The sequence below is a fragment of the Coregonus lavaretus genome (genome assembly GCF_964263955.1).
Source record: "Coregonus lavaretus genome assembly, chromosome: 3".
In the NCBI taxonomy this organism is placed as follows: Eukaryota; Metazoa; Chordata; class Actinopteri; order Salmoniformes; family Salmonidae; genus Coregonus; species Coregonus lavaretus.
The window spans coordinates 77,724,269-77,796,357 of NC_139990.1; the positions used below are offsets into that span (position 1 = coordinate 77,724,269).

At 41.3% G+C, this 72,089-nt stretch overlaps 1 protein-coding gene across 2 annotated transcripts; it reads right to left on the bottom strand.

The window, feature by feature from the left end:
• Nucleotides 1-18,120: 18,120 nt before the first annotated feature.
• Nucleotides 18,121-60,379, bottom strand: LOC311125766 (NXPE family member 3-like). 2 transcript variants are annotated; one of them, XM_084158436.1, is made up of 6 exons: nucleotides 60,303-60,379; nucleotides 21,837-21,938; nucleotides 20,995-21,755; nucleotides 20,578-20,648; nucleotides 18,968-19,189; nucleotides 18,121-18,860 (listed from the first exon to the last, which is right to left on the bottom strand). In XM_084158436.1, the coding sequence occupies exons 2-6, from the start codon at nucleotides 21,927-21,929 to the stop codon at nucleotides 18,307-18,309; spliced, it is 1,701 nt and encodes a 566-aa protein (XP_084014562.1). In that variant the 5' UTR covers nucleotides 21,930-21,938; nucleotides 60,303-60,379; the 3' UTR covers nucleotides 18,121-18,306. The 2 variants fall into 2 exon arrangements, with proteins under 2 accessions (XP_084014562.1, XP_084014563.1); XM_084158437.1 differs by lacking the exon at nucleotides 60,303-60,379 and adding an exon at nucleotides 47,520-47,589.
• Nucleotides 60,380-72,089: the final 11,710 nt, after the last annotated feature.

The window sequence follows — 72,089 nt, forward strand, 5'->3', positions numbered from 1 at the left end:
TGTTGATCATGTTCTTGATGATGGGGGGTGGGGCAGACACCTGAGAGAATTGAGTTGATCATGTTCTTGATGATGGGGGGGGGGGGGGGGGCAGACACCTGAGAGGATTGTGTTGATAATGTTCTTGATGATGGGGGCGGGCAGACACCTGAGAGGAGTGTGTTGATCATGTTCTTGATGATGGGGGGGGGGGGGGGCAGACACCTGAGAGGATTGAGTTGATCATGTTCTTGATGATGGAAGGGGGCAGACACCTGAGAGGATTGTGTTGATCATGTTCTTGATGATGGGGGGTGGGGGCAGACACCTGAGAGGAGTGTGTTGATCATGTTCTTGATGATGGGGGGGGCAGACACCTGAGAGGAGTGTGTTGATCATGTTCTTGATGATGGGGGGGGGGGGGGCAGACACCTGAGAGGATTGTGTTGATCATGTTCTTGATGATGGGGGGGCAGACACCTGAGAGGATTGCGTTGATCATGTTCTTGACGATGGGGGGGGCAGACACGTGAGAGGAGTGTGTTGATCATGTTCTTGATGATGAGGGGGGCAGACACCTGAGAGGAGTGTGTTGATCATGTTCTTGATGATGGGGGGGGGCAGACACCTGAGAGGTTTGAGTTGATCATGTTCTTGATGATGGAAGGGGGCAGACACCTGAGAGGAGTGTGTTGATCATGTTATTGATGATGGGGGGGGGGGCAGACACCTGAGAGGATTGAGTTGATCATGTTCTTGATGATGGAAGGGGGCAGACACCTGAGAGGAGTGTGTTGATCATGTTCTTGAAGATGAGGGGGGCAGACACCTAAGAGGAGTGTGTTGATCATGTTCTTGATGATGGGGGGGGCAGACACCTGAGAGGTTTGAGTTGATCATGTTCTTGATGATGGAAGGGGGCAGACACCTGAGAGGAGTGTGTTGATCATGTTCTTGATGATGGGGGGTGGGGGCAGACACCTGAGAGGAGTGTGTTGATCATGTTCTTGATGATGGGGGGGGCAGACACCTGAGAGGATTGTGTTGATCATGTTCTTGATGATGGGGGGTGGGGGCAGACACCTGAGAGGAGTGTGTTGATCATGTTCTTGATGATGGAGGGGGCAGACACCTGAGAGGATTGTGTTGATATCATGTTCTTGATGATGGGGGGGCAGACACCTGAGAGGATTGTGTTGATCATGTTCTTGATGATGGGGGGTGGGGGCAGACACCTGAGAGGAGTGTGTTGATCATGTTCTTGATGATGGGGGGGGCAGACACCTGAGAGGAGTGTGTTGATCATGTTCTTGATGATGGGGGGGGGGGGCAGACACCTGAGAGGATTGTGTTGATCATGTTCTTGATGATGGGGGGGGCAGACACCTGAGAGGATTGTGTTGATCATGTTCTTGACGATGGGGGGGGGGGGCAGACAAGTGAGAGGATTGAGTTGATCATGTTCTTGATGATGGGGGGGGCAGACACCTGAGAGGAGTGTGTTGATCATGTTCTTGATGATGGGGGGGGGGGCAGACACCTGAGAGGATTGAGTTGATCATGTTCTTGATGATGGGGGGGGGGGGGGCAGACACCTGAGAGGATTGTGTTGATAATGTTCTTGATGATGGGGGGGGGCAGACACCTGAGAGGAGTGTGTTGATCATGTTCTTGATGATGGGGGGGGCCAGACACATGAGAGGATTGAGTTGATCATGTTCTTGATGATGTAAGGGGGCAGACACCTGAGAGGAGTGTGTTGATCATGTTCTTGATGATGGGGTGTGGGGGCAGACACCTGAGAGGACTGTGTTGATCATGTTCTTGATGATGGGGGGGGGGGGCAGACACCTGAGAGGATGAGTTGATCATGTTCTTGATGATGGAAGGGGGCAGACACCAGAGAGGAGTGTGTTGATCATGTTCTTGAAGATGAGTGGGCCAGACACCTGAGAGGAGTGTGTTGATCATGTTCTTGATGATGGGGGGGGCAGACACCTGAGAGGTTTGAGTTGATCATGTTCTTGATGATGGAAGGGGGCAGACACCTGAGAGGAGTGTGTTGATCATTTTCTTGATGATGGGGGGGGGGGCAGACACCTGAGAGGATTGTGTTGATCATGTTCTTGATGATGGGGGGTGGGGGCAGACACCTGAGAGGAGTGTGTTGATCATGTTCTTGATGATGGAGGGGGCAGACACCTGAGAGGATTGTGTTGATATCATGTTCTTGATGATGGGGGGGGCAGACACCTGAGAGGATTGTGTTGATCATGTTCTTGATGATGGGGGGTGGGGGCAGACACCTGAGAGGAGTGTGTTGATCATGTTCTTGATGATGGGGGGGGCAGACACCTGAGAGGAGTGTGTTGATCATGTTCTTGATGATGGGGGGGGGGGCAGACACCTGAGAGGATTGTGTTGATCATGTTCTTGATGATGGGGGGGGCAGACACCTGAGAGGATTGTGTTGATCATGTTCTTGACGATAGGGGGGGCAGACACGTGAGAGGATTGAGTTGATCATGTTCTTGATGATGGGGGGGGCAGACATCTGAGAGGAGTGTGTTGATCATGTTCTTGATGTTGGGGGGGGGGGGGGGGGGCAGACACCTGAGAGGATTGTGTTGATCATGTTCTTGATGATGGGGGGTGGCAGACACCTGAGAGGAGTGTGTTGATCATGTTATTGATGATGTAAGGGGGCAGACACCTGAGAGGAGTGTGTTGATCATGTTCTTGATGATGGGGTGTGGGGGCAGACACCTGAGAGGAGTGTGTTGATCATGTTCTTGATGATGGGGGGGGGCAGACACCTGAGAGGTTTGAGTTGATCATGTTCTTGATGATGGAAGGGGGCAGACACCTGAGAGGAGTGTGCTGATCATTTACTTGATGATGGGGGGGGGGGGGGCAGACACCTGAGAGGATTGTGTTGATCATGTTCTTGATGATGGGGGGTGGGGGCAGACACCTGAGAGGAGTGTGTTGATCATGTTCTTGATGATGGAGGGGGCAGACACCTGAGAGGATTGTGTTGATATCATGTTTTTGATGATGGGGGGGGGCAGACACCTGAGAGGATTGTGTTGATCATGTTCTTGATGATGGGGGGTGGGGGCAGACACCTGAGAGGAGTGTGTTGATCATGTTCTTGAAGATGAGTGGGCCAGACACCTGAGAGGAGTGTGTTGATCATGTTCTTGATGATGGAGGGGGCAGACACCTGAGAGGATTGTGTTGATCATGTTCTTGATGATGGAAGGGGGCAGACACCTGAGAGGAGTGTGTTGATCATTTTCTTGATGATGGGGGGGGGCAGACACCTGAGAGGTTTGAGTTGATCATGTTCTTGATGATGGAAGGGGGCAGACACCTGAGAGGAGTGTGCTGATCATTTTCTTGATGATGGGGGGGGGGGGGGCAGACACCTGAGAGGATTGTGTTGATCATGTTCTTGATGATGGGGGGGGGGGGCAGACACCTGAGAGGATTGTGTTGATCATGTTCTTGATGATGGGGGGTGGGGGCAGACACCAGAGAGGAGTGTGTTGATCATGTTCTTGAAGATGAGTGGGCCAGACACCTGAGAGGAGTGTGTTGATCATGTTCTTGATGATGGGGGGGGACAGACACCTGAGAGGTTTGAGTTGATCATGTTCTTGATGATGGAAGGGGGCAGACACCTGAGAGGAGTGTGCTGATCATTTTCTTGATGATGGGGGGGGGGGGGGGGCAGACACCTGAGAGGATTGTGTTGATCATGTTCTTGATGATGGGGGGTGGGGGCAGACACCTGAGAGGAGTGTGTTGATCATGTTCTTGATGATGGAGGGGGCAGACACCTGAGAGGATTGTGTTGATATCATGTTTTTGATGATGGGGGGGGGCAGACACCTGAGAGGATTGTGTTGATCATGTTCTTGATGATGGGGGGTGGGGGCAGACACCTGAGAGGAGTGTGTTGATCATGTTCTTGATGATGGGGGGGGCAGACACCTGAGAGGAGTGTGTTGATCATGTTCTTGATGATGGGGGGGGGGGTCAGACACCTGAGAGGATTGTGTTGATCATGTTCTTGATGATGGGGGGGGCAGACACCTGAGAGGATTGTGTTGATCATGTTCTTGACAATGGGGGGGGCAGACACGTGAGAGGTTTGAGTTGATCATGTTCTTGATGATGGGGGGGGGCAGACACCTGAGAGGAGTGTGTTGATCATGTTCTTGATGATGGGGGGGGGGGGGGGGCAGACACCTGAGAGGATTGAGTTGATCATGTTCTTGATGATGGGGGGGGGGGGGGGGGGGCAGACACCTGAGAGGATTGTGTTGATCATGTTCTTGATGATGGGGGGGAAGACACCTGAGAGGAGTGTGTTGATCATGTTCTTGATGATGGGGGGGGCAGACACCTGAGAGGATTGAGTTGATCATGTTCTTGATGATGGAAGGGGGCAGACACCTGAGAGGAGTGTGTTGATCATGTTCTTGATGATGGGGGGGCAGACACCTGAGAGGAGTGTGTTGATCATGTTCTTGATGATGGGGGGGGGGGGCAGACACCTGAGAGGATTGTGTTGATCATGTTCTTGATGATGGGGGGGGCAGACACCTGAGAGGATTGTGTTGATCATGTTCTTGACGATGGGGGGGGCAGACACGTGAGAGGATTGAGTTGATAATGCTCTTGATGATGGGGGGGGCAGACACCTGATAGGAGTGTGTTGATCATGTTCTTGATGATGGGGGGGGGGGGCAGACACCTGAGAGGATTGAGTTGATCATGTTCTTGATGATGGGGGGGGGGGGGGGGGGGCAGACACCTGAGAGGATTGTGTTGATCATGTTCTTGATGATGGGGGGTGGCAGACACCTGAGGGGAGTGTGTTGATCATGTTCTTGATGATGGGGGGGGCAGACACCTGAGAGGATTGAGTTGATCATGCACTTGATGATGGAAGGGGGCAGACACCTGAGAGGAGTGTGTTGATCATGTTCTTGATGATGGGGGGTGGGGGCAGACACCTGAGAGGAGTGTGTTGATCATGTTCTTGATGATGGGGGGGGGGGGGGGGCAGACACCTGAGAGGATTGAGTTGATCATGTTCTTGATGATGGAAGGGGGCAGACACCTGAGAGGAGTGTGTTGATCATGTTCTTGATGATGTAAGGGGGCAGACACCTGAGAGGAGTGTGTTGATCATGTTCTTGATGATGGGGTGTGGGGGCAGACACCTGAGAGGAGTGTGTTGATCATGTTCTTGATGATGGGGGGGGGCAGACACCTGAGAGGTTTGAGTTGATCATGTTCTTGATGATGGAAGGGGGCAGACACCTGAGAGGAGTGTGCTGATCATTTACTTGATGATGGGGGGGGGGGGGGGGCAGACACCTGAGAGGATTGTGTTGATCATGTTCTTGATGATGGGGGGTGGGGGCAGACACCTGAGAGGAGTGTGTTGATCATGTTCTTGATGATGGAGGGGGCAGACACCTGAGAGGATTGTGTTGATATCATGTTTTTGATGATGGGGGGGGGCAGACACCTGAGAGGATTGTGTTGATCATGTTCTTGATGATGGGGGGTGGGGGCAGACACCTGAGAGGAGTGTGTTGATCATGTTCTTGAAGATGAGTGGGCCAGACACCTGAGAGGAGTGTGTTGATCATGTTCTTGATGATGGAGGGGGCAGACACCTGAGAGGATTGTGTTGATCATGTTCTTGATGATGGAAGGGGGCAGACACCTGAGAGGAGTGTGTTGATCATTTTCTTGATGATGGGGGGGGGCAGACACCTGAGAGGTTTGAGTTGATCATGTTCTTGATGATGGAAGGGGGCAGACACCTGAGAGGAGTGTGCTGATCATTTTCTTGATGATGGGGGGGGGGGGGGCAGACACCTGAGAGGATTGTGTTGATCATGTTCTTGATGATGGGGGGGGGGGGCAGACACCTGAGAGGATTGTGTTGATCATGTTCTTGATGATGGGGGGTGGGGGCAGACACCAGAGAGGAGTGTGTTGATCATGTTCTTGAAGATGAGTGGGCCAGACACCTGAGAGGAGTGTGTTGATCATGTTCTTGATGATGGGGGGGGACAGACACCTGAGAGGTTTGAGTTGATCATGTTCTTGATGATGGAAGGGGGCAGACACCTGAGAGGAGTGTGCTGATCATTTTCTTGATGATGGGGGGGGGGGGGGGGCAGACACCTGAGAGGATTGTGTTGATCATGTTCTTGATGATGGGGGGTGGGGGCAGACACCTGAGAGGAGTGTGTTGATCATGTTCTTGATGATGGAGGGGGCAGACACCTGAGAGGATTGTGTTGATATCATGTTTTTGATGATGGGGGGGGGCAGACACCTGAGAGGATTGTGTTGATCATGTTCTTGATGATGGGGGGTGGGGGCAGACACCTGAGAGGAGTGTGTTGATCATGTTCTTGATGATGGGGGGGGCAGACACCTGAGAGGAGTGTGTTGATCATGTTCTTGATGATGGGGGGGGGGGTCAGACACCTGAGAGGATTGTGTTGATCATGTTCTTGATGATGGGGGGGGCAGACACCTGAGAGGATTGTGTTGATCATGTTCTTGACAATGGGGGGGGCAGACACGTGAGAGGTTTGAGTTGATCATGTTCTTGATGATGGGGGGGGGCAGACACCTGAGAGGAGTGTGTTGATCATGTTCTTGATGATGGGGGGGGGGGGGGGGCAGACACCTGAGAGGATTGAGTTGATCATGTTCTTGATGATGGGGGGGGGGGGGGGGGGGCAGACACCTGAGAGGATTGTGTTGATCATGTTCTTGATGATGGGGGGGAAGACACCTGAGAGGAGTGTGTTGATCATGTTCTTGATGATGGGGGGGGCAGACACCTGAGAGGATTGAGTTGATCATGTTCTTGATGATGGAAGGGGGCAGACACCTGAGAGGAGTGTGTTGATCATGTTCTTGATGATGGGGGGGCAGACACCTGAGAGGAGTGTGTTGATCATGTTCTTGATGATGGGGGGGGGGGGCAGACACCTGAGAGGATTGTGTTGATCATGTTCTTGATGATGGGGGGGGCAGACACCTGAGAGGATTGTGTTGATCATGTTCTTGACGATGGGGGGGGCAGACACGTGAGAGGATTGAGTTGATAATGCTCTTGATGATGGGGGGGGCAGACACCTGATAGGAGTGTGTTGATCATGTTCTTGATGATGGGGGGGGGGGGCAGACACCTGAGAGGATTGAGTTGATCATGTTCTTGATGATGGGGGGGGGGGGGGGGGGGGCAGACACCTGAGAGGATTGTGTTGATCATGTTCTTGATGATGGGGGGTGGCAGACACCTGAGGGGAGTGTGTTGATCATGTTCTTGATGATGGGGGGGGCAGACACCTGAGAGGATTGAGTTGATCATGCACTTGATGATGGAAGGGGGCAGACACCTGAGAGGTGTGTGTTGATCATGTTCTTGATGATGGGGGGTGGGGGCAGACACCTGAGAGGAGTGTGTTGATCATGTTCTTGATGATGGGGGGGGGGGGGGGGCAGACACCTGAGAGGATTGAGTTGATCATGTTCTTGATGATGGAAGGGGGCAGACACCTGAGAGGAGTGTGTTGATCATGTTCTTGATGATGGGGGGGGGGGCAGACAACTGAGAGGGTTGAGTTGATCATGTTCTTGATGATGGAAGGGGGCAGACACCTGAGAGGATTGTGTTGATCATGTTCTTGATGATGGGGGGTGGGGGCAGACACCTGAGAGGAGTGTGTTGATCATGTTCTTGATGATGGGGGGTGGCAGACACCTGAGGGGAGTGTGTTGATCATGTTCTTGATGATGGGGGGGGCAGACACCTGAGAGGATTGAGTTGATCATGCACTTGATGATGGAAGGGGGCAGACACCTGAGAGGAGTGTGTTGATCATGTTCTTGATGATGGGGGGTGGGGGCAGACACCTGAGAGGAGTGTGTTGATCATGTTCTTGATGATGGGGGGTGGCAGACACCTGAGGGGAGTGTGTTGATCATGTTCTTGATGATGGGGGGGGCAGACACCTGAGAGGATTGAGTTGATCATGCACTTGATGATGGAAGGGGGCAGACACCTGAGAGGAGTGTGTTGATCATGTTCTTGATGATGGGGGGTGGGGGCAGACACCTGAGAGGAGTGTGTTGATCATGTTCTTGATGATGGGGGGTGGCAGACACCTGAGGGGAGTGTGTTGATCATGTTCTTGATGATGGGGGGGGCAGACACCTGAGAGGATTGAGTTGATCATGCACTTGATGATGGAAGGGGGCAGACACCTGAGAGGAGTGTGTTGATCATGTTCTTGATGATGGGGGGTGGGGGTAGACACCTGAGAGGAGTGTGTTGATCATGTTCTTGATGATGGGGGGGGGGGGGGGGCAGACAACTGAGAGGATTGAGTTGATCATGTTCTTGATGATGGAAGGGGGCAGACACCTGAGAGGAGTGTGTTGATCATGTTCTTGATGATGGTGGGTGGGGGCAGACACCTGAGAGGAGTGTGTTGATCATGTTCTTGATGATGGGGGGGGCAGACACCTGAGAGGAGTGTGTTGATCATGTTCTTGATGATGGGGGGGAGGGGGCAGACACCTGAGAGGATTGTGTTGATCATGTTCTTGATGATGGGGGGGGCAGACACCTGAGAGGATTGCGTTGATCATGTTCTTGACGGTGGGGGGGGCAGACACGTGAGAGGAGTGTGTTGATCATGTTCTTGATGATGAGGGGGGCAGACACCTGAGAGGAGTGTGTTGATCATGTTCTTGATGATGGGGGGGGGCAGACACCTGAGAGGTTTGAGTTGATCATGTTCTTGATGATGGAAGGGGGCAGACACCTGAGAGGAGTGTGTTGATCATGTTCTTGATGATGGGGGGGGGGGGCAGACACCTGAGAGGATTGAGTTGATCATGTTCTTGATGATGGAAGGGGGCAGACACCTGAGAGGAGTGTGTTGATCATGTTCTTGAAGATGAGGGGGGCAGACACCTAAGAGGAGTGTGTTGATCATGTTCTTGATGATGGGGGGGGGCAGACACCTGAGAGGTTTGAGTTGATCATGTTCTTGATGATGGAAGGGGGCAGACACCTGAGAGGAGTGTGTTGATCATGTTCTTGATGATGGGGGGTGGGGGCAGACACCTGAGAGGAGTGTGTTGATCATGTTCTTGATGATGGAGGGGGCAGACACCTGAGAGGATTGTGTTGATATCATGTTCTTGATGATGGGGGGGCAGACACCTGAGAGGATTGTGTTGATCATGTTCTTGATGATGGGGGGTGGGGGCAGACACCTGAGAGGAGTGTGTTGATCATGTTCTTGATGATGGGGGGGGCAGACACCTGAGAGGAGTGTGTTGATCATGTTCTTGATGATGGGGGGGGGGGGGGGGGCAGACACCTGAGAGGATTGTGTTGATCATGTTCTTGATGATGGGGGGGGCAGACACCTGAGAGGATTGTGTTGATCATGTTCTTGACGATGGGGGGGGGCAGACACGTGAGAGGATTGAGTTGATCATGTTCTTGATGATGGGGGGGGCAGACACCTGAGAGGAGTGTGTTGATCATGTTCTTGATGATGGGGGGGGGGGCAGACACCTGAGAGGATTGAGTTGATCATGTTCTTGATGATGGGGGGGGGGGGGGCAGACACCTGAGAGGATTGTGTTGATAATGTTCTTGATGATGGGGGGGGGCAGACACCTGAGAGGAGTGTGTTGATCATGTTCTTGATGATGGGGGGGGCCAGACACATGAGAGGATTGAGTTGATCATGTTCTTGATGATGTAAGGGGGCAGACACCTGAGAGGAGTGTGTTGATCATGTTCTTGATGATGGGGTGTGGGGGCAGACACCTGAGAGGACTGTGTTGATCATGTTCTTGATGATGGGGGGGGGGGGCAGACACCTGAGAGGATGAGTTGATCATGTTCTTGATGATGGAAGGAGGCAGACACCAGAGAGGAGTGTGTTGATCATGTTCTTGAAGATGAGTGGGCCAGACACCTGAGAGGAGTGTGTTGATCATGTTCTTGATGATGGGGGGGGCAGACACCTGAGAGGTTTGAGTTGATCATGTTCTTGATGATGGAAGGGGGCAGACACCTGAGAGGAGTGTGTTGATCATTTTCTTGATGATGGGGGGGGGGGGCAGACACCTGAGAGGATTGTGTTGATCATGTTCTTGATGATGGGGGGTGGGGGCAGACACCTGAGAGGAGTGTGTTGATCATGTTCTTGATGATGGAGGGGGCAGACACCTGAGAGGATTGTGTTGATATCATGTTCTTGATGATGGGGGGGGCAGACACCTGAGAGGATTGTGTTGATCATGTTCTTGATGATGGGGGGGGCAGACACCTGAGAGGAGTGTGTTGATCATGTTCTTGATGACGGGGGGGGGGGGGGCAGACACCTGAGAGGATTGTGTTGATCATGTTCTTGATGATGGGGGGGGCAGACACCTGAGAGGATTGTGTTGATCATGTTCTTGACGATGGGGGGGGCAGACACGTGAGAGGATTGAGTTGATCATGTTCTTGATGATGGGGGGGCAGACATCTGAGAGGAGTGTGTTGATCATGTTCTTGATGTTGGGGGGGGGGGGGGGGGCAGACACCTGAGAGGATTGTATTGATCATGTTCTTGATGATGGGGGGTGGGGGCAGACACCTGAGAGGAGTGTGTTGATCATGTTCTTGATGATGGAAGGGGGCAGACACCTGAGAGGAGTGTGTTGATCATGTTCTTGATGATGGGGGGTGGGGGCAGACATCTGAGAGAAGTGTGTTGATCATGTTATTGATGATGGGGGGGGGGGGGCAGACACCTGAGAGGATTGAGTTGATCATGTTCTTGATGATGGAGGGGGCAGACACCTGAGAGGATTGTGTTGATATCATGTTCTTGATGATGGGGGGGGGCAGACACCTGAGAGGATTGTGTTGATCATGTTCTTGATGATGAGGGGTGGGGGCAGACACCTGAGAGGAGTGTGTTGATCATGTTCTTGATGATGGGGGGGGCAGACACCTGAGAGGAGTGTGTTGATCATGTTCTTGATGATGAGGGGGGCAGACACCTGAGAGGAGTGTGTTGATCATGTTCTTGATGATGGGGGGGGGCAGACACCTGAGAGGTTTGAGTTGATCATGTTCTTGATGATGGAAGGGGGCAGACACCTGAGAGGAGTGTGCTGATCATTTTCTTGATGATGGGGGGGGGGGGGGGGGGCAGACACCTGAGAGGATTGTGTTGATCATGTTCTTGATGATGGGGGGTGGGGGCAGACACCTGAGAGGAGTGTGTTGATCATGTTCTTGATGATGGAGGGGGCAGACACCTGAGAGGATTGTGTTGATATCATGTTCTTGATGATGGGGGGGGCAGACACCTGAGAGGATTGTGTTGATCATGTTCTTGATGATGGGGGGTGGGGGCAGACACCTGAGAGGAGTGTGTTGATCATGTTCTTGATGGTGGGGGGTGGGGGCAGACACCTGAGAGGAGTGTGTTGATCATGTTCTTGATGATGGAGGGGGCAGACACCTGAGAGGATTGTGTTGATATCATGTTCTTGATGATGGGGGGGGCAGACACCTGAGAGGATTGTGTTGATCATGTTCTTGATGATGGGGGGGGGGGGGGCAGACACCTGAGAGGATTGTGTTGATCATGTTCTTGATGATGGGGGGTGGGGGCAGACACCTGAGAGGAGTGTGTTGATCATGTTCTTGATGATGGAGGGGGCAGACACCTGAGAGGATTGTGTTGATATCATGTTCTTGATGATGGGGGGGGGCAGACACCTGAGAGGATTGTGTTGATCATGTTCTTGATGATGGGGGGTGGGGGCAGACACCTGAGAGGATTGTATTGATCATGTTCTTGATGATGGGGGGTGGGGGCAGACACCTGAGAGGAGTGTGTTGATCATGTTCTTGATGATGGAAGGGGGCAGACACCTGAGAGGAGTGTGTTGATCATGTTCTTGATGATGGGGGGTGGGGGCAGACACCTGAGAGAAGTGTGTTGATCATGTTATTGATGATGGGGGGGGGCAGACACCTGAGAGGATTGAGTTGATCATGTTCTTGATGATGGAGGGGGCAGACACCTGAGAGGATTGTGTTGATATCATGTTCTTGATGATGGGGGGGGGGCAGACACCTGAGAGGATTGTGTTGATCATGTTCTTGATGATGAGGGGTGGGGGCAGACACCTGAGAGGAGTGTGTTGATCATGTTCTTGATGATGGGGGGGGGCAGACACCTGAGAGGAGTGTGTTGATCATGTTCTTGATGATGAGGGGGGCAGACACCTGAGAGGAGTGTGTTGATCATGTTCTTGATGATGGGGGGGGGGCAGACACCTGAGAGGTTTGAGTTGATCATGTTCTTGATGATGGAAGGGGGCAGACACCTGAGAGGAGTGTGCTGATCATTTTCTTGATGATGGGGGGGGGGGGGGGGGGCAGACACCTGAGAGGATTGTGTTGATCATGTTCTTGATGATGGGGGGTGGGGGCAGACACCTGAGAGGAGTGTGTTGATCATGTTCTTGATGATGGAGGGGGCAGACACCTGAGAGGATTGTGTTGATATCATGTTCTTGATGATGGGGGGGGGCAGACACCTGAGAGGATTGTGTTGATCATGTTCTTGATGATGGGGGGTGGGGGCAGACACCTGAGAGGAGTGTGTTGATCATGTTCTTGATGATGGGGGGGGCAGACACCTGAGAGGAGTGTGTTGATCATGTTCTTGATGATGGGGGGGGGTCAGACACCTGAGAGGATTGTGTTGATCATGTTCTTGATGATGGGGGGGGCAGACACCTGAGAGGATTGTGTTGATCATGTTCTTGACAATGGGGGGGGCAGACACGTGAGAGGTTTGAGTTGATCATGTTCTTGATGATGGGGGGGGCAGACACCTGAGAGGAGTGTGTTGATCATGATCTTGATGATGGGGGGGGGGGGGGGCAGACACCTGAGAGGATTGAGTTGATCATGTTCTTGATGATGGGGGGGGGGGGGGGGGGGGCAGACACCTGAGAGGATTGTGTTGATCATGTTCTTGATGATGGGGGGGGAAGACACCTGAGAGGAGTGTGTTGATCATGTTCTTGATGATGGGGGGGGCAGACACCTGAGAGGATTGAGTTGATCATGTTCTTGATGATGGAAGGGGGCAGACACCTGAGAGGAGTGTGTTGATCATGTTCTTGATGATGGGGGGTGGGGGCAGACACCTGAGAGGAGTGTGTTGATCATGTTCTTGATGATGGGGGGGGGGGGGGCAGACACCTGAGAGGATTGAGTTGATCATGTTCTTGATGATGGAAGGGGGCAGAAACCTGAGAGGAGTGTGTTGATCATGTTCTTGATGATGGGGGGGGGGGGGGGCAGACACCTGAGAGGATTGAGTTGATCATGTTCTTGATGATGGAAGGGGGCAGACACCTGAGAGGAGTGTGTTGATCATGTTCTTGATGATGAGGGGGGCAGACACCTGAGAGGAGTGTGTTGATCATGTTCTTGATGATGGGGGGGGCAGACACCTGAGAGGTTTGAGTTGATCATGTTCTTGATGATGGAAGGGGGCAGACACCTGAGAGGAGTGTGTTGATCATGTTCTTGATGATGGGGGGGGGGGGGGGGGCAGACACCTGAGAGGATTGTGTTGATCATGTTCTTGATGATGGGGGGGGAAGACACCTGAGAGGAGTGTGTTGATCATGTTCTTGATGATGGGGGGGGCAGACACCTGAGAGGATTGAGTTGATCATGTTCTTGATGATGGAAGGGGGCAGACACCTGAGAGGAGTGTGTTGATCATGTTCTTGATGATGGGGGGTGGGGGCAGACACCTGAGAGGAGTGTGTTGATCATGTTCTTGATGATGGGGGGGGGGGGGGGGCAGACACCTGAGAGGATTGAGTTGATCATGTTCTTGATGATGGAAGGGGGCAGAAACCTGAGAGGAGTGTGTTGATCATGTTCTTGATGATGGGGGGGGGGGGGCAGACACCTGAGAGGATTGAGTTGATCATGTTCTTGATGATGGAAGGGGGCAGACACCTGAGAGGAGTGTGTTGATCATGTTCTTGATGATGAGGGGGGCAGACACCTGAGAGGAGTGTGTTGATCATGTTCTTGATGATGGGGGGGGCAGACACCTGAGAGGTTTGAGTTGATCATGTTCTTGATGATGGAAGGGGGCAGACACCTGAGAGGAGTGTGTTGATCATGTTCTTGATGATGGGGGGGGGGGGGTCAGACACCTGAGAGGATTGAGTTGATCATGTTCTTGATGATGGAAGGGGGCAGACACCTGAGAGGAGTGTGTTGATCATGTTCTTGAAGATGAGGGGGGCAGACACCTGAGAGGAGTGTGTTGATCATGTTCTTGATGATGGGGGGTGGGGGCAGACACCTGAGAGGAGTGTGTTGATCATGTTCTTGATGATGGGGGGGGCAGATACCTGAGAGGAGTGTGTTGATCATGTTCTTGATGATGGGGGGGGGGGCAGACACCTGAGAGGATTGTGCTGAACATGTTCTTGATGATGGGGGGGGGCAGACACCTGAGAGGATTGTGTTGATCATGTTCTTGACGATGGGGGGGCAGACACGTGAGAGGATTGAGTTGATCATGTTCTTGATGATGGGGGGGGGGGGGGGGGCAGACACCTGAGAGGATTGTGTTTATCATGTTCTTGATGATGGTGGGGGAAGACACCTGAGAGGAGTGTGTTGATCATGTTCTTGATGATGGGGGGGGCAGACACCTGAGAGGAGTGTGTTGATCATGTTCTTGATGATGGAAGGGGGCAGACACCTGAGAGGAGTGTGTTGATCATGTTCTTGATGATAGGGGGATGGGGCAGACACCTGAGAGGAGTGTGTTGATCATGTTCTTGATGATGGGGGGGGTTGGGGGGCAGACACCTGAGAGGATTGAGTTGATCATGTTCTTGATGATGGAAGGGGGCAGACACCTGAGAGGAGTGTGTTGATCATGTTCTTGATGATGGGGGGGGGGGGGGGGGCAGACACCTGAGAGGATTGAGTTGATCATGTTCTTGATGATGGAAGGGGGCAGACACCTGAGAGGAGTGTGTTGATCATGTTCTTGAAGATGAGGGGGGCAGACACCTGAGAGGAGTGTGTTGATCATGTTCTTGATGATGGGGGGTGGGGGCAGACACCTGAGAGGAGTGTGTTGATCATGTTCTTGATGATGGGGGGGGCAGATACCTGAGAGGAGTGTGTTGATCATGTTCTTGATGATGGGGGGGGGGGGCAGACACCTGAGAGGATTGTGCTGAACATGTTCTTGATGATGGGGGGGGCAGACACCTGAGAGGATTGTGTTGATCATGTTCTTGACGATGGGGGGGGCAGACACGTGAGAGGATTGAGTTGATCATGTTCTTGATGATGGGGGGGGGGGGGGGGCAGACACCTGAGAGGATTGTGTTTATCATGTTCTTGATGATGGTGGGGGAAGACACCTGAGAGGAGTGTGTTGATCATGTTCTTGATGATGGGGGGGGCAGACACCTGAGAGGAGTGTGTTGATCATGTTCTTGATGATGGAAGGGGGCAGACACCTGAGAGGAGTGTGTTGATCATGTTCTTGATGATAGGGGGATGGGGCAGACACCTGAGAGGAGTGTGTTGATCATGTTCTTGATGATGGGGGGGGGGGGGGGGGGGGGGCAGACACCTGAGAGGATTGAGTTGATCATGTTCTTGATGATGGAAGGGGGCAGACACCTGAGAGGAGTGTGTTGATCATGTTCTTGATTGAGTTGATCATGTTCTTGATGATGGAAGGGGGCAGACACCTGAGAGGAGTGTGTTGATCATGTTCTTGATGATGAGGGGGGCAGACACCTGAGAGGAGTGTGTTGATCATGTTCTTGATGATGGGGGGGGGGCAGACACCTGAGAGGTTTGAGTTGATCATGTTCTTGATGATGGAAGGGGGCAGACACCTGAGAAGAGTGTGTTGATCATGTTCTTGATGATGGGGGGGGGGGGGGCAGACACCTGAGAGGAATGAGTTGATTATGTTCTTGATGATGGAAGGGGGCAGACACCTGAGAGGAGTGTGTTGATCATGTTCTTGAAGATGAGGGGGGCAGACACCTGAGAGGAGTGTGTTGATCATGTTCTTGATGATGGGGGGGGCAGACACCTGAGAGGTTTGAGTTGATCATGTTCTTGATGATGGAAGGGGGCAGACACCTGAGAGGAGTGTGTTGATCATTTTCTTGATGATGGGGGGGGGGGGGGGGGCAGACACCTGAGAGGATTGTGTTGATTATGTTCATGATGATGGGGGGTGGGGGCAGACACCTGAGAGGAGTGTGTTGATCATGTTCTTGATGATGGAGGGGGCAGACACCTGAGAGGATTGTGTTGATATCATGTTCTTGATGATGGGGGGGCAGACACCTGAGAGGATTGTGTTGATCATGTTCTTGATGATGGGGGGTGGGGGCAGACACCTGAGAGGAGTGTGTTGATCATGTTCTTGATGATGGGGGGGGCAGACACCTGAGAGGAGTGTGTTGATCATGTTCTTGATGATGGGGGGGGGGGCAGACACCTGAGAGGATTGTGTTGATCATGTTCTTGATGATGGGGGGGGCAGACACCTGAGAGGAGTGTGTTGATCATGTTCTTGATGATGGGGGGGGGGGGGGGCAGACACCTGAGAGGATTGAGTTGATCATGTTCTTGATGATGGGGGTGGGGGGGGGGCAGACACCTGAGAGGATTGTGTTGATAATGTTCTTGATGATGGGGGGGGGGCAGACACCTGAGAGGAGTGTGTTGATCATGTTCTTGATGATGGGGGGGCCAGACACCTGAGAGGATTGAGTTGATCATGTTCTTGATGATGTAAGGGGGCAGACACCTGAGAGGAGTGTGTTGATCATGTTCTTGATGATGGGGTGTGGGGGCAGACACCTGAGAGGAGTGTGTTGATCATGCTCTTGATGATGGGGGGGGGGCAGACACCTGAGAGGATTGAGTTGATCATGTTCTTGATGATGGAAGGGGGCAGACACCTGAGAGGAGTGTGTTGATCATGTTCTTGAAGATGAGTGGGGCAGACACCTGAGAGGAGTGTGTTGATCATGTTCTTGATGATGGGGGGGGCAGACACCTGAGAGGTTTGAGTTGATCATGTTCTTGATGATGGAAGGGGGCAGACACCTGAGAGGAGTGTGTTGATCATTTTCTTGATGATGGGGGGGGGGGGGGGGGGCAGACACCTGAGAGGATTGTGTTGATCATGTTCTTGATGATGGGGGGTGGGGGCAGACACCTGAGAGGAGTGTGTTGATCATGTTCTTGATGATGGAGGGGGCAGACACCTGAGAGGATTGTGTTGATATCATGTTCTTGATGATGGGGGGGGCAGACACCTGAGAGGATTGTGTTGATCATGTTCTTGATGATGGGGGGTGGGGGCAGACACCTGAGAGGAGTGTGTTGATCATGTTCTTGATGATGGGGGGGGCAGACACCTGAGAGGAGTGTGTTGATCATGTTCTTGATGATGGGGGGGGGGGCAGACACCTGAGAGGATTGTGTTGATCATGTTCTTGATGATGGGGGGGGCAGACACCTGAGAGGATTGTGTTGATCATGTTCTTGACGATGGGGGGGGCAGACATGTGAGAGGATTGAGTTGATCATGTTCTTGATGATGGGGGGGGCAGACACCTGAGAGGAGTGTGTTGATCATGTTGTTGATGATGGGGGGGGGGCAGACACCTGAGAGGATTGAGTTGATCATGTTCTTGATGATGGGGGGGGGGGGGGCAGACACCTGAGAGGATTGTGTTGATCATGTTCTTGATGATGGGGGGTGGCAGACACCTGAGAGGAGTGTGTTGATCATGTTCTTGATGATGGGGGGGGCAGACACCTGAGAGGATTGAGTTGATCATGTTCTTGATGATGGAAGGGGGCAGACACCTGAGAGGAGTGTGTTGATCATGTTCTTGATGATGGGGGGTGGGGGCAGACACCTGAGAGGAGTGTGTTGATCATGTTCTTGATGATGGGGGGGGGGGGGGGGCAGACACCTGAGAGGATTGAGTTGATCATGTTCTTGATGATGGAAGGGGGCAGACACCTGAGAGGAGTGTGTTGATCATGTTCTTGATGATGGGGGGGGGCAGACACCTGAGAGGATTGAGTTGATCATGTTCTTGATGATGGAAGGGGGCAGACACCTGAGAGGATTGTGTTGATCATGTTCTTGATGATGGAAGGGGGCAGACACCTGAGAGGATTATGTTGATCATGTTCTTGATGATGGGGGGGGGTGGGTGAAGGTCATGGGGGAGGTTGTGGGCAAGGGTCATCTCCCAGGCATCCAGCAGCAACACATCCACACCCCTGAACATGGCCTTCAGCACCCTGTCCATCTGCGTCAAGATCCAGTCACTGTTGATCAAGTTAGCCTTCTTTTGGTCGAGGTTGGCAGAGCGCACCACTACTATGGTCCCCGGAGCCCGTTCCAGAAGGCGCACCACCGCCCTTCGAATTTGTCGTAGTCGGCGAATGTAGGCCTGCAGAGGGAAAAAGCTGAAATGGGCCGAAACGCCGATGACTACCACAGTGTTTGATCCCCCGGCCAGGCCGTCCAGCTCATTAGCTACATAGTGTAGCTGACTGACGCTGAGAGGGGGCCAGAATATGGGGGGGCCGTGGCAGCGGTACTTCAGCAGGATGTTGTGGGGGATGTTCACTGCCATGAAGGGCCCCGCTCTCACATGACTTCTAAGGTTGAACTTCTTCAGCTCTGTGACAGAGAGAGAGGGAGATGTATGTTGAGGTAGAGCGAGAGAATTTGAACACACCTGAGACAGCTGGGTGTAAGATGTAATAGGTTTGGCCAACAACACTCACCTGGCACAAAGCTGGTGAGGAAGTCATAGTACTGTCTAACGTTGGAATCTCCGTACATGTACACCTGCTTGCCCTTCAGACACTGAATAATGGTAGTGGGGTCGTTAAACTGGCGTATTACGACGCCACCCAGCGCCCGCCACGAACCCTGGAAGTAATACCCAGAGGGAGGGGTCCTGATAGGTGCTGCTGCTACGCTGCTGCTTTCCTCCTCTGGTTTGTCTGAAATACGAAAGCTGGCATGATGCACCAGCTACCATCACTTTACAGATACAAAACAACCAGCTACCATCACTTTACAGATACAATACAACCAGCTACCATCACTATACAGATACAATTCAACCAGCTACCATCACTTTACAGATACAATACAACCAGCTACCATCACTTTACAGATACAATACAACCAGCTACCATCACTTTACAGATATAATACAACCAGCTACCATCACTTTACAGATACAAATCAACCAGCTACCATCACTTTACAGATACAATACAACCAGCTACCATCACTTTACAGATACAATACAACCAGCTACCATCACTTTACAGATACAATACAACCAGCTACCATCACTTTACAGATACAATACAACCAGCTACCATCACTTTACATATATAATACAACCAGCTACCATCACTTTACAGATACAATTCAACCAGCTACCATCACTTTACAGATACAATACAACCAGCTACCATCACTTTACAGATACAATACAACCAGCTACCATCACTTTACAGATACAATACAACCAGCTACCATCACTTTACAGATACAATACAACCAGCTACCATCACTATACAGATACAATTCAACCAGCTACCATCACTTTACAGATACAACACAACCAGCTACCATCACTTTACAGATACAATACAACCAGCTACCATCACTTTACAGATATAATACAACCAGCTACCATCACTTTACAGATACAATACCACCAGCTACCATCACTTTACAGATACAATACAACCATCTACCATCACTTTACAGATACAATACAACCAGCTACCATCACTTTACAGATACAATACAACCAGCTACCATCACTTTACAGATACAATACAACCAGCTACCATCACTTTACAGATACAATACAACCAGCTACCATCACTTTACAGATACAATACAATCAGCTACCATCACTTTACAGATACAATACAACCAGCTACCATCACTTTACAGATACAATACAATCAGCTACCATCACTTTACAGATACAATACAACCAGCTACCATCACTTTACAGATACAATACAACCAGCTACCATCACTTTACAGATACAATACAACCAGCTACCATCACTATACAGATACAATTCAACCAGCTACCATCACTTTACAGATACAATACAACCAGCTACCATCACTTTACAGATACAATACAACCAGCTACCATCACTTTACAGATACAATACAACCAGCTACCATCACTTTACAGACACAATACAATCAGCTAACATCACTTTACATATACAATACAACCAGCTACCATCACTTTACAGATACAATACAATCAGCTACCATCACTTTATAGATATAATACAACCAGCTACCATCACTTCACACTCTGCAATAATTTTAGCACATCTCCTACCTTTCTCCTTAGGCAGCACAGTTACACTGTCAGACCCCATTGCATGAATACGTCCGTTGATGTTGATGCCACTAAAAAAGTTAGAATAATTTTACTTGATTGAAAAGCCTGCAGCAAGCAATACCATTCACCTGAAACACTCTAAAAAAAGGCATTAATACTGCATAGGTCCAAGATAAAACATACAGTACACTTAAGACTCGATTCAATCACCCAAGTTCAGCACTATAGCGTGGTTGAAATTGAAAGGTCAATTCCGATTGAGCCGACATATGCAGCGTTTACCGCGAATGCAGTCTCCACTGCCTCGGTAACATTGCCTTTAAATGTCAATCGGGCCACAACGCTGAACTTCAGCGCTACGGATTGAAACAAGTCCTTATTCCCACACACATAATTCTTTACCCCCGTACTAACCTCTGGAAGAGCAGTGCTTCTTTGTTGGTCAGATGTTGCAGATATGTCTGGGAGCCTGTCGTGAAGTGGTTGATCCGCGTGTCACAAGCCAGCTGCTTAGGCTTGTAGCAGAACCAGGGTTCCCCTGTATGGGGGTCTGTGTAATTGCACAGTGGCTGCTGGTTGGCCGGCAGGCACAGGTTACACCTGGTGGTCTCAGACAATGATCCAGAACGGAACAGGCTCTTGGAAGGCACCCAGTTTAGCCGTTCCTCTTGTAAGCGTCGTAGAAGAGAAACTGCCTCACTAGGATGGACCAGTGTCACCTCCACCCATACAGACCCCTCCCACAGTAATGGAAAAATGGCAGAGTAGGTCCCGTTCCAGTGGTCAAGCACCTGTCCTGCAACGCCCGCCCCCAACTCTGGGGAGTGCAGCCGGGCCAGCAGGAAGTCCCCACCATGGCTCTTGGGACGCCCCTGGAAATCGCTCATAAGGACCAGAGCCTCCAGCTGGTCCCCCACGTGCCTCACTCTCCCACCCCCTGCTGGCAGGATTGAAAACAGGCTGTGTGCAGGGTCACTGGTCTGGTCCAGGGGTGTAGGCATGGACCGGGGCGGAGGCTCTGGCCCGGCGATGGACTCCAGGAGGGAACGCTCCTCCAGAGCCTCCTCGGGAGACGGCTCCTGGCCCAGGTGGCTACAGAAGCTCCGCTTGCGGTCCAGGGAAGGAGGGCCCTCTGCGTGGATGCTGCTTAGGTCCAATGTGCTGTTGAGCTTCCACTATGGAGGAGAGTAGAGGTCACTAAGGGGGAGGTGTGGTAGGCTAAGGCAGGTAGATGGTGATTGATGCAAGGTCCTCACCTCCAGAATGTTGATGTTACGGAACAGGAAGAAGAGGCCCGACAGGGCTAGCAGGAGAAAGATGCTGACATATTTGGACTGGCAATCCCACATGGCTCCTGTCTAGGGTTCCAAAGGGAGGGGGTATTAATGGAAACTTTCTAAGTTTACCAGTAAACTACCTAAATTTGGTATCTTTCAAGGATTTTATGCAATCTATCACAAAATATCTAGTGGCCCTTTGGGGTACTTCAGATTATCACAGGTGTCTGTAATCATCTCTGGCCCTCTGTGTGGCCTTATCACATGTAAAATATGAAATAATTAAAGAAGATGATTAAAATAAAATAGAATAGAATGACAAATCTGTAAAACATGATCCTAAATACAAACCATCAATATAGTTCATATAATTGGTGTTTAATATGAGGGTTACAGCATGAAATGTTTTGGCGTCAAACTGGTGGCAGTTGTGAAAAAAGTTAATCGTTGGAAGAGTTGCAGAGTTAATTGAAAATAATGGCATTGTTGATTAGACTATTTTCTCTTGAACCATATGGTCTATCTACTAGACACTCTTGGACAATATGGACACAGATATAATATTTTAATACTATAAACCATTATTTATTAATTTTTACGTTATTCAAGTATAAATGACCAAAATGATGATAGATTGCCATAGATTCTCTTAATTACCAAAGGATTCTGGTAACTTTGGTAAATTACCGGTAGCTTTGCAACCTTACTCCTGTCTCTAGTCCACTGATATTGACACATAGAAGCAGGCGACTGTTTATCTACAACTGTTTATCTACAACTGTTTACCTACAACTGTTTATTATCAACTGTTTATTATCAACTATTTACCTACAACTGTTTACCTACAACTGTTTATCTACAACTGTTTATTATCAACTGTTTATTATCAACTGTTTACCTACAACTGTTTACCTACAACTGTTTATTATCAACTGTTTACCTACAACTGTTTATTATCAACTGTTTACCTACAACTGTTTACCTACAACTGTTTATTATCAACTGTTTACCTACAACTGTTTACCTACAACTGTTTATCTACAACTGTTTATCTACAACTGTTTACCTACAACTGTTTACCTACAACTGTTTATTATCAACTGTTTACCTACAACTGTTTACCTACAACTGTTTATCTACAACTGTTTATTATCAACTGTTTACCTACAACTGTTTATTATCAACTGTTTATTATCAACTGTTTACCTACAACTGTTTATTATCAACTGTTTACCTACAACTGTTTATTATCAACTGTTTACCTACAACTGTTTACCTACAACTGTTTATTATCAACTGTTTACCTACAACTGTTTACCTACAACTGTTTACCTACAACTGTTTACCTACAACTGTTTATCTACAACTGTTTATCTACAACTGTTTATTATCAACTGTTTACCTACAACTGTTTATTATCAACTGTTTACCTACAACTGTTTATCTATAACTGTTTATCTACAACTGTTTACCTACAACTGTTTATTATCAACTGTTTATCTACAACTGTTTACCTACAACTGTTTATTATCAACTGTTTACCTACAACTGTTTACCTACAACTGTTTATCTACAACTGTTTATTATCAACTGTTTACCTACAACTGTTTATTATCAACTGTTTACCTACAACTGTTTATCTATAACTGTTTATCTACAACTGTTTACCTACAACTGTTTATTATCAACTGTTTATCTACAACTGTTTACCTACAACTGTTTATTATCAACTGTTTACCTACAACTGTTTACCTACAACTGTTTTCCTACAACTGTTTACCTACAACTGTTTATCTACAACTGTTTATTATCAACTGTTTACCTACAACTGTTTACCTACAACTGTTTACCTACAACTGTTTTTATCAACTGTTTACCTACAACTGTTTATTATCAACTGTTTACCTACAACTGTTTACCTACAACTGTTTACCTATAACTGTTTACCCACAACTGTTTACCCACAACTGTTTACCTACAACTGTTTACCTACAACTGTTTATTATCAACTGTTTACCTACAACTGTTTATCTATAACTGTTTATCTACAACTGTTTACCTACAACTGTTTATTATCAACTGTTTATCTACAACTGTTTACCTACAACTGTTTATTATCAACTGTTTACCTACAACTGTTTACCTACAACTGTTTTCCTACAACTGTTTATTATCAACTGTTTACCTACAACTGTTTACCTACAACTGTTTACCTACAACTGTTTACCTACAACTGTTTATTATCAACTGTTTACCTACAACTGTTTACCTACAACTGTCTTCCTACAACTGTTTACCTACAACTGTTTATCTACAACTGTTTATTATCAACTGTTTACCTACAACTGTTTACCTACAACTGTTTACCTAAAACTGTTTATTATCAACTGTTTACCTACAACTGTTTATTATCAACTGTTTACCTACAACTGTTTACCTACAACTGTTTATCTATAACTGTTTACCCACAACTGTTTACCTACAACTGTTTACCTACAACTGTTTACCTACAACTGTTTATTATCAACTGTTTACCTACAACTGTTTACCTACAACTGTTTACCTACAACTGTTTATCTACAACTGTTTACCTACAACTGTTTACCTACAACTGTTTATCTACAACTGTTTACCTACATTTGTTTATTATCAACTGTTTACCTACAACTGTTTACCTACAACTGTTTACCTACAACTGTTTTCCTACAACTGTTTATTATCAACTGTTTACCTACAACTGTTTACCTACAACTGTTTACCTACAACTGTTTACCTACAACTGTTTATTATCAACTGTTTACCTACAACTGTTTACCTACAACTGTCTTCCTACAACTGTTTACCTACAACTGTTTATCTACAACTGTTTATTATCAACTGTTTACCTACAACTGTTTACCTACAACTGTTTACCTAAAACTGTTTATTATCAACTGTTTACCTACAACTGTTTATTATCAACTGTTTACCTACAACTGTTTACCTACAACTGTTTATCTATAACTGTTTACCCACAACTGTTTACCTACAACTGTTTACCTACAACTGTTTACCTACAACTGTTTATTATCAACTGTTTACCTACAACTGTTTACCTACAACTGTTTACCTACAACTGTTTATCTACAACTGTTTACCTACAACTGTTTACCTACAACTGTTTATCTACAACTGTTTACCTACATTTGTTTATTATCAACTGTTTACCTACAACTGTTTACCTACAACTGTTTACCTACAACTGTTTACCTACAACTGTTTATTATCAACTGTTTACCTACAACTGTTTACCTACAACTGTTTTCCTACAACTGTTTATTATCAACTGTTTACCTACAACTGTTTACCTACAACTGTTTACCTACAACTGTTTACCTACAACTGTTATTATCAACTGTTTACCTACAACTGTTTACCTACAACTGTTTTCCTACAACTGTTTACCTACAACTGTTTATCTACAACTGTTTATTATCAACTGTTTACCTACAACTGTTTACCTACAACTGTTTACCTAAAACTGTTTATTATCAACTGTTTACCTACAACTGTTTATTATCAACTGTTTACCTACAACTGTTTACCTACAACTGTTTATCTATAACTGTTTACCCACAACTGTTTACCTACAACTGTTTACCTACAACTGTTTACCTACAACTGTTTACCTACAACTGTTTACCTACAACTGTTTATCTACAACTGTTTACCTACATTTGTTTATTATCAACTGTTTACCTACAACTGTTTACCTACAACTGTTTACCTACAACTGTTTATTATCAACTGTTTACCTACAACTGTTTACCTACAACTGTTTACCTACAACTGTTTATCTATAACTGTTTATCTACAACTGTTTATCTACAACTCTTTATCTACAACTGTTTATTATCAACTGTTTACCTACAACTGTTTACCTACAACTGTTTAATTACAACTGTTTATTATCAACTGTTTATCTACAACGGTTTACCTACAACAGTTTACCTACAACAGTTTACCTACAACTGTTTATTATCAACTGTTTACCTACAACTGTTTACCTACAACTGTTTACCTACAACTGTTTATTATCAACTGTTTACCTACAACTGTTTACCTACAACTGTTTATCTACAACTGTTTATCTACAACTGTTTACCTACAACTGTTTACCTACAACTGTTTATTATCAACTGTTTACCTACAACTGTTTACCTACAACTGTTTACCTACGACTGTTTACCTACGACTGTTTATCTACAACTGTTTATTATCAACTGTTTACCTACAACTGTTTACCTACAACTGTTTATCTACAACTGTTTATTATCAACTGTTTACCTACAACTGTTTATTATCAACTGTTTATTATCAACTGTTTACCTACAACTGTTTATTATCAACTGTTTAACTACAACTGTTTATTATCAACTGTTTACCTACAACTGTTTATTATCAACTGTTTATTATCAACTGTTTACATACAACTGTTTACCTACAACTGTTTACCTACAACTGTTTACCTACAACTGTTTATCTACAACTGTTTATTATCAACTGTTTACCTACAACTGTTTACCTACAACTGTTTATCTACAACTGTTTATTATCAACTGTTTACCTACAACTGTTTATTATCAACTGTTTACCTACAACTGTTTATCTACAACTGTTTACCTACAACTGTTTATCTATAACTGTTTATCTACAACTGTTTACCTACAACTGTTTATTATCAACTGTTTACCTACAACTGTTTACCTACAACTGTTTACCTACAACTGTTTATCTATAACTGTTTATCTACAACTGTTTATCTACAACTCTTTATCTACAACTGTTTATTATCAACTGTTTACCTACAACTGTTTACCTACAACTGTTTACCTACAACTGTTTATTATCAACTGTTTACCTACAACTGTTTATCTATAACTGTTTATCTACAACTGTTTACCTACAACTGTTTATTATCAACTGTTTATCTACAACTGTTTACCTACAACTGTTTACCTACAACTGTTTATTATCAACTGTTTACCTACAACTGTTTACCTACAACTGTTTATCTACAACTGTTTATCTACAACTGTTTACCTACAACTGTTTACCTACAACTGTTTATTATCAACTGTTTACCTACAACTGTTTACCTACAACTGTTTACCTACGACTGTTTACCTACGACTGTTTATCTACAACTGTTTATCATCAACTGTTTACCTACAACTGTTTACCTACAACTGTTTATCTACAACTGTTTATTATCAACTGTTTACCTACAACTGTTTATTATCAACTGTTTATTATCAACTGTTTACCTACAACTGTTTATTATCAACTGTTTAACTACAACTGTTTATTATCAACTGTTTACCTACAACTGTTTATTATCAACTGTTTATTATCAACTGTTTACATACAACTGTTTACCTACAACTGTTTACCTACAACTGTTTACCTACAACTGTTTATCTACAACTGTTTATTATCAACTGTTTACCTACAACTGTTTACCTACAACTGTTTATCTACAACTGTTTATTATCAACTGTTTACCTACAACTGTTTATTATCAACTGTTTACCTACAACTGTTTATCTATAACTGTTTATCTACAACTGTTTACCTACAACTGTTTATCTATAACTGTTTATCTACAACTGTTTACCTACAACTGTATATTATCAACTGTTTATCTACAACTGTTTACCTACAACTGTTTATTATCAACTGTTTACCTACAACTGTTTATCTATAACTGTTTATCTACAACTGTTTACCTACAACTGTTTATTATCAACTGTTTATCTACAACTGTTTACCTACAACTGTTTATTATCAACTGTTTACCTACAACTGTTTACCTACAACTGTTTACCTACAACTGTTTACCTATAACTGTTTACCCACAACTGTTTACCTACAACTGTTTACCTACAACTGTTTACCTACAACTGTTTACCTACAACTGTTTATTATCAACCGTTTACCTACAACTGTTTATCTATAACTGTTTATCTACAACTGTTTACCTACAACTGTTTATTATCAACTGTTTATCTACAACTGTTTACCTACAACTGTTTATTATCAACTGTTTACCTACAACTGTTTATCTATAACTGTTTATCTACAACTGTTTACCTACAACTGTTTATCTATAACTGTTTATCTACAACTGTTTACCTACAACTGTTTATTATCAACTGTTTATCTACAACTGTTTACCTACAACTGTTTATTATCAACTGTTTACCTACAACTGTTTATCTATAACTGTTTATCTACAACTGTTTACCTACAACTGTTTATTATCAACTGTTTATCTACAACTGTTTACCTACAACTGTTTATTATCAACTGTTTACCTACAACTGTTTACCTACAACTGTTTACCTACAACTGTTTACCTATAACTGTTTACCCACAACTGTTTACCTACAACTGTTTACCTACAACTGTTTACCTACAACTGTTTACCTACAACTGTTTATTATCAACTGTTTACCTACAACTGTTTATCTATAACTGTTTATCTACAACTGTTTACCTACAACTGTTTATTATCAACTGTTTATCTACAACTGTTTACCTACAACTGTTTACCTACAACTGTTTATTATCAACTGTTTACCTACAACTGTTTACCTACAACTGTTTATCTACAACTGTTTATCTACAACTGTTTACCTACAACTGTTTACCTACAACTGTTTATTATCAACTGTTTACCTACAACTGTTTACCTACAACTGTTTACCTACGACTGTTTACCTACGACTGTTTATCTACAACTGTTTATCATCAACTGTTTACCTACAACTGTTTACCTACAACTGTTTATCTACAACTGTTTATTATCAACTGTTTACCTACAACTGTTTATTATCAACTGTTTATTATCAACTGTTTACCTACAACTGTTTATTATCAACTGTTTAACTACAACTGTTTATTATCAACTGTTTACCTACAACTGTTTATTATCAACTGTTTATTATCAACTGTTTACATACAACTGTTTACCTACAACTGTTTACCTACAACTGTTTACCTACAACTGTTTATCTACAACTGTTTATTATCAACTGTTTACCTACAACTGTTTACCTACAACTGTTTATCTACAACTGTTTATTATCAACTGTTTACCTACAACTGTTTATTATCAACTGTTTACCTACAACTGTTTATCTATAACTGTTTATCTACAACTGTTTACCTACAACTGTTTATCTATAACTGTTTATCTACAACTGTTTACCTACAACTGTATATTATCAACTGTTTATCTACAACTGTTTACCTACAACTGTTTATTATCAACTGTTTACCTACAACTGTTTATCTATAACTGTTTATCTACAACTGTTTACCTACAACTGTTTATTATCAACTGTTTATCTACAACTGTTTACCTACAACTGTTTATTATCAACTGTTTACCTACAACTGTTTACCTACAACTGTTTACCTACAACTGTTTACCTATAACTGTTTACCCACAACTGTTTACCTACAACTGTTTACCTACAACTGTTTACCTACAACTGTTTACCTACAACTGTTTATTATCAACTGTTTACCTACAACTGTTTATCTATAACTGTTTATCTACAACTGTTTAACTACAACTGTTTATTATCAACTGTTTATCTACAACTGTTTACCTACAACTGTTTATTATCAACTGTTTACCTACAACTGTTTACCTACAACTGTTTTCCTACAACTGTTTTCCTACAACTGTTTATTATCAACTGTTTACCTACAACTGTTTACCTACAACTGTTTACCTACAACTGTTTACCTACAACTGTTTATTATCAACTGTTTACCTACAACTGTTTACCTACAACTGTTTACCTAAAACTGTTTACCTAAAACAGTTTATTATCAACTGTTTACCTACAACTGTTTATTATCAACTGTTTACCTACAACTGTTTACCTACAACTGTTTATTATCAACTGTTTATCTACAACTGTTTACCTACAACTGTTTATTATCAACTGTTTACCTACAACTGTTTACCTACAACTGTTTTCCTACAACTGTTTATTATCAACTGTTTACCTACAACTGTTTACCTACAACTGTTTACCTACAACTGTTTACCTACAACTGTTTATTATCAACTGTTTACCTACAACTGTTTACCTACAACTGTTTACCTAAAACTGTTTATTATCAACTGTTTACCTACAACTGTTTATTATCAACTGTTTACCTACAACTGTTTACCTACAACTGTTTATCTATAACTGTTTACCCACAACTGTTTACCTACAACTGTTTACCTACAACTGTTTACCTACAACTGTTTATTATCAACTGTTTACCTACAACTGTTTACCTACAACTGTTTACCTACAACTGTTTATCTACAACTGTTTACCTACAACTGTTTACCTACAACTGTTTATCTACAACTGTTTACCTACATTTGTTTATTATCAACTGTTTACCTACAACTGTTTACCTACAACTGTTTACCTACAACTGTTTTCCTACAACTGTTTATTATCAACTGTTTACCTACAACTGTTTACCTACAACTGTTTACCTACAACTGTTTACCTACAACTGTTTATTATCAACTGTTTACCTACAACTGTTTACCTACAACTGTCTTCCTACAACTGTTTACCTACAACTGTTTATCTACAACTGTTTATTATCAACTGTTTACCTACAACTGTTTACCTACAACTGTTTACCTAAAACTGTTTATTATCAACTGTTTACCTACAACTGTTTATTATCAACTGTTTACCTACAACTGTTTACCTACAACTGTTTATCTATAACTGTTTACCCACAACTGTTTACCTACAACTGTTTACCTACAACTGTTTACCTACAACTGTTTATTATCAACTGTTTACCTACAACTGTTTACCTACAACTGTTTACCTACAACTGTTTATCTACAACTGTTTACCTACAACTGTTTACCTACAACTGTTTATCTACAACTGTTTACCTACATTTGTTTATTATCAACTGTTTACCTACAACTGTTTACCTACAACTGTTTACCTACAACTGTTTATTATCAACTGTTTACCTACAACTGTTTACCTACAACTGTTTTCCTACAACTGTTTATTATCAACTGTTTACCTACAACTGTTTACCTACAACTGTTTACCTACAACTGTTTACCTACAACTGTTATTATCAACTGTTTACCTACAACTGTTTACCTACAACTGTTTTCCTACAACTGTTTACCTACAACTGTTTATCTACAACTGTTTATTATCAACTGTTTACCTACAACTGTTTATTATCAACTGTTTACCTACAACTGTTTATCTATAACTGTTTATCTACAACTGTTTACCTACAACTGTTTATCTATAACTGTTTATCTACAACTGTTTACCTACAACTGTATATTATCAACTGTTTATCTACAACTGTTTACCTACAACTGTTTATTATCAACTGTTTACCTACAACTGTTTATCTATAACTGTTTATCTACAACTGTTTACCTACAACTGTTTATTATCAACTGTTTATCTACAACTGTTTACCTACAACTGTTTATTATCAACTGTTTACCTACAACTGTTTACCTACAACTGTTTACCTACAACTGTTTACCTATAACTGTTTACCCACAACTGTTTACCTACAACTGTTTACCTACAACTGTTTACCTACAACTGTTTACCTACAACTGTTTATTATCAACCGTTTACCTACAACTGTTTATCTATAACTGTTTATCTACAACTGTTTACCTACAACTGTTTATTATAAACTGTTTATCTACAACTGTTTACCTACAACTGTTTATTATCAACTGTTTACCTACAACTGTTTATCTATAACTGTTTATCTACAACTGTTTACCTACAACTGTTTATCTATAACTGTTTATCTACAACTGTTTACCTACAACTGTTTATTATCAACTGTTTATCTACAACTGTTTACCTACAACTGTTTATTATCAACTGTTTACCTACAACTGTTTATCTATAACTGTTTATCTACAACTGTTTACCTACAACTGTTTATTATCAACTGTTTATCTACAACTGTTTACCTACAACTGTTTATTATCAACTGTTTACCTACAACTGTTTACCTACAACTGTTTACCTACAACTGTTTACCTATAACTGTTTACCCACAACTGTTTACCTACAACTGTTTACCTACAACTGTTTACCTACAACTGTTTACCTACAACTGTTTATTATCAACTGTTTACCTACAACTGTTTATCTATAACTGTTTATCTACAACTGTTTACCTACAACTGTTTATTATCAACTGTTTATCTACAACTGTTTACCTACAACTGTTTACCTACAACTGTTTATTATCAACTGTTTACCTACAACTGTTTACCTACAACTGTTTATCTACAACTGTTTATCTACAACTGTTTACCTACAACTGTTTACCTACAACTGTTTATTATCAACTGTTTACCTACAACTGTTTACCTACAACTGTTTACCTACGACTGTTTACCTACGACTGTTTATCTACAACTGTTTATCATCAACTGTTTACCTACAACTGTTTACCTACAACTGTTTATCTACAACTGTTTATTATCAACTGTTTACCTACAACTGTTTATTATCAACTGTTTATTATCAACTGTTTACCTACAACTGTTTATTATCAACTGTTTAACTACAACTGTTTATTATCAACTGTTTACCTACAACTGTTTATTATCAACTGTTTATTATCAACTGTTTACATACAACTGTTTACCTACAACTGTTTACCTACAACTGTTTACCTACAACTGTTTATCTACAACTGTTTATTATCAACTGTTTACCTACAACTGTTTACCTACAACTGTTTATCTACAACTGTTTATTATCAACTGTTTACCTACAACTGTTTATTATCAACTGTTTACCTACAACTGTTTATCTATAACTGTTTATCTACAACTGTTTACCTACAACTGTTTATCTATAACTGTTTATCTACAACTGTTTACCTACAACTGTATATTATCAACTGTTTATCTACAACTGTTTACCTACAACTGTTTATTATCAACTGTTTACCTACAACTGTTTATCTATAACTGTTTATCTACAACTGTTTACCTACAACTGTTTATTATCAACTGTTTATCTACAACTGTTTACCTACAACTGTTTATTATCAACTGTTTACCTACAACTGTTTACCTACAACTGTTTACCTACAACTGTTTACCTATAACTGTTTACCCACAACTGTTTACCTACAACTGTTTACCTACAACTGTTTACCTACAACTGTTTACCTACAACTGTTTATTATCAACTGTTTACCTACAACTGTTTATCTATAACTGTTTATCTACAACTGTTTACCTACAACTGTTTATTATCAACTGTTTATCTACAACTGTTTACCTACAACTGTTTATTATCAACTGTTTACCTACAACTGTTTACCTACAACTGTTTTCCTACAACTGTTTTCCTACAACTGTTTATTATCAACTGTTTACCTACAACTGTTTACCTACAACTGTTTACCTACAACTGTTTACCTACAACTGTTTATTATCAACTGTTTACCTACAACTGTTTACCTACAACTGTTTACCTAAAACTGTTTACCTAAAACAGTTTATTATCAACTGTTTACCTACAACTGTTTATTATCAACTGTTTACCTACAACTGTTTACCTACAACTGTTTATTATCAACTGTTTATCTACAACTGTTTACCTACAACTGTTTATTATCAACTGTTTACCTACAACTGTTTACCTACAACTGTTTTCCTACAACTGTTTATTATCAACTGTTTACCTACAACTGTTTACCTACAACTGTTTACCTACAACTGTTTACCTACAACTGTTTATTATCAACTGTTTACCTACAACTGTTTACCTACAACTGTTTACCTAAAACTGTTTATTATCAACTGTTTACCTACAACTGTTTATTATCAACTGTTTACCTACAACTGTTTACCTACAACTGTTTATCTATAACTGTTTACCCACAACTGTTTACCTACAACTGTTTACCTACAACTGTTTACCTACAACTGTTTATTATCAACTGTTTACCTACAACTGTTTACCTACAACTGTTTACCTACAACTGTTTATCTACAACTGTTTACCTACAACTGTTTACCTACAACTGTTTATCTACAACTGTTTACCTACATTTGTTTATTATCAACTGTTTACCTACAACTGTTTACCTACAACTGTTTACCTACAACTGTTTTCCTACAACTGTTTATTATCAACTGTTTACCTACAACTGTTTACCTACAACTGTTTACCTACAACTGTTTACCTACAACTGTTTATTATCAACTGTTTACCTACAACTGTTTACCTACAACTGTCTTCCTACAACTGTTTACCTACAACTGTTTATCTACAACTGTTTATTATCAACTGTTTACCTACAACTGTTTACCTACAACTGTTTACCTAAAACTGTTTATTATCAACTGTTTACCTACAACTGTTTATTATCAACTGTTTACCTACAACTGTTTACCTACAACTGTTTATCTATAACTGTTTACCCACAACTGTTTACCTACAACTGTTTACCTACAACTGTTTACCTACAACTGTTTATTATCAACTGTTTACCTACAACTGTTTACCTACAACTGTTTACCTACAACTGTTTATCTACAACTGTTTACCTACAACTGTTTACCTACAACTGTTTATCTACAACTGTTTACCTACATTTGTTTATTATCAACTGTTTACCTACAACTGTTTACCTACAACTGTTTACCTACAACTGTTTATTATCAACTGTTTACCTACAACTGTTTACCTACAACTGTTTTCCTACAACTGTTTATTATCAACTGTTTACCTACAACTGTTTACCTACAACTGTTTACCTACAACTGTTTACCTACAACTGTTATTATCAACTGTTTACCTACAACTGTTTACCTACAACTGTTTTCCTACAACTGTTTACCTACAACTGTTTATCTACAACTGTTTATTATCAACTGTTTACCTACAACTGTTTACCTACAACTGTTTACCTAAAACTGTTTATTATCAACTGTTTACCTACAACTGTTTATTATCAACTGTTTACCTACAACTGTTTACCTACAACTGTTTATCTATAACTGTTTACCCACAACTGTTTACCTACAACTGTTTACCTACAACTGTTTACCTACAACTGTTTATTATCAACTGTTTACCTACAACTGTTTACCTACAACTGTTTACCTACAACTGTTTATTTACAACTGTTTACCTACAACTGTTTACCTACAACTGTTTATCTACAACTGTTTACCTACATTTGTTTATTATCAACTGTTTACCTACAACTGTTTACCTACAACTGTTTACCTACAACTGTTTATTATCAACTGTTTACCTACAACTGTTTACCTACAACTGTTTACCTACAACTGTTTATCTATAACTGTTTATCTACAACTGTTTATCTACAACTCTTTATCTACAACTGTTTATTATCAACTGTTTACCTACAACTGTTTACCTACAACTGTTTAATTACAACTGTTTATTATCAACTGTTTATCTACAACGGTTTACCTACAACAGTTTACCTACAACAGTTTACCTACAACTGTTTATTATCAACTGTTTACCTACAACTGTTTACCTACAACTGTTTACCTACAACTGTTTATTATCAACTGTTTACCTACAACTGTTTACCTACAACTGTTTATCTACAACTGTTTATCTACAACTGTTTACCTACAACTGTTTACCTACAACTGTTTATTATCAACTGTTTACCTACAACTGTTTACCTACAACTGTTTACCTACGACTGTTTACCTACGACTGTTTATCTACAACTGTTTATTATCAACTGTTTACCTACAACTGTTTACCTACAACTGTTTATCTACAACTGTTTATTATCAACTGTTTACCTACAACTGTTTATTATCAACTGTTTATTATCAACTGTTTACCTACAACTGTTTATTATCAACTGTTTAACTACAACTGTTTATTATCAACTGTTTACCTACAACTGTTTATTATCAACTGTTTATTATCAACTGTTTACATACAACTGTTTACCTACAACTGTTTACCTACAACTGTTTACCTACAACTGTTTACCTACAACTGTTTATCTACAACTGTTTATTATCAACTGTTTACCTACAACTGTTTACCTACAACTGTTTATCTACAACTGTTTATTATCAACTGTTTACCTACAACTGTTTATTATCAACTGTTTACCTACAACTGTTTATCTATAACTGTTTATTTACAACTGTTTACCTACAACTGTTTATCTATAACTGTTTATCTACAACTGTTTACCTACAACTGTTTATTATCAACTGTTTATCTACAACTGTTTACCTACAACTGTTTATTATCAACTGTTTACCTACAACTGTTTATCTATAACTGTTTATCTACAACTGTTTACCTACAACTGTTTATTATCAACTGTTTATCTACAACTGTTTACCTACAACTGTTTATTATCAACTGTTTACCTACAACTGTTTACCTACAACTGTTTACCTACAACTGTTTACCTATAACTGTTTACCCACAACTGTTTACCTACAACTGTTTACCTACAACTGTTTACCTACAACTGTTTACCTACAACTGTTTATTATCAACTGTTTACCTACAACTGTTTATCTATAACTGTTTATCTACAACTGTTTACCTACAACTGTTTATTATCAACTGTTTATCTACAACTGTTTACCTACAACTGTTTACCTACAACTGTTTATTATCAACTGTTTACCTACAACTGTTTACCTACAACTGTTTATCTACAACTGTTTATCTACAACTGTTTACCTACAACTGTTTACCTACAACTGTTTATTATCAACTGTTTACCTACAACTGTTTACCTACAACTGTTTACCTACGACTGTTTACCTACGACTGTTTATCTACAACTGTTTATTATCAACTGTTTACCTACAACTGTTTACCTACAACTGTTTATCTACAACTGTTTATTATCAACTGTTTACCTACAACTGTTTATTATCAACTGTTTATTATCAACTGTTTACCTACAACTGTTTATTATCAACTGTTTAACTACAACTGTTTATTATCAACTGTTTACCTACAACTGTTTATTATCAACTGTTTATTATCAACTGTTTACATACAACTGTTTACCTACAACTGTTTACCTACAACTGTTTACCTACAACTGTTTATCTACAACTGTTTATTATCAACTGTTTACCTACAACTGTTTACCTACAACTGTTTATCTACAACTGTTTATTATCAACTGTTTACCTACAACTGTTTATTATCAACTGTTTACCTACAACTGTTTATCTATAACTGTTTATCTACAACTGTTTACCTACAACTGTTTATCTATAACTGTTTATCTACAACTGTTTACCTACAACTGTATATTATCAACTGTTTATCTACAACTGTTTACCTACAACTGTTTATTATCAACTGTTTACCTACAACTGTTTATCTATAACTGTTTATCTACAACTGTTTACCTACAACTGTTTATTATCAACTGTTTATCTACAACTGTTTACCTACAACTGTTTATTATCAACTGTTTACCTACAACTGTTTACCTACAACTGTTTACCTACAACTGTTTACCTATAACTGTTTACCCACAACTGTTTACCTACAACTGTTTACCTACAACTGTTTACCTACAACTGTTTACCTACAACTGTTTATTATCAACTGTTTACCTACAACTGTTTATCTATAACTGTTTATCTACAACTGTTTACCTACAACTGTTTATTATCAACTGTTTATCTACAACTGTTTACCTACAACTGTTTATTATCAACTGTTTACCTACAACTGTTTACCTACAACTGTTTTCCTACAACTGTTTATTATCAACTGTTTACCTACAACTGTTTACCTACAACTGTTTACCTACAACTGTTTACCTACAACTGTTTATTATCAACTGTTTACCTACAACTGTTTACCTACAACTGTTTACCTAAAACTGTTTACCTAAAACAGTTTATTATCAACTGTTTACCTACAACTGTTTATTATCAACTGTTTACCTACAACTGTTTACCTACAACTGTTTACCTACAACTGTTTATCTATAACTGTTTACCCACAACTGTTTACCTACAACTGTTTACCTACAACTGTTTACCTACAACTGTTTATTATCAACTGTTTACCTACAACTGTTTACCTACAACTGTTTACCTACAACTGTTTATCTACAACTGTTTACCTACAACTGTTTATTATCAACTGTTTACCTACAACTGTTTACCTACAACTGTCTTCCTACAACTGTTTACCTACAACTGTTTATCTACAACTGTTTATTATCAACTGTTTACCTACAACTGTTTACCTACAACTGTTTACCTAAAACTGTTTATTATCAACTGTTTACCTACAACTGTTTATTATCAACTGTTTACCTACAACTGTTTACCTACAACTGTTTATCTATAACTGTTTACCCACAACTGTTTACCTACAACTGTTTACCTACAACTGTTTACCTACAACTGTTTATTATCAACTGTTTACCTACAACTGTTTACCTACAACTGTTTACCTACAACTGTTTATCTACAACTGTTTACCTACAACTGTTTACCTACAACTGTTTATCTACAACTGTTTACCTACATTTGTTTATTATCAACTGTTTACCTACAACTGTTTACCTACAACTGTTTACCTACAACTGTTTTCCTACAACTGTTTATTATCAACTGTTTACCTACAACTGTTTACCTACAACTGTTTACCTACAACTGTTTACCTACAACTGTTTATTATCAACTGTTTACCTACAACTGTTTACCTACAACTGTCTTCCTACAACTGTTTACCTACAACTGTTTATCTACAACTGTTTATTATCAACTGTTTACCTACAACTGTTTACCTACAACTGTTTACCTAAAACTGTTTATTATCAACTGTTTACCTACAACTGTTTATTATCAACTGTTTACCTACAACTGTTTACCTACAACTGTTTATCTATAACTGTTTACCCACAACTGTTTACCTACAACTGTTTACCTACAACTGTTTACCTACAACTGTTTATTATCAACTGTTTACCTACAACTGTTTACCTACAACTGTTTACCTACAACTGTTTATCTACAACTGTTTACCTACAACTGTTTACCTACAACTGTTTATCTACAACTGTTTACCTACATTTGTTTATTATCAACTGTTTACCTACAACTGTTTACCTACAACTGTTTACCTACAACTGTTTATTATCAACTGTTTACCTACAACTGTTTACCTACAACTGTTTACCTACAACTGTTTATCTATAACTGTTTATCTACAACTGTTTATCTACAACTCTTTATCTACAACTGTTTATTATCAACTGTTTACCTACAACTGTTTACCTACAACTGTTTACCTACAACTGTTTATTATCAACTGTTTATCTACAACGGTTTACCTACAACAGTTTACCTACAACAGTTTACCTACAACTGTTTATTATCAACTGTTTACCTACAACTGTTTACCTACAACTGTTTACCTACAACTGTTTATTATCAACTGTTTACCTACAACTGTTTACCTACAACTGTTTATCTACAACTGTTTATCTACAACTGTTTACCTACAACTGTTTACCTACAACTGTTTATTATCAACTGTTTACCTACAACTGTTTACCTACAACTGTTTACCTACGACTGTTTACCTACGACTGTTTATCTACAACTGTTTATTATCAACTGTTTACCTACAACTGTTTACCTACAACTGTTTATCTACAACTGTTTATTATCAACTGTTTACCTACAACTGTTTATTATCAACTGTTTATTATCAACTGTTTACCTACAACTGTTTATTATCAACTGTTTAACTACAACTGTTTATTATCAACTGTTTACCTACAACTGTTTATTATCAACTGTTTATTATCAACTGTTTACATACAACTGTTTACCTACAACTGTTTACCTACAACTGTTTACCTACAACTGTTTATCTACAACTGTTTATTATCAACTGTTTACCTACAACTGTTTACCTACAACTGTTTATCTACAACTGTTTATTATCAACTGTTTACCTACAACTGTTTATTATCAACTGTTTACCTACAACTGTTTATCTATAACTGTTTATCTACAACTGTTTACCTACAACTGTTTATCTATAACTGTTTATCTTCAACTGTTTACCTACAACTGTTTATTATCAACTGTTTATCTACAACTGTTTACCTACAACTGTTTATTATCAACTGTTTACCTACAACTGTTTATCTATAACTGTTTATCTACAACTGTTTACCTACAACTGTTTATTATCAACTGTTTATCTACAACTGTTTACCTACAACTGTTTATTATCAACTGTTTACCTACAACTGTTTACCTACAACTGTTTACCTACAACTGTTTACCTATAACTGTTTACCCACAACTGTTTACCTACAACTGTTTACCTACAACTGTTTACCTACAACTGTTTACCTACAACTGTTTATTATCAACTGTTTACCTACAACTGTTTATCTATAACTGTTTATCTACAACTGTTTACCTACAACTGTTTATTATCAACTGTTTATCTACAACTGTTTACCTACAACTGTTTACCTACAACTGTTTATTATCAACTGTTTACCTACAACTGTTTACCTACAACTGTTTATCTACAACTGTTTATCTACAACTGTTTACCTACAACTGTTTACCTACAACTGTTTATTATCAACTGTTTACCTACAACTGTTTACCTACAACTGTTTACCTACGACTGTTTACCTACGACTGTTTATCTACAACTGTTTATTATCAACTGTTTACCTACAACTGTTTACCTACAACTGTTTATCTACAACTGTTTATTATCAACTGTTTACCTACAACTGTTTATTATCAACTGTTTATTATCAACTGTTTACCTACAACTGTTTATTATCAACTGTTTAACTACAACTGTTTATTATCAACTGTTTACCTACAACTGTTTATTATCAACTGTTTATTATCAACTGTTTACATACAACTGTTTACCTACAACTGTTTACCTACAACTGTTTACCTACAACTGTTTATCTACAACTGTTTATTATCAACTGTTTACCTACAACTGTTTACCTACAACTGTTTATCTACAACTGTTTATTATCAACTGTTTACCTACAACTGTTTATTATCAACTGTTTACCTACAACTGTTTATCTATAACTGTTTATCTACAACTGTTTACCTACAACTGTTTATCTATAACTGTTTATCTACAACTGTTTACCTACAACTGTTTATTATCAACTGTTTATCTACAACTGTTTACCTACAACTGTTTATTATCAACTGTTTACCTACAACTGTTTATCTATAACTGTTTATCTACAACTGTTTACCTACAACTGTTTATTATCAACTGTTTATCTACAACTGTTTACCTACAACTGTTTATTATCAACTGTTTACCTACAACTGTTTACCTACAACTGTTTACCTACAACTGTTTACCTATAACTGTTTCCCCACAACTGTTTACCTACAACTGTTTACCTACAACTGTTTACCTACAACTGTTTACCTACAACTGTTTATTATCAACTGTTTACCTACAACTGTTTATCTATAACTGTTTATCTACAACTGTTTACCTACAACTGTTTATTATCAACTGTTTATCTACAACTGTTTACCTACAACTGTTTATTATCAACTGTTTACCTACAACTGTTTACCTACAACTGTTTTCCTACAACTGTTTATTATCAACTGTTTACCTACAACTGTTTACCTACAACTGTTTACCTACAACTGTTTACCTACAACTGTTTATTATCAACTGTTTACCTACAACTGTTTACCTACAACTGTTTACCTAAAACTGTTTACCTAAAACTGTTTATTATCAACTGTTTACCTACAACTGTTTATTATCAACTGTTTACCTACAACTGTTTACCTACAACTGTTTACCTACAACTGTTTATCTATAACTGTTTACCCACAACTGTTTACCTACAACTGTTTACCTACAACTGTTTACCTACAACTGTTTATTATCAACTGTTTACCTACAACTGTTTACCTACAACTGTTTACCTACAACTGTTTATCTACAACTGTTTACCTACAACTGTTTATTATCAACTGTTTACCTACAACTGTTTACCTACAACTGTCTTCCTACAACTGTTTACCTACAACTGTTTATCTACAACTGTTTATTATCAACTGTTTACCTACAACTGTTTACCTACAACTGTTTACCTAAAACTGTTTATTATCAACTGTTTACCTACAACTGTTTATTATCAACTGTTTACCTACAACTGTTTACCTACAACTGTTTATCTATAACTGTTTACCCACAACTGTTTACCTACAACTGTTTACCTACAACTGTTTACCTACAACTGTTTATTATCAACTGTTTACCTACAACTGTTTACCTACAACTGTTTACCTACAACTGTTTATCTACAACTGTTTACCTACAACTGTTTACCTACAACTGTTTATCTACAACTGTTTACCTACATTTGTTTATTATCAACTGTTTACCTACAACTGTTTACCTACAACTGTTTACCTACAACTGTTTTCCTACAACTGTTTATTATCAACTGTTTACCTACAACTGTTTACCTACAACTGTTTACCTACAACTGTTTACCTACAACTGTTTATTATCAACTGTTTACCTACAACTGTTTACCTACAACTGTCTTCCTACAACTGTTTACCTACAACTGTTTATCTACAACTGTTTATTATCAACTGTTTACCTACAACTGTTTACCTACAACTGTTTACCTAAAACTGTTTATTATCAACTGTTTACCTACAACTGTTTATTATCAACTGTTTACCTACAACTGTTTACCTACAACTGTTTATCTATAACTGTTTACCCACAACTGTTTACCTACAACTGTTTACCTACAACTGTTTACCTACAACTGTTTATTATCAACTGTTTACCTACAACTGTTTACCTACAACTGTTTATCTACAACTGTTTACCTACAACTGTTTACCTACAACTGTTTATCTACAACTGTTTACCTACATTTGTTTATTATCAACTGTTTACCTACAACTGTTTACCTACAACTGTTTACCTACAACTGTTTATTATCAACTGTTTACCTACAACTGTTTACCTACAACTGTTTTCCTACAACTGTTTATTATCAACTGTTTACCTAAAACTGTTTACCTACAACTGTTTACCTACAACTGTTTACCTACAACTGTTATTATCAACTGTTTACCTACAACTGTTTACCTACAACTGTTTTCCTACAACTGTTTACCTACAACTGTTTATCTACAACTGTTTATTATCAACTGTTTACCTACAACTGTTTACCTACAACTGTTTACCTAAAACTGTTTATTATCAACTGTTTACCTACAACTGTTTATTATCAACTGTTTACCTACAACTGTTTACCTACAACTGTTTATCTATAACTGTTTACCCACAACTGTTTACCCACAACTGTTTACCTACAACTGTTTACCTACAACTGTTTATTATCAACTGTTTACCTACAACTGTTTACCTACAACTGTTTACCTACAACTGTTTATCTACAACTGTTTACCTACAACTGTTTACCTACAACTGTTTATCTACAACTGTTTACCTACATTTGTTTATTATCAACTGTTTACCTACAACTGTTTACCTACAACTGTTTACCTACAACTGTTTATTATCAACTGTTTACCTACAACTGTTTACCTACAACTGTTTACCTTCAACTGTTTATCTATAACTGTTTATCTACAACTGTTTATCTACAACTCTTTATCTACAACTGTTTATTATCAACTGTTTACCTACAACTGTTTACCTACAACTGTTTACCTACAACTGTTTATTATCAACTGTTTATCTACAACGGTTTACCTACAACAGTTTACCTACAACAGTTTACCTACAACTGTTTATTATCAACTGTTTACCTACAACTGTTTACCTACAACTGTTTACCTACAACTGTTTATTATCAACTGTTTACCTACAACTGTTTACCTACAACTGTTTATCTACAACTGTTTATCTACAACTGTTTACCTACAACTGTTTACCTACAACTGTTTACCTACAACTGTTTATTATCAACTGTTTACCTACAACTGTTTACCTACAACTGTTTACCTACGACTGTTTACCTACGACTGTTTATCTACAACTGTTTATTATCAACTGTTTACCTACAACTGTTTACCTACAACTGTTTATCTACAACTGTTTATTATCAACTGTTTACCTACAACTGTTTATTATCAACTGTTTATTATCAACTGTTTACCTACAACTGTTTATTATCAACTGTTTAACTACAACTGTTTATTATCAACTGTTTACCTACAACTGTTTATTATCAACTGTTTATTATCAACTGTTTACATACAACTGTTTACCTACAACTGTTTACCTACAACTGTTTACCTACAACTGTTTATCTACAACTGTTTATTATCAGCTGTTTACCTACAACTGTTTATCTACAACTGTTTATTATCAACTGTTTACCTACAACTGTTTATTATCAACTGTTTACCTACAACTGTTTATCTATAACTGTTTATCTACAACTGTTTACCTACAACTGTTTATCTATAACTGTTTATCTACAACTGTTTACCTACAACTGTTTATTATCAACTGTTTATCTACAACTGTTTACCTACAACTGTTTATTATCAACTGTTTACCTACAACTGTTTATCTATAACTGTTTATCTACAACTGTTTACCTACAACTGTTTATTATCAACTGTTTATCTACAACTGTTTACCTACAACTGTTTATTATCAACTGTTTACCTACAACTGTTTACCTACAACTGTTTACCTACAACTGTTTACCTATAACTGTTTACCCACAACTGTTTACCTACAACTGTTTACCTACAACTGTTTACCTACAACTGTTTACCTACAACTGTTTATTATCAACTGTTTACCTACAACTGTTTATCTATAACTGTTTATCTACAACTGTTTACCTACAACTGTTTATTATCAACTGTTTATCTACAACTGTTTACCTACAACTGTTTACCTACAACTGTTTATTATCAACTGTTTACCTACAACTGTTTACCTACAACTGTTTATCTACAACTGTTTATCTACAACTGTTTACCTACAACTGTTTACCTACAACTGTTTATTATCAACTGTTTACCTACAACTGTTTACCTACAACTGTTTACCTACGACTGTTTACCTACGACTGTTTATCTACAACTGTTTATTATCAACTGTTTACCTACAACTGTTTACCTACAACTGTTTATCTACAACTGTTTATTATCAACTGTTTACCTACAACTGTTTATTATCAACTGTTTATTATCAACTGTTTACCTACAACTGTTTATTATCAACTGTTTAACTACAACTGTTTATTATCAACTGTTTACCTACAACTGTTTATTATCAACTGTTTATTATCAACTGTTTACATACAACTGTTTACCTACAACTGTTTACCTACAACTGTTTACCTACAACTGTTTATCTACAACTGTTTATTATCAACTGTTTACCTACAACTGTTTACCTACAACTGTTTATCTACAACTGTTTATTATCAACTGTTTACCTACAACTGTTTATTATCAACTGTTTACCTACAACTGTTTATCTATAACTGTTTATCTACAACTGTTTACCTACAACTGTTTATCTATAACTGTTTATCTACAACTGTTTACCTACAACTGTTTATTATCAACTGTTTATCTACAACTGTTTACCTACAACTGTTTATTATCAACGGTTTACCTACAACTGTTTATCTATAACTGTTTATCTACAACTGTTTACCTACAACTGTTTATTATCAACTGTTTATCTACAACTGTTTACCTACAACTGTTTATTATCAACTGTTTACCTACAACTGTTTACCTACAACTGTTTACCTACAACTGTTTACCTATAACTGTTTACCCACAACTGTTTACCTACAACTGTTTACCTACAACTGTTTACCTACAACTGTTTACCTACAACTGTTTATTATCAACTGTTTACCTACAACTGTTTATCTATAACTGTTTATCTACAACTGTTTACCTACAACTGTTTATTATCAACTGTTTATCTACAACTGTTTACCTACAACTGTTTATTATCAACTGTTTACCTACAACTGTTTACCTACAACTGTTTTCCTACAACTGTTTATTATCAACTGTTTACCTACAACTGTTTACCTACAACTGTTTACCTACAACTGTTTACCTACAACTGTTTATTATCAACTGTTTACCTACAACTGTTTACCTACAACTGTTTACCTAAAACTGTTTACCTAAAACTGTTTATTATCAACTGTTTACCTACAACTGTTTATTATCAACTGTTTACCTACAACTGTTTACCTACAACTGTTTACCTACAACTGTTTATTATCAACTGTTTACCTACAACTGTTTACCTACAACTGTTTACCTACAACTGTTTATCTACAACTGTTTACCTACAACTGTTTATTATCAACTGTTTACCTACAACTGTTAACCTACAACTGTTTACCTTCAACTGTTTATCTATAACTGTTTATCTACAACTGTTTATCTACAACTGTTTATTATCAACTGTTTACCTACAACTGTTTACCTACAACTGTTTACCTACAACTGTTTATTATCAACTGTTTATCTACAACGGTTTACCTACAGCTGTTTATTATCAACTGTTTATCTAAGACTGTTTATCTACAACTGTTTAGCTATAACTGTTTATCTACAACTGTTTATCTACAACTGTTTATCTACAACTGTTTATCTACAACTGTTTACCTACAACTGTTTTTTATCAACTGTTTATCTACAACTGTTTATCTACAACTTTTTACCTACAACTGTTTACCTACAAATGTTTATTATCAACTGTTTACCTACAACTGTTTACCTACAACTGTTTACCTACAACTGTTTATTATCAACTGTTTACCTACAACTGTTTACCTACAACTGTTTACCTACAACTGTTTATTATCAACTCTTTACCTACAACTGTTTATTATCAACTGTTTACCTACATCTGTTTATCTACAACTGTTTATCTACAACTGTTTATCTACAACTGTTTACCTACAACTGTTTATCTACAACTGTTTATTTACAACATTTACATTTACATTTTACATTTTTTATCATTTAGCAGACGCTCTTATCCAGAGCGACTTACAGTTAGTGAGTGCATACATTATTTATTTATTTATTTTTCATACTGGCCCCCCGTGGGAATCGAACCCACAACCCTGGCATTGCAAACGCCATGCTCTACCAACTGAGCTACATCCCTGCCGGCCATTCCCTCCCCTACCCTGGACGACGCTGGGCCAATTGTGCACCGCCCCATGGGTCTCCCGGTCGCAGCCGGCTAAAACTGTTATTTACAACTGTTTATCTACAAACATCTACAAATGTTCATCTACAAATGTTCATCTACAACTGTCTATCTACAACTGTTTATTATCAACTGTTTATTCTAACATTATGTGGATGTTCCATTCAAAACACAACTCAGCATTTGTGTAACCCTCTCACCACAAGTGAAAATAACTGTTGGTCTTTAAATCCGGAGAGAACTATGACCATGGAAAAACGTCTAGCTGGAGCTGGTCTGAGCGGTCGGCTGTGGATGCCCTCACCCACTAGTGCTGATGGTTAAGGTGCTGACTCGCTACAGGCTGTCCGGCTACAACATTGCAGATGTGTCCACATCCAGAGTTCACCACCAACACATTAACACACACAGACTAGAAGTGATCTCCATGTTACAATTAGGAATGGACTTGTGGTTCTGAAAGGTACAAACAAATATACAATGTTGTAAGCTATGCAATAGGAATATCTACACAAGAAAGAATGGCATAGCATCTATACAGGGACATTCACAAAACAGCATACACATCAACAGCAGTACACAGTGCATTCGGAAAGTATTCAGACCCCTTCCCTTTTTCCACATTTTGTTACGTTACATCCTTATTCTAAAATGCATTAAATTAAATGTTTTCCTCATCAATCTACACACAATACCCCATAATGACAAAGCGAAAACAAGTTGAGAAAAAACAGAAATACCTTATTTACATAAGTATTCAGACCCTATGAGACTCATAATTGAGCGCAGGTGCATCCTGTTTCCATTGATCATCCTTGAGATGTTTCTACAACTTGATTGGAGTCCACCTGTGGTAAATTCAATTGACAGTGCATATCAGAGCAAAAACTAAGCCATGAGGTCAAAGGAATTGTCCGTAGAAATCTGAGACAGGATTGTGTCGAGGCACAGATCTGGGGAAGGGTACCAAAAAATGTCTGCAGCATTGAAGATCCCCAAGAACACAGTGGTCTCCATCATTCTAAATGGAAGAAGTTTGGAAACACCAAGACTCTTCCTAGAGCTGGCTGCCTGACCAAACTGAGCAATCCGGGGAGAAGGGCCTTGGTCAGGGAGGTGACCAAGAACCCGATGGTCACTCTGACAGAGCTCTAGAGTTCCTCTGTGGAGATGGGAGAACCTTCCAGAAGGACAGCCATCTCTGCAGCACTCCACCAATCAGGCCTTTATGGTAGGGTGGCCAGATGGAAGCCACTCCTCAGTAAAAGGCACATGACAGCCCGCTTGGAGTTTGCCAAAAGGCACCTAAAGAACTCTCAGACCATGAGAAACAAGATTCTCTGGTCCAACCTGACATAGCTTGAGAGGATCTGCAGAGAAGAATGGGAGAAACTCCCCAAATACAGGTGTGCCAAGCTTGTAGCATCATACCCAAGAAGACTCGAGGCTGTAATCACTGCCAAAGGTGCTTCAAGAAAGTACTGAGTAAAGGTTATGAATACTTATGTAAATGTAATATTTCCGTTTTATATTTTGAATACATTTGCAAAAATGTCTAAAAAACAGTTTTTGCTTTGTCATGATGGGGTATTGTGTGTAGATTGATGAGGGGAAAAAACAGTTTAATCCATTTTAGAATAAGGCTGTAACATAACAGAATGTGGAAAACGTGAAGGGATCTGAATGCTTTCCGAATGCACTGTATATTTGCATTGAGCTTGTCTGATGCTTTAAGGTGTTTGATGGAATCAGAAACATATGACTAAAAGGGAGCCAAAATAAAAAAAGGTAACCAGAAGAAAAAAACCTTAACCTGATCCGACCATCCTCCTCACGCTCCTACTGGCTTCATTACTCTCCTGAACAAATAAAAAACATTGCAGCCTGCAGAAAATATCCTGACAAAAATAAATGTCCTACAAATCACATTGGGTACGCAAGGCCTGTCTGCAACGAACTTGAAACATTGTATCAACTATTAACTTGGCTCTGGCCTGAAGTTTGTGATAGCAAACTTGCCACTCCTATTTGCCATATCTTCAATCTAAGCGTACTAGAAAGTGTGTGCCCTCAGGCCTGGAGGGAAGCAAAAGTAATTCAGCTACCCAAGAATAGTAAAGCCCCCTTTACTGGCTCAAATAGCCTACCAATCAGCCTGTTACCAACCCTTAGTAAACCTTTGGAAAAATTTGTGTTTGACCAGATACAAGCTCCCCCACGACGCCAGGACAGTGGAGTCACTGACCACCTTCCGGAGACACTGATAGATTAATTATTAATGACTAATTATTACACCCTGAAACTGTGTATAATGTGTTAGAAATGTGTGAGTGTAGGACCAGTAAAGGCTATGGCATTGAGACACTATTTAGCAATGTGAGTAAGAGATAGGCCAGACAACAAAGACAACTGAGAAACTAAGATAAAGAGGCCTCCCAATTTAGGGAGGGGAGAAACTGTTATGAAAACATGGTGCAGAATATTGTGAGAACGGCAATAACTGAGTAATACAGGGAGTAGGATATGTGTGTGTGTGTGTGTGTATGTATGTGTGTATGCATGTGTGTATATGTGTGTGTGTGTGTGAACTGAAGGTCAGTAGAGCAGTTTTAGAGTGGAAAACTACAGCCTGCCTACAGAGGGGAGGGATTTCTTTTTGTATGACGTATGAGTATAAAAGATGGACTCTGAAATTGTGATGGCAGAATTCTCAATGAATAAATATCTCTGACTATGCAGACCGGGACTCTGGCCGTTACTTAAATCCCAAAAGACTTACAAACTTTTGGGAGACGCACAGAGACACTAAAATAGTTTGTTAAATAATTCACATAACAGCTTGGTCCTTCGAGCCGGATTCCAATACCCTGTTTCTGTCATTCCAGGTAACTCTGAAAACCGTCGACGGGCGAATGATACATTCGTAAATAGAAAGTCCTGCCCTTTGACATTAAGGGTTAAAACAGGCCAGAGGACACCTGATTAATGACAGAGACGGTGACGGAATCCAAACCTACATTGAATCTCGGCTGCAAGGATAAGGTCAGTAGTCTTTATTCATTACTTGGTGAAATTGATTTGAGAACTTGCTAAAATATTGAAAAGTAGCAAATTGATCAATGCGTAGCCATTTTAAGTGAAATGTAGGGGACTGTCAGGAATTATCAAGATTACATTGTGAGGATAGACTCCTCCGTAGAGTAGGAGATAATTCTGGGGGACTAGTCAACCTGTTGGTGGGTCCGTAACGATTCACGGTAATAGGCCATTACCAAAAGAAACTACCCGGTGTTGAAATAGAAGGAACTATTAAAAGTACACCTATGGGATGGAACCTGTAAAAGATTATTGAACAGTCAACAAATAATCCGGGTTAAACAAATACAAAAAGTACACCAGAAGGAATTAAAAAGCATGTGTGAGAAATAGAATATTAGTAAAGTCAAAAGTCACAAACAACTGTAGATTTTGCTGTAACTCTATCCGTTCTGGAGCCTTATAAACTCCAGGTTACCGATATAACACCAATAATCATGTAAGGTTGTATACGTGTGAGACCTAATGTTTGCTCAAAAGTCACATGAATAATTCCAGGTGGTTGTATAGAGGAGGGAGAACCCATTCCTGTTGTATGAGACTGTCAGGAATTATCAAGATTACATTGTGGGGATAAATCCCTCTGTAAAAGTATGAGATAATTCTGGGGGACTAGTCAAGATTACATATACAGGAAGGGGTGATTCAAGGTGGTTGTATAGAGGAGGGAGAACCCATTCCTGTTGTATGAGACTGTCAGGAATTATCAAGATTACATTGTGGGGATAAATCCCTCTGTAAAAGTATGAGATAATTCTGGGGGACTAGTCAAGATTACATATACAGGAAGGGGTGATTCAAGGTGTTGTTGTGTGAAGCTATTTTGAATTACTTGTTAAATTGACTTGTTATATAGAAGAGGTGGCTAAGGGATTTTTAACAGTACCAACCATGGGGGGGGGGGGGCAAATCCTCACAAGAGGTCCCAGAATTTACTGGGGACGAGAAATACTTGATGTAATTAAAATGGAATCCAGGGATAGAAGAAATCTCCATTATGTAACCAGGTGGAGGGAGAGGTATGGTTTTGAGGGACGTCTAGACGCAGATAAACTCGAATCCATGCTTAAACAGATACATAAGGTGTGTAAAGGAGAAATAAGCAGTGAGAGAGAGAGAGAGAGAGTAGGAGGAGGCCAGTACCCACTGATAGCCTTACCTAATCTATTGGCGGGGAATGAAAGGGGCCCCAGCAACCTTAGATGTATACAGTAATAATAATAATATGCCATTTAGCAGACAGGCCATGAACACAGAGGACGTGGCCAGAGCGGTAGAAGGAATGACCCACCCCAAAACAGGAATAGTAACGTTTGGGCTGCCGTTAGAGGGCAGAGGGTTTCAGGGGATGCCCAGAGGACACTTTTGCCATGGGCCGATCACGGAGAGTATGTTGGGAAAATAACTGAATTGTGTAATAGCCTCAGAGAGACATGCAATCCATCATGAGCAGAATAAAAGACAGGACAGAGCCAAGAAAGAAGAGGAAGATGCAGAGTAACTTATTGCCACTCTGGGAGAGATGGCGGGTAGAACTAGAAACTTAGGAGAGAGAGGAGATAAGGCAGGAAAGAGTGAAGGCCACAGGGGGGGGGGGATAGGGGCTTTAACTGTAACAAGGGAGGGCACTTCGCAAAAGAATGTGAGGCCCTGTGTAAATACTGTGGCAAGATAGGCCATAACGTTTCCCGCTGCAAACAAAAAGGAGAGGGCAAGAAGGGAAACCGGGGAGAGAAAAGAGAGAAAAGAGAGAAGAGAGAGAGAGAGAAGTCCATCCTTGAGCGTGAGGAAGAGGAAGATAAGGCGTGACTAGTCCTTGAGGGAGAAATAGTAGACTCTAGTGGGGGGAAGACTAAGGAACCCTTTGATCCAAATTGTGAGGTGTTTGAATTGGCTACTATTGACTTAGCACTTCAACAGGAACAGAAACCTTATTTGACATTGACAGTAATGGGTATGAAAATTAAATTCCTTTGTGATACGGGAGCCTGCAGGACAGCAATCTGTGCAACAGACAAGCCAGATGGAGTCAGGATTGATGGGGAGAAAATCATAGTGTGATCTGCCTCTGGTCATCAATTTATGGAAAGGTTATCAGCCCCAATAACCCTAAAACATGACCAATCAGGATGAGAGGCAACCATACCCATCCTGATATCTAAGCTGTGTTGGGTAAATTTACTAGGACGTGATGTAATGACTAAATTGAATGTGGCTGTCATTTCCGCTGAGAGGGGAATGAAAGTACACATAGTCAGAGACAATATGGTGGTCTGTGGGGAAGAGGAGCCATGTTATTGGTGTAGGCAAGATTTGTTAAGGGGGGGAATAATTGATATTCCCCGAACCTTGATGGAACTTGCTGATGATGTAGTACCAGGCCCCACTAAAATGTCCCCCGATGACCTACACTGTACTCTCTGGTATAACAAACACCCAGGTCCAGATGCAATATATGAGGAAGCATTATTTAAAACCACAGAAAGGACTATAGCCTTGAAATGGTTTCACTATGACAACACCCACGCAGTAGTGGAGGTGGAACTAGGGCGCCAAAGTCAGAGACTGTTCAGGGAAATATGGAGCCCACATGTGTCCCTAGCAAAGGAGCCAGCAGAGGACTGGAAAGACATGGGCCAGTGGGTATCCAAGGGTAAGAGGATCACTGATTGGGTCAATATTGTGAGTGGCGATCAACACAGCCCATCCACAGATAGTACATTTAGATGAGAATAGCAGATGCTGAGGAGAGGAATACCTGTTGACAGAACAACAGGAGTCAGACTTAAAATAAGTTCCAGAGCATTTGTGGTCCCGGGGTCCAGCATACGTAGGATTAATAAAAGGGGTAATTCCAGTACAGGTGATACCCAAATCTAATCATAGGCCATATCAGAAGCAATACCCTATGAAACCAGAAGCAATAAAAGTTTTGCAGTTTACCAAGAGCAGATTGTGAGGGACCTTGAGGGAGGGCCAATTCTCGGGGAGATAGTGAGGCCAGAAACAAAGGTGCAGTGTCCTGGAAATCACAGTCTGTTTTGTTTTTTTCAGTTCTGCTGGGAGTACATTGGATGATGGGGTTTTGTGTTGAATTAGAGACAGTGAGACTATTAGTCAATACCTAGGAGAGAAGAGAGGTTACGGTAGCAAAGACAGACAAGAAGGAAATGGTAATAGTGGAGACAGGAGTGAGTGGAAGTGTTACAATTGTGACAAAACGGGACATTTTGCTAGAGAATGTGAGGAACCGTGTAGTTACTGTGCAAGGAAAGGGCACCAGTTAAGAAACTGTAGGCAGAAGGGGAAGAGAGAAATCAGGAGTCCTCATGACCTGGCTGTTTGGTTGTTGTTTTTTAATTGGGGTTTTCAAATAAAAAACAACACACCTAGTATGATGTTTATAAAGCCTTGTAGTTTCAATTTTGGGGGGTTTTCAGCAGGTCAAGGGTGATAGGTCTTAGAGGAGCACACACAGTGAATTTTATGGAGTTTTTTAGGTTTTGGCTGAGTGTGGGATATATATGATTTCTTATGAGAATGAATGTCATGAGGACTAATGAACACTTGGGATAAGTAACATTTATGAAATATTTAGAATAATGGTAATGTTTGGTATACTATGGGATGGAATTTCAATTGCCTCTGAACTCTGTTTTAACTTTCTGGTGTTAACTAATCATCCACACTGGTAAATTCTAAAGGCATGAGAGGAGGACTTTAAGATAGTTTATTTTACCAATAAATAAAAATAAGGGATGGCAATTGGATGATAAATTACCAATATTACCTAAGTGATTGTTTAGGTAGGTGGTAAAATTGACACATGGGCAGTGACATGTGTCAAAAGGAGGGATGGATGGTAGAGCAGATTAGACAACACTTTGTTGCATATGGGATTACTAATTATAAAAAAATAAAAAAAGTTTTAAAAAAATTATTCAAGATGTGTTATCTGTGCTCAAAATAATCACCAGGGCAGACAAAGGGCACCTCAGGGTGAGTATCCTCCGGCTAAGTACCCTTTCCAGCAATTGGAAATTGATTTTATAGAGTTATCACGGAGTGAAGGGAAGAAATTTAGAGTAACCCCAGATAAAGATGGGTTATCCCCCTTTGAGAAAGTGTTTGGAAGACCTTACAGAATGCCACAGTTGGCAGGACCAGACAGGCAGACATAGAACTAGAGAGCACCCTAGCAGAACACGTGAGAAGGTAGTTTATTAACCACACCTGTATGTCAGAGGTTTTGTGCCCCACAGGTGAACTAAAGGAGAAGGTGACCCACTCTATCTAACCAGGAGACTGGGTGTGGATCCAGTCCCTAAAGAAGAAAAACTGGAAGCAGCCCCGTTGGGAAGGTCTATATCAGGTCCTGTTGGTGATGGCCTTCGCTGTAAGAATCGCCGAAAGATCCACCTTGGTGCATGTCACTCACTGCAAAAAGGTAAACCCAGTTACACCTGACGAACAAACACAGAGTTAGGAGAAAGAACCGATCACCACTAGGGCTCGGGGTTGGCTCCTCAACGAAGATCCCCTTACCCTGTCTGATCATCCCTGTGTGAGTTCGATAGAAGGTAAAGCAATGGGTTGGCCTCTGGCGTCTGACATGTTCTCAGGGCGAGGGTGGGGATTCACAGGTCTCCTGACGGTAGGTAGCTGTCTGATTGTGGGGGCCATATTCCTAACACACTCAAACCCTCCTGATCCGCCAGAAGTAGTAGTTAACTTAACAACAAGTTGATAAAATAATACCTTAACACAGTCTATGAAGGCATAGGAGACAACTAGACGTAGGGAAAGGGGAAGTACTAGGGACTGTAGGGAAGGACATCACCATATGTATGTCACCATGTATATCCTGGGACTATGTAGTTGCTCATACCAAGCGGGGGGGATATGTCAATCTCCATACACAGTTTAAGGACAGGTGTAGTATTGTGAAAGTAGGGAATTACCAGAAATGGCAGTGCGACCCATATAAGGGTAGGTACTGTCTGAAAGTCTGAATTACGCTAAAACAGGTTACAGACCTGAACAAGTGAGATATCCTCTTCAACTGGGGCACCCTATATTGTAAACCTCTCTGAGGGAGGTAGTCAGACCGGGGCTGTGGTGAAGGAGTCTTGTAGTAACTTGCACTATCTGTATCCCCCGATAACAAAGTCACCCCGATCTAGGTTGCCTCCGTTTGAAGTCTCAGGGGATTCTTATTGTTTTTACTAGTAAGATAGGATACAGGGTTGGGCATCTTAGCTCCTGCTCCCACACAGAGAATGTCACAACTAAAGAGACCATGACTAATCTCTCCTCTTTGTTGCAGCCAGAGGATTTTAGGCACCAAAACCAGGCCCGTGCTGACATCTGATGGTTGTGTGGTGATATCAGATTGTGAACTCACCTACATACGCAAACAATCAAACGTGTCAGAGACTGGTGAGTTGTCACGTAGAAAGTGGGACCTCCTCCTGGGATCCTTTGATGAAAGGATATATATTGATGGGATAGGAGTACCTCGAGGGGTTCCAGAAGAATTCAAAGCTAGGAATCAAATCGCAGCTGGGTTTGAATCAAGTATTTTCTGGTGGTCAACAATTAATAAAAGCATAGGTTGGATAAATTATATGTACTATAACCAGCAAAGATTTATAAACCACACTCGTGATGCAATAAAGGGATTAGCTGAGCAGACAGCGGCAACTAGCTTAATGACATGGTAGAATAGAATAGCTTTAGATATGCTTTTGGCTGAGCGGGATGGAGTTTGTGTTCTGTTTGGATCTATGTGCTGTACTTTCATCCCCAAAAATACAGCACTGGACGGGTCCGTGACCAAAGCGCTTCAGGGACTCACCACGCTGGCGAACGAACTGGCTGAGAACTCTGGTATTGATAGCTCCCTAAACGGATAGTTTGATAACATATTTGGTAAATGGAAAACTATTGTTGTAACTATTCTGGGTGAAGTTATAGCTTCTATGGGTATACTTGTTCTTTGTGGATGTTGTCTTATTCCCTGTGTCTGAGGGTTGGTGAGCAAGGCGGTTTCCCAACAGATGGTGAGATACGGCCCAATCCCGGACTCCGACCTAAGGAATGAAGGATATGACCTACCAGGCTTGGTGGAGGACGACGACGATCCAGATAATTTGAGACTGGATGTTTTCCTAGAACTATAAATCTCTAGTTTAAAAGTTATTGTAATGATATTTTGTGTATTAAAGTCTCATTTTAAGTATGATGTACTAGTTACCATTGCTAAAAAGTAACGTTATGCTTTTAATCATGGGGTAACCCTGATGAACCTGTAATGTTTTTATATGCAAACCAACTTATATACTTCAATGAGTGTGATTCATTTCTATAACAACATATATTTTGTATGTGTGTAATATTTAGTCAAAGGGTGGAATTGATAGATTAATTATTAATGACTAATTATTACACCCTGAAACTGTGTATAATGTGTTAGAAATGTGTGAGTGTAGGACCAGTAAAGGCTATGGCATTGAGCCACTATTTAGCAATGTGAGTAAGAGTTAGGCCAGACAACAAAGACAACTGAGAAACTAAGATAAAGAGGCCTCCCAATTTAGGGAGGGGAGAAACTGTTATGAAAACATGGTGCAGAATATTGTGAGAACGGCAATAACTGAGTAATGCAGGGAGTAGGATATGTGTGTGTGTGTGTGTGTGTGTGTGTATGTATGTGTGTATGCATGTGTGTATATGTGTGTGTGTGTGAACTGAAGGTCAGTAGAGCAGTTTTAGAGTGGAAAACTACAGCCCGCCTACAGAGGGGAGGGATTTCTTTTTGTATGACGTATGAGTATAAAAGATGGACTCTGAAATTGTGATGGCAGAATTCTCAATGAATAAATATCTCTGACTATGCAGACCGGGACTCTGGCCGTTACTTAAATCCCAAAAGACTTACAACCTTTTGGGAGACGCACAGAGACACTAAAATAGTTTGTTAAATAATTCACATAACAGACACTTGAAACCCTACCTCTTTAAGGAATACCTGGAATAGTATAACAGTAATCCTTCTACCTCCCCCCTCCCCCACCCCCCCCATAACAAATAAAAAAAGGGTGGTTGTCCCACTGGCTATCCTAAGTTGAATGCACCAATTTGCTCTGGATAAGAGCGTCTGCTAAATGATTTAAATGTAAATGTACAAATATTACTGTAAACACATTGACAACAGTCTTTCAGCAAGCTTATAGGGAAGGACATTCAACAAGCACAAGGTCATTTTACACAGAAGTTGCTTACCAAGATGACATTGAATGTTCCTGAGTGGCCTAGTTACCCTTTTGACTTAAATCAGCTTGACAATCTATGACAAGACTTAAAAATGGCTGTTTTACAATCAACAACATGTACAGCACTTACACAAATGACTGATGATTGGCTGAGAGAAATTGACTTCAGCGCGGCTTTTGACATTATCGATCATAGTATGCTGCTGGAAAAACTTTTGTGTTATGGCTTTACTCCACCTGCTATATTGTGGATAAAGAGTTACCTTTCTTACAGAACACAGAGGGTGTTCTTTAATGGAAGCCTCTCCAACATAATCCAGGTAGAACCAGGAATTCCCCAGGGCAGCTGTCTAGGCCCCTTACTTTTTTCAATCTTCACTAAGGACATGACTCTGGCTTTGAGTAAAGCCTGTGTGTCTACATTTACATTTACATTTAGCAGACGCTCTTATCCAGAGCGACTTACAGTTTGTGAGTGCATACATTATTTTTACATACTGGCCCCCCGTGGGAATCAAACCCACAACCCTGGCATTGCAAACACCATGCTCTACCAACTGAGCTACATCCCTGCCGGCCATTCCCTCCCCTGAATGGGTGGTAATGGGTGGTAAGGAATAAGTTAGTCCTAAATATTTCAAAACCTAAAAGCATTGAATTTGGTACAAATCATTCACTAAACCCTAAACCTCAACTAAATCTTGTAATAAATCATGTGGAAATTTAGTTGAGATGACTTAACTGCTTGGAGTAACCCTGGATTGTAAACTGTCATGATCAAAACATATTGAAACAACAGTAGCTAAGATGGGGAGAAGCATGTCCATAATAAAGCGCTGCTCTACCTTTTTAACAACACTATCAACAAGGCAGGTCCTACAGGCCCTAGTTTTGTCACACCTGGACTACTGTTCAGTCGTGTGGTCAGGTGCCACAAAGAGGGACTTAGGAAAATTACAATTGACCGAGAACAGGGCAGCACGGCTGGCCCTTAAATGTACACGGAGAGCTAACATTAATAATATGCATGTAGCTCAGTTGGTAGAGCATGGCGTTTGCAACGCCAGGGTTGTGGGTTCAATTCCCATGAGGGGCCAGTATGAAAAACAATATGTATGCATTCACTAAACTGTAAGTCGCTCTGGATAAGAGCATCTGCTAAATGACTAAACATGTAAAAAATGTAAAATGGCTCAAAGTGGAAGAGAGATTGACTTAATCACTACTTGTTTTTGTAAGAAGTGTTGACAAGCTGAATACACTGAGCGGTCTGTTTTAAACTACTAGCACACAGCTCAGACACCCATGCATACCCCACAAGACATGCCACCAGAGGTCTCTTCACAATCCCCAAGTCCAGAACAGACTATGGGAGGTGCACAGTACTACATAGAGCCATGACTACATGGAACTCTATTCCACATCAGTTAACTGATGCAAGCAGTATAATTAGATTAAAAAACTGATAAAAATACACCTTATGGAACGGCGAGGACTGTGAAGCAACACAAACACAGGTACAGACACACATACACATGATAAGACACACACTCTACACACACGTATACATGGATGTTGTATTGTAAATATGTGATAGTGGAGAAGTGGCCTGAGGGAACACACTAAATGTATTAGGTAAAGTGTGATGAAATGTAATATCATGTAATATTTTAAATTGTATATAACTGCCTTGCTGTTGAAGGACCTCAGGAAGAGTATCCGCTGCCTTGGCAGAAGCTAATGGGGATCCTTAATAAATACAAAATACAAATGCAACATTGTATAAAATATTCTGGGCCCTCAGTTTCCCCTCCCAGTGAGCTCGGGACAGACAGCTGTAGGCTATTTGCGCAAGGGATAAGAAGTAATCAGGTAGGCCTATTTTATGATGTTTCCACTGGATCAGAGCATGACATTTTTCCCTTTCACGCTGAGTGGTTATCGAAAGGGAGAGCTGGAAAGATTTTCAGGGTATAATCGCTGCCAAAGGTGCTTCAACAAAGTACTGAGTAAAGGGTCTGAATACTTATGTAAATGTGATATTTCAGTTTGAAATGTTTTATACATTTGCTAAAATGTATAAAAACCTGTTTTTGCTTTGTCATTATGGGGTGTTGTGTGTAGATCTAATCAATTTTAGAATAAGGCTGTAACGTAACAAAATGTGTAAAAGGTGAAGGGGTCTGAATACTTTCCGAATGCACTGTATGTATAAACATCTCGCCCAGAGAGAGAGAACTCATTTCTTAGACAGGCTAGGTTTATTGGCCTTGTGGAGGTCTTATCTAATCTGTGTCTGGTGCCACAGAGAGTCATACGTTTTACTGTGCATGCATGAGAACCGAGGACAGTCTCTGAAACTTCTAGAATCTTGACAGTACAAACTTCTAGAATCTTGGCAGTACAAACTTCTAGAATCTTGGCAGTACAAACTTCTAGAATCTTGGCAGTACAAACTTCTAGAATCTTGCTTAACAGTAGCGTGAACTATGAACTCACAGCGGTAACATGCACAGACAGGCTACAGCAATTAACCATCTCTAAACAATAACATCTACTGCGCATTCAATGCAATACAGGCACTTATAAAGGACATGCACATGGAGTATCTGAAATGTACATAAGCTGCAGCAAATATAGCATCATTAGATCTAAAGGTAATAGTTTGCAGTCATTACGTAGCATTAACCCTCCCCATAATAAACCCCAGAACTCACTTCTTGGATGCATGCACAATCTTTCTAAAATCAACACAGTCAACTTGCCAGAAGCTAGCCAGAACTTGCATCTTTTTCTTCCGACAACTAAAAACACTTTGACCTGGATTGGGAGGGGTCAGAGTCTACAACTGTTTATCTACAACTGTTTCACCAACAACTGCATTCAGGCACACTGATTGGTGGAAACCAGAAGGCTGTGATAGACAGCTGAGGAATCACCCTAACAGGATTGTTGGTGAAAGTCACATGGCCTTCTTCTTCTTCTTCTTCTTCTTCTTCTTCTTCTTCTTCTTCTTCTTCTTCTTCTTCTTCTTCTTCTTTTTCTTCTTCTTCTTCTGTGGATTTAAATGGCTGTTGGCAACCAACTTTAAGGTGCATTACTGCCACCAACTGGACTGGAGAGTGGACTAGAGACAGTGAAGTTCTAAATCCTACCCAATAATACATAACTAAATAGTCGTTCCCTGACGATTTCCCAAAGCAGTTCACTTAATCCTGGCTCTTCAACCCCATTACTCCTCAAATCTAATAACAATCACTCCCTTTCTCTCACATATTTCTGGCACTGAAATAGAACATGTTTCAGTGTCTCCATCTCCTTCTGACAATGATCACACCTCCCAGTCGGATGTTTCCCACCAATTCCAATCTACTATTGAGCCTTGTGTTTCCCAGTCTCAGCCATGTGACTACACTTTCCTCCCTTCTCTCTCGGCCTGAGGACCTCCCTGCCCCCACCTTTTCCTGGATTTTATCCAGGGGTCTTCACTTACTCTCCCTCTTCCACAACTCTTCCACTTATCTTTAACCTCTGTTCTTATTCATCCCTTGGCTTCTGCTTTACTGATTGTCCCGTGTAGCTCAGTTGGTAGAGCATGGCGTTAGCATGCCAGGGTTGTGGGTTCGATTCCCACGGGGGGGCCAGCATGAAAATGCATGCACTCACTAACTGTAAATTGCTCTGGATATGAGCGTCTGCTAAATGACTAAAATGTAAATGATGGACAATTCCATCTCAACATTAGGATGTTTAAGAGACTGCTTGGCAACAATATCCACTTCCTCATCCCCCTCTACTCCCACATGAGCTGGTGCCCAGAGGAACATCACAAATACCCCCATCTGTCTCACCCTATACAAACACAGCAAAACCTCATACAATACATCCTGTCTGCTCTGAGACACACATGAATTTAAGCTAATCAGTGCTGCCCAGGAGTCAGAGCAGATGACTACTCAGTCTGGCCACACCTCCTCCACCCACTCTGCAGCCAATAGTATGGCCAACAACTCCATTGTGTAAACAGATAAATGATCCGTTGCTCTTTTTTCATCACTGCCACCTTAAACTCAGGAACACTAAAAGCTGCTCCTGTCCTCCCTGTTTTAGGGTCCTTAGATCCATCTGTGAATATATTCAAGAAAGCATAGTATTGTGTTCTTAAATGTTCACTTACAACTGAATCTACTCCTTCCTCAACATCTCTTACCCTCTAAAGCAACCCTAGATCTATCACTGGTTGAGGGGGAAACCAAGGTGGGATAGCAGGAAGAACCACAGAGGGGCTAAACTCCCTCCCAAACAACCCTATCTCTCTCGCCATGCCACTGCCTATCCATCCAAAGCTTGTATTCAGATTTTGTTCATGTTCCCAGCACTCTAGGAGCACCTTTTTTGTAGGATGTGTAACCTTATGTCCCTGTAGATTTACCCAATATGTCATGGCTAGCTGTTGTCTTTAACAGCATCTCTCCCAACTCTACCTGCATCGCTGCCACCGGGGAGGTCCTGAGTGCTCCACAACATATTCTTAGGGCTTGGGCCTGGATAACATCTAGCTTTTATAAAGATGTCTGAGCTGCTGATCCATATGCTTCCATAATCCATTGATGACCTTAACAGCGCTATATATATAATTTTCGACGCCATTCTATCTGCTCCCCACTCCATTCCTGACAAGCAACGCATCACATTCAATATTTATTTTGACAACTACTCTGTTAATATGCTTCCCCCATGTCATTCGAGTGTCAAACCAGACCCCCAGGAACCTAAACCCTCCCACCCTCTCCAGATTCCTTCCATACAACTTCAAGTATATTTCCTCCCCAACCTTCCTTCTATAAAAAAACATAGTCTGTGTTTTCTCAACTGAAAACTTGAAGCCCCACCTGAGGGACCACTGCTCTACTTCACTAATCGCTTCTTGAACTCTTCTGGCTGTATGGGTAATATTTCTCCCTCTCTCCACAGCGCTCCATCATCCGCAGACAATGACCTCCCAATATCAGGTCTCACCTGAGAGAATACATCGTCAATCATAATGGAGAACAACAAAGGACTAATGACAGTTCCCTGGGGGGGTACCATTATCTACCTCACAGCTTTCTGACATAGAGCTCCCCACCCTCACTTGTATTGATCGGCCCAAAAAAAAAATCCTTTATCCAGTTAAAAAACCTTCCTCCAACCCCCATGTTATCCAGCTTGATAAGTAGGCCTTCCTTCCACATCATATCATAAGCCTTCTATCTGACTTAAGGCACAGTACATATTCCATTGTTCCCCTGCCTTTCCTGAACCCACTTTGATGTGGTGACATTAGTCCTCTACAGTTGTGGTCAAAAGTTTTGAGAATGACACAAGTATTGGTCTTCACAAAGTTCGCTGCTTCAGTGTTATGAGATATTTTTGTCAGATGTTACTATGGTATACTGAAGTATAATTACAAGCATTCCATAAGTGTCAAAGGCTTTTATTGACAATTACATTACGTTTATGCAAAGAGTCAATATTTGCAGTGTTGACCCTTCTTTTTCAAGACCTCTGCAATCCGCCCTGGCATGCTGTCAATTAACTTCTGGGCCTCATCCTGACTGATGGCAGCCCATTCTTGCATAATCAATGCATGGAGTTTGTCAGAATTTGCAAGGTGCTCCAAAGGCATTGGTCGTCACCAAACTGTTCTTGGATGGTTGGGAAAAGTTGCTCTCTGAGGATGTGTTGGTACCATTCTTTATTCATGGCTGTGTTCTTATGCAACTCCCTTGGCTGAGAAGCAACCCCACACATGAATGGTCTCAGGATGCTTTACTGTTGGCTTGACACAGGACTGATGGTAGCGCTCACCTTGTCTTTTTCAAGACCTCTGTATTAGCACCGCTACCGCCTGCTTCCAACTTCCAGGCAGTTCCCCTTCCCGGCACACCTTATTGTAAAGGCCCAATACTTTCCCCATTGCAGTGTCACTGAGATGAGCCATCATGATGTAACACATCTCATCCTTCCCAGGAGATGTTACCCCAGCTTTAGCTAATGCTCTCTTCATCTTAGCCAATGTAAAAGGGCCATTCAATGTTTCCCCCACCATCTCTCTCTGATCCAGGACCCCCGGATGTTCTCCTCTGACCCTCTCTCTCCCACCCTGCCCCTCCTCTGTCAGATTATTTGAGCTGTGTACCTTCACACATGCCTGGGATAACATCTCTACCTTCTCCATATCTCTCACTGCAACAATCTCCCCACTTTGCAAATAGTCCGGGTAGCCAAGATTAGCTGTTCAGGAGTCTTATGGCTTGGGGGTAGAAGCTGTTAAGAAGCCTTTTGGATCTAGACTTGGCGCTCTGGTACCGCTTGCCGTGCGGTAGCAGAAAGAACAGTCTATGACTAGGGTGGCTGGAGTCTTTGAAAATCTTTAGGGCCTTCCTCTGACACCGCCTGGTATAGAGGTCCTGGATGGCAGATGGCTTGGCCCCAGTGATGTACTGGGCCGTACGCACTACCCTCTGTAGTGCCTTGCGGTCGGAGGCCGAGCAGTTGCCACACCAGGCGGTGATGCAAACAGTCAGGATGCTCTCAATGGTGCAGCTGTATAACTTTTTGAGGATCTGAGGACCCATGCCAAATCTTTTCAGTCTCCTGAGGGGGAATAGGCTTTGTCGTGCCCTCTTACATTTACATTTACATCATTTAGCAGACGCTCTTATCCAGAGCGACTTACAAATTGGTGCATTCAACTTATGATAGCAAGTGGGACAACCACTTATTTTCTTCTTTTTTTTTATGGGGGGGGTGGGGAGGGGGGGGGGGCGGTAGAAGGATGACTTTATACTATTCCAGGTATTCTTTAAAGAGGTAGGGTTTCAAGTGTCTCCAGAAGGTGGTCAGTGACTCCGCTGTCCTGGCGTCGTGGGGGAGCTTGTTCCACCATTGGGGTGCCAGAGCAGCAAATAGCTTTGACTGGGCTGAGCGGGAACTGTGCTTCTGTAGAGGTAGGGGAGCTAGCAGGCCAGAGGTGGATGAACGTAGTGCCCTCGTTTGGGTGTAGGATCAGAACCTGAAGGTAAGGAGGTGCCGTTCCCCTCACAGCTCCGTAGGCAAGCACCATGGTCTTGTAGTAGATGCGAGCCTCAAGTGGAAGCCAGTGGAGTGTACGGAGGAGCGGGGTGACGTGAAAGAACTTGGGAAGGTCGAACACCAGACGTTCTGGATAAGTTGTAGGGGTTTAATGGCACAGGCAGGGAGCCCAGCCAACAGCGAGTTACAGTAATCCAGACGGGAGATGACAAGTGCCTGGATTAGGACCTGTGCTGCATTCTGTGTAAGGTACTCTGCGAATGTTGTAGAGCATGAACCTGCAGGATCGGTCACGGCTTTGATGTTAGCGGAGAACGACAGGGTGTTGTCCAGGATCACGCCAAGGCTCTTTGCACTCTGGGAGGAGGACACAATGGAGTTGTCAACCGTGATGGCGAGATCATGGAGCGGGCAGTCCTTCCCCGGGAGGAAGAGCAGCTCCGTCTTGCCGAGGTTCAGCTTGAGGTGGTGATCCGACATCCACACTGATACAGTGAGTGAAAAAAATATTTGATCCCCTGCTGATTTTGTACGTTTGCCCACTGACAAAGACATGATCAGTCTATAATTTTAATGGTAGGTTTATTTGAACTGTGAGAGACAGAATAACAACAACAAAAATCCAGAAAAACGCATGTCAAAAATGTTATAAATTGATTTGCATTTTAATGAGGGAAATAAGTATTTGACCCCTCTGCAAAACATGACTTAGTACTTGGTGGCAAAACCCCTGCTGGCAATCACAGAGGTCAGACGTTTCTTGTAGTTGGCCACCAGGTTTGCACACATCTCAGGAGGGATTTTGTTCCACTCCTCTTTGCAGTTCTTCTCCAAGTCATTAAGGTTTTGAGGCTAACGTTTGGCAACTCAAACCTTCAGCTCCCACCACAGATTTCCTATGGGATTAAGGTCTGGAGACTGGCTAGGCCACTCCAGGACCTTAATGTGCTACTTCTTTAGCCACTCCTTTGTTGCCTTGGCCGTGTGTTTTGGGTCATTGTCATGCTGGAATACCCATCCACGACCCATTTTCAATGCCCTGGCTGAGGGAAGGAGGTTCTCACCCAAGATTTGACGGTACATGGCCCCGTCCCATCGTCCCTTTGATGCGGTGAAGTTGTCTTGTCCCCTTAGCAGAAAAACACCCCCAAAGCATAATGTTTCCACCTTGTTTGACGGTAAGAGATGGTGTTCTTGGGGTCATAGGCAGCATTCCTCCTCCTCCAAACACGGCAAGTTGAGTTGATGCCAAAGAGCTCGATTTTGGTCTCATCTGACCACAACACTTTCACCCAGTTCTCCTCTGAATCATTCAGATGTTCATTGGCAAACTTCAGACGGGCCTGTATATGTGCTGCAGGATTTCAGTCCTTCACGGCATAGTGTGTTACCAATTGTTTACTTGGTGACTATGGTCCCAGCTGCCTTGAGATCATTGACAAGATCCTCCCGTGTAGTTCTGGGCTGATTCCTCACCGTTCTCATGATCATTGCAACTCCACGAGGTGAGATCTTGCATGGAGCCCCAGGCCGAGGGGGACTGACAGTTCTTTTGTGTTTCTTCCATTTGCGAATAATCGCACCAACTGTTGTCACCTTCTCACCAAGCTGCTTGGCGATGGTCTTGTAGCCCATTCCAGCCTTGTGTAGGTCTACAATCTTGTCCCTGACATCCTTGTAGAGCTCCTTGGTCTTGGCCATGGTGGAGAGTTTGGAATCTGATTGATTGATTGCTTCTGTGGACAGGTGTCTTTTATACAGGTAACAAACTGAGATTAGGAGCACTCCCTTTAAGAGTGTGCTCCTAATCTCAGCTCGTTACCTGTATAAAAGACACCTGGGAGCCAGAAATATTTCTGATTGAGAGGGGGTCAAATACTTAATTCCCTCATTAAAATGCAAATACATTTATAATTATACATATATTTATGTACAGTACCAGTCAAAAGTTTGGACAGACCTACTCATTCAAGATCTTTTCTTTATTTTGAATATTTTCTACATTGTAGAATAATAGTGAATACATCAAAACTATGAAATAACACATATGGAATCATGTAGTAACCAAAAAAGAGTTAAACAAATCAATATATATATATTTTATATTTTTGATTCTTCAAATAGCCACCCTTTGCCCTGATGACAGCTTTGCACACGCTTGGCATTCTCTCAACCAGCTTCATGAAGTAGTCACCAGGAATACATTTCAGTTAACAGGTGTGTCATCTTAAAAGTTAATTTGTGGAATTTCTTTCCTTCCTAATGAGCCAATCAGTTGTGTTGTGACAAGGTAGCGGTGGTATACAGAAGATAGCCCTATTTGGTAAAAGACCAAGTCCATATTATGACAAGAACAGCTCAAATATGCAAAGAGAAATTACAGTCCATCATTACTTTAAGACATGAAGGTCAGTCAATACGGAACATTTCAAGAACTTTTAAAGTTTCTTCAAGAGCAGCCGCAAAAACCATCAAGCGCTATGATGAAACTGGCTCTCATGAGGACCGCCACAGGAAAGGAAGACCCAGAGTTACCTCTGCTGCAGAGGATAAGTTCATTAGAGTTACCTGCCTCAGAAATTGCAGCCCAAATAAATGCTTCACAGAGTTCAAGTAACAGACACATCTCAACATCCACTGTTCAGAGGAGACTGTGTGAATCAGGCCTTCATGGTCGAATTTCTGCAAAGAAACCACTACTAAAGGACACCAATAAGAAGAAGAGACTTGCTTGGGGCAAGAAATACGAGCAATGAACATTAGACTGGTTGAAATATGTCCTTTGGTCTGGAGTCCAATTTTGATATTTTTGGTTCCAATCGCCGTGTCTTTGTGAGACGCGGTGTGGGTGAATGGATGATCTCCGCATGTGTATTTCCCACCGTAAAGCATGGAGGAGGAGGTATTATGGTGTGGGGTTGCTTTGCTGGTGACATTGTCTGTGATTTATTTAGAATTCAAGGCACACTTAACCAGCATGGCTACCACAGCATTCTGCATTGATACACCATCCTATCTGGTTTGGGCTTAGTGGGACTATCATGTGTTTTTCACAGGACAATGACCAAACATACCTCCAGGCTGTGTAAGCTCTATTTGACCAAGAAGGAGAGTGATGGAGTGCTGCATCAGATAACCTTGCCTCCACAATCCCCCGACCTCAACAAAATTGAGATGGTTTGGGATCAGTTGGATAGCAGAGTGAAGGAAAAGCAGCCAAAAAGTGCTCAGCATATGTGGGAACTCCTTCAAGACTGTTGGAAAAGCATTCCAGGTGAAGCTGGTTGAGAGAATGCCAAGAGTGTGCAAAGCTTATAACACCCCAGTGTCTGTTTCCAGATGTTTGAACTAGCCCTGCTAATCATTGTGATAACACCACCATGTCTGTTTCTAGATGTTTGAACTATCCCTGCTAATCATTATGATAACACCCCAGTGTCTGTTTCCAGATGTTTGAACTAGCCCTGCTAATCATTATGATAACACCACAGTGTCTGTTTTCAGATGTTTGAACTAGCCCTGCTAATCATTATGATAACACCACAGTGTCTGTTTCCAAATGTTTGAACTAGCCCTGCTAATCATTATGATAACACCACAGTGTCTGTTTTCAGATGTTTGAACTAGCCCTGCTAATCGTTATGATAACACCACAGTGTCTGTTTCCAGATGTTTGAACTAGCCCAGCTAATCATTATGATAACACCACAGTGCCCGTTTCCAGATGTTTGAACTAGCCCAGCTAATCATTATGATAACACCACAGTGTCTGTTTTCAGATGTTTGAACTATCCCTGCTAATCATTATGATAACACCACAGTGTCTGTTTCCAGATGTTTGAACTAGCCCTGCTAATCGTTATGATAACACCACAGTGTCTGTTTTTTGATGTTTGAACTAGCCCTGCTAATCATTATGATAACATAGGCACTGAATATTTCCCACCTCAATTTCTCCCATCCAGAAAAGAGCTGATTTCACATGTTCTAACCAAGTATGCTAAACATAACATCACAAACACACACTGTAGAAAAGGACTCGGCTCCAAGACGAGTACATACCGTATCTGGCATATTGGTGTCAGTCTGATGATGTTTCACGTGATCATGAAGCCAATCCAGTTGTCTGACAGTCGATGGGGGACACAGCAGCAGCAGCCCCCCTCCTCGTCTCCTTCACCCTCTTCACATTGACAACATGATTGTCCCCAATCTTTCTCCATGTTTCTTTGATATCAGTTTTGGCGTTCAAATTTTGTGATATCTCCCTCCAGCTGTTGTCTTTTGCTTGCTTGTACGGATACAACCGCGTTGAAGAGTTGTAAAGGTTCTTGTATTGTCTCACCAGCTCACATAGACGCTCCTCCAAACTGGACATAGACATAATTGCACTTAGCAAATCTCAAAATAAAAAGCACAAGAAAAATAAGCTTGCAAGTAGTAGGGGTGAAGTAGCAGAACATCTCTTCTGTGTTTCTGCCAGAAGTAGCAGAACATCTCTTCTGTGTTTCTACCATAAGTAGCAGAACATCTCTTCTGTGTTTCTACCAGAAGTAGCAGAACATCTCTTCTGTGTTTTTACCAGAAGTAGCAGAAAATCTCTTCTGTGTTTCTACCAGAAGTAGCAGAACATCTCTTCTGTGTTCATACCATAAGTAGCAGAACATCTCTTCTGTGTTTCTACCATAAGTAGCAGAACATCTCTTCTGTGTTTCTACCAGAAGTAGCAGAACATCTCTTCTGTGTTTCTACCAGAAGTAGCAGAACATATCTTCTGTGTTTCTGCCAGAAGTAGCAGAACATCTCTTCTGTGGTCATAGCAGAAGTATGAGAACATATCTTCTGTGTTTATACCAGAAGTAGCAGAACATCTCTTCTGTGTTTATACCAGAAGTAGCAGAACATCTCTTCTGTGTTTATACCAGAAGTAGCAGAACATCTCTTCTGTGTTTATAACAGATGTAGCAGACAATCTCTTCTGTGTTTATACCAGAAGTAGCAGAACATATCTTCTGTGTTTATAACAGATGTAGCAGACAATCTCTTCTGTGTTTACACCAGACAGAATACCGGAAAACATGTGATGTTTGTGTATTGTCTGTAGACCCCTTCATGTAATCAAATCAAACGTAACATATCATACTAATTTGAGTGTCCCGGATGTATGTTTACAATGTTACATCTAGCCTATGAGACCAGGCTGCTATATTTGAGTGACAGGCTGTTTTAAAACTCTGATGCTGCCATTAAAATAAAAACATCTTTACAATTATAAAATAAGGTGAACCTCGAAAGCCAAAATGGGGATGTGTAGGCCTAAATTAGACCTGCATTCTGTTCTAATATTAATGTAGCATAGGCTATGCTGCAGCAAATGTACCTGTCACAAAAAAATAGTTACCAGCTGATGAGATGATATGTGAACTGCGCTCTATACTGAGATGCCTTGTCTGTCCCCACCATGAGCATTGATGATTGATCATGCAGATAGCAGAGCAGAGAAGACATATTTAGACATCACATATAATGTAATAGTTCCATTTCACGTCATGCTGTTCATATAAATAATGTATTATAATTTACAGTTTTCTCGCAGTTATTTATCCCGGGAAGTGAGATTGGGTTTGGGCTTTAAATCTCGGTAAATCTCGGTTTTAACTATTAAACCCTAGTCCATCCTTCAGGTCAGGGTCTTTAAAGGAAGTCTACCATAAACAATATCTGCATCTTCATAAAGCCTGATGTTTACTACACGGCTGAATAAGAAGCTCTCCATGGTGTGGCACGGTGTTCTACTGGCGGCTGTGTGAAATCTGAATAATTCATATTGATCATAAATATTCCTCTCTGGCCAGAGCCTCTAATAGCCTGTTACCACGGTTACAGGGCTGGATGCTGTAACCCACGGTTACAGGGCTGGAGGCTGTAACCCGTGGTTACAGGGACGGATTAGTTCACCGGATGTATAAAAACTGAGTTCTGTACAAAGGTCAGATGTTTTATTAGACAGGGCATAAAGGTCAATACTCTGACTGGGATGGAGACAGACAGTGTTGTGGTGCTTCTGAGACATGGATGGAGGCAGATAGTGTTGTGGTGCTTATGAGAATTCAGTTCAATTCAACGAGTGCCTCAGTCGATATACATACCCTCTCTATATGACTGTTTTCAACTGATGTTTGTGAGCTCTCTGTGTGCAGTCACAGATTGCATGGAGCATTCATACAAGTGTTGAGGATATGTGATTAGCTTGATTCTGTATATTGTGATCAGGATGGATAGACATACGTATGACTCTCGAGCAGGGTGTCAAACTCATTAATTCTTCAACAAGGTCCGGAGGGCCGCACTGAAAATGTCTTATATTTCCACGCCGCCAAAATTGGCAAAAAAAATTCCTTTATCCATCATTTTTCAAATTTGCGATGCTCCCTGACTGTTTCGCTTTCATTTCGGTGATTATCAGCAAGCTGGACAGTCAAGAAATTGTATGAATGTAGGTTCATTATATACAGTGCTATGAAAAAGTATTTACCCCCTTTCTAATTTTCTCTACTTTTGCATATTTGTGATACTGTTTGTTATCAGATCTTCAACCGAAACCTAATATTAGATAAAGGGAACATAAGTGGACAAATAACACAACAATTACATAATTACAATTACAGTTTGGTTTTCGCCAGGCATTACTGGAACCATGTCGTCCAAAAAGTTATACTTTTGAATCATCTGTCCATAGAACGTTCTTCCAAGAGTCTTGATGATCATCCAGGTGATTTTTGGCAAACTTGAGTCAACTTTTTGGACGAGATGGGTCCCATTATGCCTGGCGAAAACCAAACACTGCATTCCACAGTAAGAACATCATACCAAAGGTCAAGCATGGTGGTGGTAGTGTGATGGTTTGGGGATGCTTTGCTGCCTCAGGACCTGGACAACTTGCCTTAATAGAAGGAACCATGAATTTAGCTCTGTATCAGAGAATTCTACAGGAGAATGACAGACCATCCGTCTGTGAGCTGAAGCTGAAGCGCAGCTGGGTCATGCAGCAAGACAATGATCCAAAACACACAATCAAGTCTACATGAAAATTGCTAAAAAGCAACAAATTGGAAGTTTTGGAATGGCCTAGTCAAAGTCCAGACCTAATCCCAATTGAGATGTTGTGGCAGGACTTGAAACGAGCAGTTCATGCTTGAAAACCCACACGTCACTGAGTTAAAACAGTTCTGCATGGAAGAGTGGGACAGAATTCCTCCACAGCGACGTGAGAGACTGATCAACAACTACAGGAAGCATTTGGTTGGAGTCATTGCAGCTAAAGGTGGCACAACCAGTTATTGAGTGTAAGGGGGCAATTGCTTTTTCACACAGGGGAATTGGGTGTTGCATAACTTTATTTATGAAATAAATGAAATAAATATTTA

Excerpts from the sequence above, each read along its gene's own strand:
- LOC311125766 (XM_084158436.1), bottom strand. The coding sequence starts at position 21,929 with ATGTGGGATTGCCAGTCCAAATATGTCAGCATCTTTCTCCTGCTAGCC. Across the intron at positions 20,649-20,994 it reads GAAGCACTGCTCTTCCAGAG|TGGCATCAACATCAACGGAC; the intron begins GTTAGTACGGGG and ends TAACTTTTTTAG. Across the intron at positions 18,861-18,967 it reads CCTCACCAGCTTTGTGCCAG|AGCTGAAGAAGTTCAACCTT; the intron begins GTGAGTGTTGTT and ends TCTCTGTCACAG.